At 38.8% G+C, this 60,948-nt stretch overlaps 4 protein-coding genes across 8 annotated transcripts; 3 read left to right on the top strand and 1 right to left on the bottom strand.

Moving 5' to 3' along the window:
• Positions 1-4,004: 4,004 nt before the first annotated feature.
• LOC121381240 (la-related protein 6-like) lies at positions 4,005-6,556 on the bottom strand. The gene has a single exon (XM_041510470.1). It carries the CDS (start codon positions 6,265-6,267, stop codon positions 4,795-4,797), a length of 1,473 nt encoding a protein of 490 aa, XP_041366404.1. The 5' UTR covers positions 6,268-6,556; the 3' UTR covers positions 4,005-4,794.
• A 4,185-nt stretch (positions 6,557-10,741) lies between these two features.
• LOC121381234 (dynein assembly factor 4, axonemal-like) lies at positions 10,742-29,231 on the top strand. Its single transcript, XM_041510457.1, has 11 exons — positions 10,742-10,940; positions 14,034-14,184; positions 14,799-14,932; positions 16,001-16,111; positions 17,414-17,489; positions 18,354-18,490; positions 21,195-21,295; positions 22,778-22,858; positions 24,186-24,258; positions 26,240-26,345; positions 27,020-29,231. Exons 1-11 carry the CDS (start codon positions 10,818-10,820, stop codon positions 27,124-27,126), a joined length of 1,200 nt encoding a protein of 399 aa, XP_041366391.1. The 5' UTR covers positions 10,742-10,817; the 3' UTR covers positions 27,127-29,231.
• Positions 29,232-30,685: 1,454 nt separating this feature from the next.
• LOC121381215 lies at positions 30,686-37,044 on the top strand. 4 transcript variants are annotated; one of them, XM_041510445.1, is made up of 6 exons: positions 30,686-30,821; positions 31,210-31,281; positions 31,861-32,112; positions 33,112-33,360; positions 34,604-34,695; positions 35,769-35,891. In XM_041510445.1, exons 2-5 carry the CDS (start codon positions 31,212-31,214, stop codon positions 34,684-34,686), a joined length of 654 nt encoding a protein of 217 aa, XP_041366379.1. In that variant the 5' UTR covers positions 30,686-30,821; positions 31,210-31,211; the 3' UTR covers positions 34,687-34,695; positions 35,769-35,891. The 4 variants fall into 4 exon arrangements, with proteins under 4 accessions (XP_041366379.1, XP_041366353.1, XP_041366362.1 ...); XM_041510419.1 differs by having other exon boundaries at positions 30,687-30,821; positions 34,604-34,682; positions 35,769-37,044; XM_041510428.1 differs by having other exon boundaries at positions 30,687-30,821; positions 33,193-33,360; positions 34,604-34,682; positions 35,769-37,042.
• Positions 37,045-43,416: 6,372 nt separating this feature from the next.
• Positions 43,417-52,176, top strand: LOC121381201 (BTB/POZ domain-containing protein 1-like). Of its 2 annotated transcripts, none has more exons than XM_041510398.1 (5): positions 43,417-43,521; positions 43,898-45,261; positions 46,461-46,548; positions 49,117-49,263; positions 50,229-52,176. In XM_041510398.1, the coding sequence occupies exons 2-5, from the start codon at positions 43,916-43,918 to the stop codon at positions 50,385-50,387; spliced, it is 1,740 nt and encodes a 579-aa protein (XP_041366332.1). In that variant the 5' UTR covers positions 43,417-43,521; positions 43,898-43,915; the 3' UTR covers positions 50,388-52,176. The 2 variants fall into 2 exon arrangements, with proteins under 2 accessions (XP_041366332.1, XP_041366341.1); XM_041510407.1 differs by having other exon boundaries at positions 43,434-43,516.
• The last annotated feature ends 8,772 nt before the right edge of the window (positions 52,177-60,948 follow it).

Below are 60,948 nucleotides of genomic sequence, written 5' to 3'. Positions count from 1 at the left end.
AAAGGACAGGGAAAAGGAAGGAAATGTTTTATTTAACGACGCATTCAATACATTTTATTTACGGTATATGGCGTCGGACATATGGTTAAGGACCACAGTTACTGAGAGAGGAAACCCGCTGTCGTCACTTCATGGGCTACTCTTTTCGATTAGCAACAAGGGATCTTTTATATGCACCATTCCATAGACAGGATAGTGCATACCACGGCCTTTGATGTACCAGTCGTGGTGCACTGGCTGGAGCGAGAAATAGCACAATGTGCCCACTAACGGGGATCGATCCCAAACCGACCGCGCATCAAGCGAGCGCTGTACCATTTGGCTACGCCTCACCCGACAGGGGAACGAGACAGTACAGAGAAAGGAGAGGGAGTGATGGCCGAGGAACAGATAAAAAGAGGGGGGAAGGGGGGTAGAACCGATCCCACCCCTACGTTAACGCATGGCACACTTTAACCTGCATTGGCGGAGGGGGGTGGGACGACATAATCAGAAGTTTGTACATATTATTCCTGTTTTAACTTACAACTATGGCATCCACCGAATAGAAATTTTAGCGCTAGTGACTGTACGGACGTATGCCTGTTGCATCCACGTTTGAATGGGTTAGTCACGTTAGTAGCCACGTGTTCCAACGTACATTATACCATACATAGCAAAATAATATCAGGAACGGGATCCAACTCAACGGATGGAGCCCTGCATCCACCCCCACCCCCCTGGATGTATTTAAACAATCTGTTATACCACCCTCCCTGAATGTTTTTAAACAATCTGTTTATACCACCACCCTTCCCCCCCCCCCCCCCCCCCCCTGAATATTTTTAAACAATCTGTTTATACCACCCTCCCTCAATGTTTTTAAACAATCTGTTTATACTACCCTCCCTGAATGTTTTTATACTACCCTCCCTGAATGTTTTTAAACAATCTGTTTATACCACCCTCGCTCGATATTTTTAAACAATCTGTTTATACCACCCTCCCTCGATGTTTTTAAACAATCTGTTTATACCACCCTCTCTTGATATTTTTAAACAATGTTTATAATTTTCATTTCGCGAATGCCAAACATTTATCGATGTGCCCTTTTGCCCTCCCTAAAATTTTCCTTGGAGGTTCGGATGGTGGGGTGCAGTACACCCTCGCACCCTTCAACTGGATCCGCAATTGGTAGTTATACCAGCATAAAACAAAAGGAAGTGGGGAAAACACCTTTATAAACAAAGTCTTTATTTACAGACAAGATCTTTTCATATTATTATTATAGAAGATATTTCCCGGTCTGCAAAACATATAATATACATATCGATCGCAAAATAGTGCATAAAGAATTAATCAAAACTTATATACAGACATATACCTAAGATATTCAATTATTATGTCTTTTTTGTTAAAGTTAATTAATTGGTATGAAAAATGACACGCACGCACGCCTCACCGTACACCCACCCAACCCCAGGCTTTCTGCCAGAACATTGTTGCCCCTCCAAGGTAGTTACGGGTTTGAAATGCCTTGAAACTGGACCCTGCAGGGGTGGGTTTCGGGGTCGAACACTCCCCACAGTCTACCCCTCAACAAAACAAAAATATATATATAAAAATATAAAAAAACCCAACATTTTCCGTCGGAACATGCGATTTCTCTCGACCCCCTATAAACTTCGCTCGTCAGACTAACCACCACCTCCCCACCCCGTTACAATTCCTACACCCGCGTATGCACTGCTTTGTATGTGCTTAGACAACGTTTAAATAACAGTTTCCTTACCATCATCTTCTCAAAAATAGTTTTTAAAACATATCCATTAATTTCCAAGATTTTTGGATATGTAGTTTTACCCTAGTATCCTCTGGCAGAAACCCTAATCCCACCTCAACCCACCCCCCAGAAAAAAAAAAAAAAATCACAATATCAGCAACCTGGTTGTTAACCGTTTATTCCATTTCCTGTCTTGGCAACTTTGCGCCGCCACTGTAGCGGTTCACAAGATGTAGAACACAGAGTTTTGTAAATGTAAGTCATTGACGTCATACTTCATTAACAGGATATTTCATTAAAATGCCAGAAAATAAAACCATGTCCTTGAATGCCCTGTAACCAGGATAAACACACCTGAACACACCTGGTTCATCAACAGCAGTTGTTCTCCATCTAGATTTGCACTGTAACAGTAAAATTGTTTGTATACCAATAAGGTTCCAACATATGAGCATGTGTACATAAAATACAAACGTTCAATCATGCGGATATTTGCTAATTAACTTAGTTTTTATACGTCCTCGAATGCCCTGTGACAAGGTGAAACACACCCAGTTCATCAATACCTATTCTCTGTCTGTTCATAAACTGTAACAGTATCATAGTAATAATATTCATCAATAGCTATTTTCAGTTTATTCCGTAAGTGTAACAGTATCTTTGTAATAATATTCATCAATAGCTGTTCTCAGTTTATTCTTAAACTGTAACAGTATCATAGTAATAACATTCATCAATAACTGTTCTCAGTTTAATCTTAAACTGTAACAGTATCATAGTAATAATATTCATCAATAACTGTTCTCAGTTTAATCTTAAACTGTAACAGTATCATATTAATAATATTCATCAATAACTGTTCTCAGTCTATTATTAAACTAACAGTATCATAGTAATAACATTCATCAATAACTGTTCTCAGTCCATTCTTGAACTGTAACAGTATCATAGTAATAACAATCAAAACAGCTACACAGATCTAAAATTCCAACCATGAGGACATTTGCTGCTTAACTTGTGGTATTTAGTATACATGATGTACATTTTGAGCATGATGATATATATATATATATATATATATATATATGACTTTCATGAGGTTGGACTTATTGAGCAAGAAGATAATTTGGAAAATAATATTAATAATGAAATGGTCATGTATTCAATCATAACAAAAAAATTAAAACTAAATATTAAATTTACTGGTAAAAAATTTGGCTTAGTTAATTGACTGAAACATCACACACATAACAAGAGTCCTCAATTATAAAAGCTTTCTCTCCCATCTCTCTCTATATATATAAATTACAATATAATTGCAAAGGCACGAGGTCAACCTCAGTTTATTGCTTTTTGTTTTTGGGGTTTTTTTTACTCTTTTTTTTTAAATGAAACATTAATTTCTAAAAATGTTTTTGTTCGATCTATGGAAGGATCTATGGAAGTCATGCAAGCATCTAATTCGTAAAAATACATGATACAATCTATATCAGTTCTCTTCACTAGTGCGATATTTTTTAAATGCCAATCTCACAGTGCTCCCCACCCCCAATAATGAATTCCAATACTTATACCAAATCTAAACATGCTAAATATACACATTTTATGAAAAAAGAAATGTTTTATTTAACGACACACTCAACACATTTTATTTACGGTTATATGGTGTAAGACATATGGTTAAGGACCACACAGAGTGAGGAAACCTGCTGCCGCCACTACATGGACTACTCTTTCCGATTAGCAGCAAGGGATATTTTATTTTCGCTTCCCACAGGCAGGATAGCACAAACCATGGCCTTTGTTGAACCAGTTATGGATCAATGGTCGGTGCAAGTGGTTTACACCTACCCATTGAGCCTTGCGGAGCACTCACTCAGGGTTTGTAGTCGGTATCTGGATTAAAAATCACATGCCTCGACTGGGATCCAAACCCAGTACCTACCAGCCTGTAGACCGATGGCCTAACCACGACACCGGTCATTTTATGAAAATACAAATTTCTAATGGATACTTGTGAAGATGAAAGGTTGTTTATAAATTATGATAACATGCATTTTACAGTGACAGAAATAAGCAGAATACTTTACTCGTCCACCAGACAAATACATCTAGAAATCTACTTGTCTGTCAATATTTCCACTTGTGCAAATATATGGTTTAGTGTTTTTGATTGATCAAAATTAAACTGCATTGAATAGTTTTTACTTGTCAGGACAAACGGACAAGTGCTTATTTCGAACACTGTTTTGTACAACATTTTAATTTGACCAACTTAAGACTTATGTCCACAATTGTTCACACTACATTCAGTGTACATGGACACACACCAAACACATAAATCATTAAAATAAGCAAAATAAATGAAGTAAAAACTAGATCAACAATAACTTAAAATCCAACATAAATTTATACTTTTAACAGGGTTCAAAATAGTTGTTATGTTCCAGTCTGTGACTTGTGGTTGTCACAAATGACCAATAATAAATGAATGTAGGTCAGCATAATTAAGATTAACAATTACAAATACATCAGTCTTTTCAGCAGTTCTTTTTATAGCAATGGATAATAAACTGGACTGAATAAAATGTAAATGTCTTTATTGGTCATAGAAGTACCTAAAAAGATAAATGCATACTTTAAAAGTTACTTCTTGTATTTAACCAAAACTGTCAAGCAAGTACTCATATTGTAGTTCATAATTTAATCATTTTAAAAATAATAATAATTTAAAAAAACAAAAACAACCTACTTGTACCATAACGATGTTGTTATTAAAGTACATTCAACCCCCAAAATATCATCACAAACATAAAACACAAAATGTAGAAATTAGGCTATTTTAAATTTTACAGTTAAATCTCTAACTGCAAATTAAAATAAACAAACAAAAATATATTATTAACCATGATAACTATTTTAAAATGTCAACAAGGTTTGCCTGAACCATGTGTTTTCACTTTTATAAAAATAAACACAGCAAAATAAAACATCTGACTGAATCACATTACTGGCCCTGCAACAGTCTCCGTCTAGCATACAGTGTTACTTCGGGGCTTACCCCGCCCCAATCCACTGTAAAATCCCTCGGAACCATCCGGTCCCCGTGGCAACCGCAATACACCTTCCATGTCCAACATTTTCGGAGTACCGACAACATTTCTCCTGCCCATACATGGGCTTTGGTTGGGACTTTTCTCTTTCATTTCCTGTGCGGCCTTGAGCCGTCGCTGGACCCATGGACTGGACGGAGTGCTGTCCGGTCCCGAGGAATCGAGATGCTTGCGACTAATCTCAGGACTGCTTCTTGGACTCGGTTTTAGATCTCCAGGACTTAGTTCTGCTAGCGGAGACTTACCGTGAGCTCCCTTGTTTCGACGTTGGGTTCTCGGACTAGTTTTTGGTGTAGTTCTAGGTGAAGATCTGGGCGATGGGGTAGGACTTAGGCGGTTTGGGTCGAACTCTTTTGCTTTTGGATTTAGTCTCGACATAATGACGATGGGTTCGGTTTCCGATCCACTACTGCTACAGCAAGAGGAATCACCAACCAGTTCATCAACACGAGATTTTTTCTTCCGTCCGCCACGTTTTCTTTTCTTTTTTTCTGCTTTCTCTTCGTCATCGGGCGACACATCATCCTTTTTGTCGTTGGACATTGTCTTTTTTTCCTTCTTTTTCGGCGTGGCCAGAGCCATAACACGCAGGCCATTCCTCCAGTCTTCATTGCTCGTCATATCACAGGCTGCTTTTGCATATTCATACTTTTCAAACTCCACAACCGCACACACTGTGTTCCCAATTTCCGGGTGTCGCGTACTGTGCTTCTTGACATCTGGGGGTAAACTCTTACCTGGACGTATTATACGAATCAGCGCTATATCCCCACATTTTGAGAAAATTTCCGCGACAGTTTCCATGGTGGGGTTTTCAGTCGGTAGGTTCACTGCCACCACAGTTCTCGAAGGCGTCGTTTCGTCAAACTCCGGAAGCGGATCTTTCCGACACACCTTCGTGCCCTCTTCGTTCACTCTCAAACATTCCGACTGTCGCAGGCTGTACGCGACCACCCGGTAGTCCTTTGTCATGGATTTTAACTTCTTAAACGACGTGATAAGTTTTAAACTGACATACCCAAGTTTGTTTCTTCGCACATGTTTCAGCAAGAAGGCGTCTTTCAGCAGATTGGCGTCGGAGAAGTAGAACTCCACTTGTTTTATGATCTTGTCCCGAAGTTCATCGTCCGGTGGCTCGAAATCCCCGTCCGCGTTTTCGGGTGTGTGGTCCCCGTCTTCGGACGCATGGCTGCCGCAGTCGTCTTCGCTCGTGTAGGAAAAGTTGCTGTTGGTGTCGTTTTCGTCCTTGAGTTGCTCGACACGAAGCAGCGGGAGCTTCAATGTTGTCGTTTCCGAATCGGTCGGGCTACCCGCGTGGTCGTATGACTTGTCGTCAATACTGGCTGCGTCATCGCTCTTTCCGACCAACACGTCGGCCGTGTTTTCGCTCATTTCTGTCCCTGTTTTGTTCCTGGTAACAAATACACACAGAATATTAATTACCCGGCCTCGTAAAGCTGACAAAAAGCAGCTCTTTCGAACACAGCCACACCACAACCAACTCGCTCCCACCTCTCAACCCTGTATACTGTCTACGGAAACATTGCGTGGACCAGCAGCCTCGCTTTCGTCTGAAGTATTTTTAGCCGCAGTGACGTCACATTGTTTATTTGGCTTCGGTCGATGAGGGTGTTTTCTTGTAAACAATCAAATCTTAGTAGGAGCTTAATATAACTATAAGTGATTTTGTTTGTTTGTTTAATCGGATTAGCGCGACGGTTATTAGTGTTTTAAAACTCATAAAGAAATAGAACAAATACTTTCGAAGATATATTAATAAATAAAACGTGCCTGATTAATTTAAACTGGGAATTTCCCATGAATCACAAACGTAAGGCCTACGTGTCACTAGATGGTTTCTACACACGCCATGATATTAACACTCATTCAAACGTGTTACGGGAGCGGGACGTAGCCCAGCGGTAAAGCGTTCGCTCGATGCGCGGTCGGTCTGGGATCGATCCCTGTCGGTGGGCCCATTGGGCTATTTCTCGTTTCAGCCAGTACACCACGACTGGTATATCAAAGATCGTGGTATGTACTACCCTGTATGTGGGATGATGCATATAAAAGAACCCTTGCTGCTAATCGAAAAGAGTAGCCCATGAAGTGGCGACAGCGGGTTTCCAGTCTCAATATCTATGTGGTCCTTAACAATATGTCCGACGCCATATAACCGTAAATAAAATGTGTTAAGTGCGTCGTTAAATAAAACATTTCTTTCTTTCAAACGTGTTACAGGCGCGGATCCAAGGGGTGCATGCTAGGGTGCTCATCTCTCCTCGGACTTGAAGTACCCCCCCCCCCCCCCCATCCAGTGTTTAATTAAAAAAACGGGTATATTGAATTTACTTCATAACATTAAATTGTCAATTGTTTTGACATAAATATATATAATCACCAACCAGTTTGAGAGATAGACGAACATTAAATTTGTACAGTTATAATCGGATATTTCTTATTTATATGTGTTGAATCATATTTATAATTATGATTTATACCTCATGAATTTGGTGAAGCCTACAGTCACATAACTTGACTTGCGCAAGGGCGACGAATGTAATATGAAATTTCAGCTTTCACAAGTTAATCGACCCCCCCCCCCCAACATATACTCTATATAAATAAACATAAATTTATGTGTCTGTATACATGGGCGTCATTTGCAAGGAAAAAGTGGGGGGGGGGGGGGCAATTGGGTTCTAACAATATTTCGTGCGTCTAATCGCGAGTGCCCTAGGCGTGAAGCGACTCTAGGGGGGTCTGGGGGCATGCCCCCCCCCCCCCCCCCGAAAATTTAGGAAAATGAAGGTCATTGTGGCTGTCTGAGAACATTATTTAGAGTAAAGTGGGGGGACATCAGATATTCTGCCCCCCCACTGCTAAAAGGGGGGGGACATGTCCCCCCTGTCCCCCACCAAATGACGCCCATGTCTGTACATATGCAGGTTGTACATACACGCACTCCAAGTCCAATGTTTTTTTACATACTCATATACCACTAGAGTTTCGAGCATGTCTGTCCCGGGTCCGGTCGCTAGATAGCCAGTGGTCTGATAAACGGCTACTTTTTTTTCCTTCCGGTAAACCTAAATTGTATACATTCATTTACAGCATCGCAATTCAGTTTACATGTTTATAATACGCTATACAATGTTTATATCATATAGTGTGCAAGAACACCTGCAATGTGCATATTTGGAATTTGTATATGAATAACAATAAGCAGTGATACATTATTGTTACAGAGACAGATCCATGATTTTCCAAGGGAGGGTGCGTAAGATTTTTAAAATGACACCTCCAGTGTTCAAAAAGGAAAAAAGCTGAACTTTTGTTACGGTTATATGGCGTCTAACAGAGGGCTCCCGACACGTCATGAGCTACTTATTTTATATGCATCATCACATACAAAGATGTAATATATACCACAATATTTGTTACACCAAGAGGGCGAGACGTAGCCCAGTGGTAAAGTGCTCGCTTGATGCGCGGTCGATTTGGAATCGATCCCCGTCGATGGACCGATTGGGCTATTTCTCGTTCCAGCCAATGCTCCACAACTGGTATATGAAAGGCTGTGGTATGTGCTACCCTGTCTATGGGATGGTTCATATAAAAGATCCCATGTTGTTAATCGACAAGAGTAGCCCATGAAGTGGCGATAGCGGGTTTCCTCCCTCAATATCTGTGTGGTTCATAACCATATGTCCGACGCCATATAACCGTAAATAAACTGTGTTGAGTGCGTCGTTAAATAAACCATTTCCTTCCTTGTTACACCAGTTGTAGGGCACTGACTTCAACGACAAATAGCCCAAATTAGGGCCATCGATTAGGACCAAGCGAGCGATTTACCACTAAGCTAATCTACACTCAAGGAGGGGATGACAACATTTACCATGGGCACGTAACATGATTGTATTATCTACATAGTCGTCGTCCACAGAAATATATACGCTGACGCCTGCAGACACGATATTACATGTTCCCCACTGAACACTGGATTTTGGGGGTACTTTTAATTTTGTTGGGGTGTGTGTCTACACCCCCAGCACTCTTCTTTTGAATTTACGCCTGTTAGCACATTGTGACAAACAATACAAATTTACACCTAAGTTAGACCTCCAAAGTTTCGAAACAGGTTATCAGATGTCCACCGGCCTCGGTGGTGTCGTGGTTAAGCCTTCTCTCTCTCTCTCTCTCTCTCTCTCTCTCTCTCTCTCTCTCTCTCTCTCTCTCTCTCTCTCTCTCTCTCTCTCTCTCTCTCTCTCTCTCTCTCTAACAACCAACCACTAATCCACTGTCCTAGACAGACAGCCCAGATAGCTGAGGTGTGCCCAGGACAGCGTGTTTGAACCTTAATTGGATATAAGCACAAAAATAAGCTGAAATTAAATCAGATGTCCTGGAAGGCGCCAGACAGTCCCGTATTTTAACCCATTCGTGCCGCGCCCAGCAGCAAAGACGCACTATCCTTCATTTGTGGTTAATACTGATCGTTATAATAATGAACCGTCTCCGACGTTTGGTTGAAATCTAACGCGCCAAGCTAACGGTTTACTTTTTTTACTTTACAAACAAAATATTAAATATATGAACATGTTTATACTAACCATCCAGAGGCGGATCTTTGGGGACCCAGGGACTCAACCCCCCCCCCCCCACCTACATTTTGCGATAGTTATAATTTTATTAGATATTAATTTTAATTTTCTACGATCCCCCTCAAAACCTCCCCCAGTTCCCTTGGCATTCCACCTCATGTCACTGGGGCCCCCTAAATGGATTTTCTGGATCCGCCACTGCCATCTATGCTGTAAATATTGTGATTTCTTAATTTATTTGATATTGCAAAGTTTGTTGTTGTTTTGGTTTTGTTTGTTTGTTGAGGGGGGGGGGGGGGGGGGTCATATACCATGTACATTTTTGAAAAGAAAAGTTTCTTAACTTTATATTATTATGTTTTATTTTCTTTCAAAGCGAATATTAAAAAATATATGAACCCCTTAACCGGGATGGGATCTCCTTAGGCCACGAACTTACGAACTTACCATCACCCCTCGTACATACACCCCCCCCCCCCCCCCACACACACACACACTCACGCACATACATACATACTCACACTCATACACACCTACATATACCACACACGTACCTGTACTCACACACACACACACACACACACACACACACACACACACACATACAACATACAACACACAGCACATACTATGATTATGACATACACCACACACACACACACACGCGCGCGCGCATACAGTGTTACACTCATTCGTGAACACACACACACACACACACACACACTCGCACACATATACACACGCCCACGCACGCGGATATAGTGACACAGTACGATTCCTTATAGAAAAATCCGTTACTGGTCGAGATGTTCCGAATACTAGTCCCTGGCCCAAAATCAGTCTTCGTTATCAGCAGCACCGGCCTCGGTGGCGTCGTGGCAGGCCATCGGTCTACAGGCTGGTAGGTACTGCGTTCGGATCCCAGTCGAGGCATGGGATTTTTAATCCAGATACCGACTCTAAACCTTGAGTGAGTGCTCCGCAAGGCTCAATGGGTAGGTGCAAACCACTTGCACCGACCAGTGATCCATAACTGGTTCAACAAAGGCCATGGTTTGTGCTATCCTGCCTGTGGGAAGCGCAAATAAAAGATCCCTTGCTGCTAATCGGAAGAGTAGCCCATGTAGTGGCGACAGCGGGTTTCCTCTCAAAATCTGTGTGGTCCTTAACCATATGTCTGACGCCATATAACCGTAAATAAAATGTGTTGAGTGCGTCGTTAAATAAAACATTTTTTTCTTCGTTATCAGCAAGGGGAGAAAACTGTGGTAACCGGAAACAACCAGAAGCTTGGCTGACAACAACAAAAACGTTTTGCAATCAAGTGCCTTCATTATGCCTTTAGTCGTGAAAGACTTTACGTGGGACCAGAATGATACAACTGTCTTTGTTACAGTTCCGTTAAAGGGTGTAAAAGCTAACAAAGTCGATATATTTTCATCCGAGGAATATTTAAAAGTGAGAAAACACGTATCATATTATTGTGTTGCCTGTTGTCGTGATTCATGTTAAATCGATATCGCTATTATCGGTTTCAACTAGCATTATATATATATATATATATATATATATATATATATATATATATATATATATATATATATATATATATATATATTAATGAGCTAGAGATTAGTAATTTATATTAGTATATATATATATATATATATATATATATATATATATATATAATGAGCTAGAGATTAGTAATTTAAACAGTTAAGGCTTCCTCTCAATTTCCTATTTGCCAAAATATCTGTATCCAGATATATATTATACTTTTTACATGTTTTTTTCATTCTGTCAATGTATTGCTTCCTATCATCTTCAAGTAATTAAAATTCTCCCACTCAAATAATAAATATAGATGTCTGGGTTGATATCTTGCCAGTAATTTTGATGTAGTTACATATTGATATAAATCACTAAAATACGAGTGGTGGGTCATAGCCCAGCGATAAAGAGCTTGCCTGAGACACAATCGGTTTAGGATCGATCACCATCGACAGTTGAGCTATTTCTTGTGCCAGCCAGAGGGGACCAGACAACTCGGACCGGGGGACAACTCGGCCCAGACATCTCGGCCACCGTGGCCGAGTTATTAGACTGATAGACGGGGCATGCTGTGACACATTATATGCGTGTTAAGTATGATAGTTGGCGATGTCGTAGTGTCGAAGTATTGTACTATAATAATAATAATGCATTATACTGATAGATACTGCTAACTATATGGTCACCATTAAGAATGACAATTGTGTATGTCGTAGGCGCATATCGTAGTGTCGGATGGGTTTCTAGAAGTATTGTACTATAGAAATAACGCAAAAGACAACATTTGCCAAATTCCCACATTTATTACATTAAATACATACGCACATACCAACAGAACACATATACATAAATAGTTATAATAAAGAAATAAAACACCAATTACCAAAAGAACATAGAAATAAAACGTCCAACAAAAGATAAAAGTCAGACACAGGCAGACAGGAATCTCGAAGTGGACACTTCACCATCTGTGTAGCGTCCCCACAGTTCGAATATTTTCCCCTGCAGATTCCTGAAAGCCTTCCTCTGTCGCCGTCGCCGTCAAATAAACAGCTCAGAGAAAAAAAGTGGATAAAGACAGCTCACTGTAATTGTTATAAAGTTACTGTCTGTAAATCAATATTCTGTTATCCTACATCAAGCAATTGTGTATGGTACAGAGTCTATAGAGGGGATTAGGCCCTACCCACCTCACCTGTATTAGAATCACAACTCACAGCTTCAAATGTTAACTGTTCATACCCTTTGGTAGATAAAACAATAAACGATTAGTCGCCATCGATTGAAGTTACATAAAATAATTAACGATTAGTTGCCATCAAGGACAGCTCGTATATAGGTTGTGCCTGTTGAGTGAATCTTTTTGTGAATTTTATTGTCATTAAAATATTTCAAAACAAAACAGATTATTCGCTCAAGATTTATGTTTATGAGTTGGCAAAATGGAACAACTAGGCTAAATAATAATTATTTCTGAATATTTTTGTTTCTGATCAGTGTTAGTTACCAAGTTAAAATGCATAACTTTTATTTTTTATATTATTTATTCAATTATGTAAAATATATATATAATTAGTTTTTTTCGCTGATGATCAAACATTTTGTTTTTCTTTCATGTTTTGATGTTTGTCGTTTCGCACTCATGATTCAAGATAAAAAAATATACAAATGACAATATGATTTTGTTTTTAAAACACTATTTGGCAAATATCACCTTTTAAATGATTTTATAATTTTTATTTGTATTCCTTTCTCCAGGTGCGGTCCACATAGTCCATAGTTGTGTTACCTTTTAAAATGAATATTCTAATACAACTTTCAATAAATTGAATTATGACTGTATTTTGTTTGTGTTTTCCTTTATGGTTTACTCGAAAATCTAGACACTACTTTAAGCACACTTCAAACTGGAAAATAGTGCGTGCGTATTAATTTCACGACATAAGGTTGGAAGCGAACGACGCGAAATTTATACGCACGCATTTGTTTCACGGTTTGCGGTATGTATATATGTATATATATATATATATATATATAATAATAATATCAATAATATATACTCACCAGTATTACAGGTGCGGTGTTGCCATCGTGAACAAATGTCGCAGCGTAATGCGTGTTGTCTGGGTCGGACATCATTAGAACAAAACGCACACGGATAAGTCGGCATTTTGTTAGAAAGTGATAAGTCCAATAATTCGGACGGTTATATACATTATTTGCGGAAAATGTCATCATGCTCACCAATTGGAATTACTTCTTAAAAGAAGGAAGTCAGGAGGCTATATCCGCGAGTGTTGTTACAACGATAAATAACTTTTGCATGTTTTTTCTGGGATCATCTCCAATGTTTAGGTCACTGACTAGAACAAATTATTCGAACAGCGGAAACTATCTTCAAAGATAAATGGATCAGCAATTTATCAATTTAACAAAAAACACATTCTTTTATTTCTGTGAGAATACTTTAATTTAAAAAACAACACTTGTTCAACAGTATCGTTCAACAATAGACAAGATTGTCCATGTGCCGAGTTGTCTCTGGACTCCGGGCCAAGTTGTCTCGCGGTGGGCCGGGTTGTCTCAGAACTCTGGGCCGAGCTGTCTCGACGTGGGCCGAGTTGTCCTCCGGGCCGAGTTGTCTGGCATTCCAGCCAGAACTGTTGCTGCTAATCGGAAACTCCTTGATTCTCTCCCACTGACCACCACCAACAACTAACTACTGCCTGGACAGACAGTCCAGATAGCTGAGATGTGTGTGCCCAGAACAGCGTGTTTGAACCTTAATTGAATATAAACTAGAAAAAAAAAGAGTATAAATTAAACAATTGGAAAAAGTACACCATTGCATGGAGGCAGCAGACTTCCTTTCTCATTATTTGTATGGTTCTGGTTCTTAACCATATATTCAATGCCATATTACTGTAATTAAAATGTGATGAGTGTCTTGTGAAATAAAACATTCCTTCCTTCCTTCATTAAAATACTTCTTTTCAGGTGAGTTATCCCCCTTACATATTTGAATGTCTCCTCGAAGCTCCTGTGGATGACGAGACCAGCACAGCTCAGGTTGGAAATGGTGCAGTGCTTTTCAAACTGAAGAAGAAAGACCCAGCACAATGGTCCAATTTGCAGTCTGAACAAGCTGGTATGTATCTTGCTACATGTAGCTTACTTTAGTACAATTAGTAAGAACGTTGAAAATTGGCAGTTGTCCAGTCGCCAATGAAAATGTTTATTGGCAAAATGCAAATACAATGAAACCACTAAAAAAATAAATAAATATACCCCTCTATTTTACGTGTGCCATTTGCTGAGTGTAACATGCGCTGTTTTTCACACTCATCAGATTGAAATTACGTGTGCTGTACGAGCACGATTGCACCCGCCCACCTTAAAAAGCAAGGTCTGATCTTGACTTGTAATTTATTCTAGTTGGTTTTGGTTCAACTGTCAGGGCTTTAGATTTCACTAATTTGGGAACAAACAGGGACCTTTGTCTTTTCTCAGTTGTTTTAGTTCAGTACTGTCATTAGCAGCTGCTGTAGAGTTGTCAGAAATGCATTTCAAGCTATTTTAATCTGATTAAACTTAACATTTCAGTCATTTTGTGGTGAAATATTTTAAGGTCAGCATGTTTGTACTTAATTTGGGCATAACATTTATTGCCTCGACTTTGATTCAGTCTAAAACCCTGACTGTGTAGATGTTTTCTTTATTTGTATACAAATTAATAAATTAATTTGTGGAATGTTTCTGTAGCTGACAAAGATGTAATGAGACAGAAGAGACAGGAAGCTATAGAGACTGCTCACACTCGGTCAGAAGAAGCCACGAAAAAGAAAGCCGAGCAGAAACGATTAGATGAAAAATATACCATCAACGAGATTATGAATGTAAGTGTGCATGGTAGTATGGCATCCACAAGTCCAAAATAATGGATTCAAGTACTCGAAGGTCAAAGTCGACCAGGACTTACACTTGATGATGATAAGATTAAGTAATAAAGTAAAATAGCATTATGCATCTCAATTCCAGCGCTGAACATGGATGTCAAATCATGCCATTTTATTGCATTTAGAAGTGTTGTGATGGACGGATGGTCAGTTTAAAAAGAGAAACAAGCGCATGATCATATAATGATGGTGTAACTTATATCATTGATTATCTACTGCTGAAATTATTGTTCTACATTGTCATTGTATTATAGTTGCTCATTGTATTCCACCTTGTACGGGTACTTGAGTCCTGTGAACGGACTCAAGTCTTGCTGGACTCGACCCATACTCGAGTACTCGTGGTAGTTTAATAACATTAACAACCCCTGCAATTAAGAACATGTCCACGGCCAAAAAAAAAAAAAACATTAAAAAGAAAACTGAATATAGTCAAAGGCAAAAAAGTGCCGTAGAGAATTAAAATATTCCACGGCATTGCTGATTGCTGTGGGTAATTGCAGGGGTTGCATTAACACATTTGGCAATAAATAATTTAGAAATTAAACTTTATACTGTTTTGAAATTTAATGGCTTTATAACAATCAACGTGTAGTATTTTAGAAGACAATATAAAATAATGCAGAACTTGTTAAAACCAAATGTGTTTAGCATAGGTTATTGAATACGTTTTTAAACATTAAGTACGTTATGTTATATTTCAAAACTAGATATGCTGTAAGTTATTTTTGCTTGAAACATTTATGTCATAATATATAGGTAATAACGGAAAATGCTATTGTAAAGAATTGACATATAATCATTTTGAAACATACAGACTTATTTATTTCTTCAGTAAAGAATTTAATAGGTATATATATTTTTCAAAAGAACTCTGGTGTGTAATTAAGAATTGTACTGTTTTCTTAATAATAAACAATACAATTACAACTCATCAATCTATTGGGTACTTAATGCATGTCTGTGTCTGTTATTTTTATTTTTATTTTATTGACTTCTGTTCAACAGATGGAGGCAGCAGAAAGACAGAGAATTGAGGATCTAAAGGAATCGGAAAGGAAAAAAGCTACTGAAGAGTTAGAGAAATGGAAAGATGAGCAAAGGCATTTGGCTGAAGAGGTATGGTCTCACTACACAAATGTCATCTCTGCTATTGAAATTCTTGTTAAATTGCCCAACTTCAAATGAAGATTGCTGGGGTGGGAATTGGTGAACTGTAAACAAGAGGAAGTCTAGAGGGGTCCCAGAAATTCTTGAAATCCTAGGTTAAAATCTGCCATCTGACACATTTTGGAGGAAAGGACGATTAAAATGCAAGGAAACGCAATGTTCCATGAGAGGAAAACAGCTGATCCGAGGAGAATTCCCACCCTTGAGATTGGCAATAGAACAGGTTCTCGTTGGCACTAACAACATATACCATTTTTGCGAACATACATTATCTAAGCATTTATTTTCACTCCAAAATTGAGACCATTTCCATCTCAGTTTTTTGCTATATGACCACATCTGGTTGTAGTACCGATCCAAACATGTGATTCAGGAACCCATTCACACAGGCTGCCTCTTCCGCTGTACACCCATGTCTCAAAAGGTCAATGCACAATATATATAATAATACACAATATTACACAATAACATGGGCAAAATCCAGCCAGAAGACTTACCATTGAAAAATACAATGCAAATCACTTTCACGTTATGTATGTAAAATCTCACGTCCTTACAAAAAACATTTGTACACAAATTATTAGTGAAAATGTCAAGACCTTCATTTGCTATATTCTGAATGTTTTTGTCTAATGTCTTGAACACAAATGATGATATGATTGTCTTGAACACATATGACGATATGATTGTCTTGAACACATGACGATGATATGATTGTCTTGAACACATATGACAATAGAATTGTCGTGAACGCATATGACGGTAGGATTGTCTTGAACATATATGACGGTAGGATTGTCTTGAACACATATGACGGTAGGATAGTCTTGAACACATCTGACGATAGGATTGTCTTGAACACATATGACGATATGATTGTCTTGAACACATACAATGATATGATTGTCTTGAACACATATGACGATAAAATTGTCTTGAACACATATGATGATACGATTGTCTTGAACGCATATGATGATACGATTATGATGATACGATTGTCTTGAACGCATATGATGATATGATTGTCTTGAACGCATATGATGATACGATTGTCTTGAACACATATGATGATATGATTGTCTTGAACACATATGATGGTAGGATTGTCTTGAACACATATGCCGATATGGTTGTCTGAATAGTGCTTTATTTACATTGTGAAATGATTCCTCATGATTACATTGCAGTGTTAAGACATTTAATGATACATTCAGAGTTTTTTTGTTTTATCAATTAAAAAAATTGTAGGAAAAGGCGAGACTGCTTCAAGAAAGAAAAGCGGCAGAAGAGGCTAAAAGAGCGGAACAGAAAGTAGTAAAAAGAAGTATGTGTAACTGTTACTTAGCAACAGCAGACCTATGTAAAATTCAAGCTTGCCAAACCAGAAATGGGATTATGCATATTTTGCTTTGCATAACTTTTTAAATTGAAAAACAAAATACAAGATGCATTGCTAGGCGTGATCATTCAGTAAATTGTACATGAATGATAGATTGGTTATGCCACATAAAATTGCCTAACTGGTTAACAATTAAATAAGAACTCTCTGACAAGTTTAAATGTATAACAGAACCTAAAAATAGTGTCCACAAACATGATTCCACTGTTAAGTATTTTGAAGGGTTTTGACATTATTATTATTATTATTATTATTATTGTTATTATCCTACTGTCCTCTTTTCTTTAATTTTTTTAATTCTTTCTTAATTTTTCATGATCTGGTAGCTCCTCCTGTCTTTAAACTTTTAACTGTCCATCTTCACATCCCAGTCCTTGTTTTTCCAGCCATATCAGGTGCTTGTATTTTTATATCACTTCATGTGATTTTTATAATGAATTTATTTATAGATAATCATTAATTAATGTTAATTATTCAGTGTTCTGCCAGAAAGATACTTTTGGGTGTGGTCCTATGGAATTGAATGCAACCACAGTTAACGAGGGGTATGGGGGCCTCCCCCAGAAAGAAAATGTGTTAAGTTTAGGGCTAGGGTAATGATAAGAATAATATATTTTGTCAAAAGGTTAACGTATGACTCCATACCCGTTTTACCCTTTGGCAGAAACCTTGTTATTTGTATACTATGGCAAAAAATCAGTGTAGGTATGTATATGTAGAGTTTGGTATTGCATTGTTTATTAGCCAGTATGTATTTAGAAAATAATGATGTTGTTTTTCATTACACAGGTAAAAAGAAAGGCAATATATTTGATGATGTTGCACAAGGTATTTCTACGAGAGAGTCTGGTCATATTGAGATCTCGTTTACTCCAAGGGTGTTTCCCACACCTATTAGAGAATCCCAGACTCCATTGGAAGAGGAGGTACTGAATGAATGAAGGAATGATTGTCTGTTATTTCTTTTATGTTCATCGGGGTATGAAAAAAAATATTAATCTGCAAACTGTGAATTGGCAAAGCCATTCTTAAATTTTTTTTTTTTTTTCATACCCAGATGAACATAAAAGAAATAACAGACAATATTTTAATTAAATTTGAATCATACTTGCTAATAATAACACTAAAAGTTCACACTTTATTTTGAATTATATTTGGTCCATAAACACTCAATAAGACAACTTGCCCATATCAAATTACATCATCAAATGTGACGTTCACTAACAACGTAATTTTTACTTTCATTGAGAATTGAACAAACTCCCGTTGTTACATCTGGACCAACTGAATGACGTTATATTGTAATGAATGTAGCGAAAATTTAATTATTGAATGAAAAATACATCGGCTAGCGGGTGTCAAATAGTGGTAAAATTAGCACAACATTTTTTTTAGTAACTGTTTTATACATACATTTTAAAAGACCAATACAAAGTTAAACAGTTCCTTTCTTAAAAGTGATCTACAGATTTGCGTAATGACAGTTTTACTCCAAAACTATTAATTAATTTTGTTTTACAATATAAGGAATATTACATATTTATTACAAATCCATACAAAATTATGTACAGTTAAATAATTTTACTTACTAGTAGAAACAAATTAATTGTGTTAGAAAATCTATAGTGTGTGTGAGACTGACATATATACTGAACAAAAAAAGAAACTTCCGATGTGTACATATAGTATTTGTTGTGTTAAAGAATTCATTGTGTAATGAAATTATAATAGGTAGTATTAGCCTTGAGCTGTATTATCAGAATTCATTAATTTTAGCGATTACTTTTGCACTGTTAATCGTCGACAACATGAAATTCAATTTGCACGTGCATGCATGGTTCGACATGTCCCATGTAGTATTCGGTCAATTTGTTTTACTTGTCTTACTGACATTGTTGTCAAGTGAACAAAAACGCTTCAAAATTTGTAAAAAAAATAAATTACGCGAACGGGCGATTGGCATGCTTGATGCTGGCATGTCGCCAAAGACGTTGCAAGGCATGTTGGGAGTTCTAGTCGAGCGATACGAAATCTTCGCGTAAGATTTCGAACGACAGGAAGCACCAACGACTTTCCTCGTCGTGGACGTCCGCATGTTACAACACGTGGTCAAGACCGCTATATCATGAACACGCATTTGCGTAATCGATTCCAAACTGCCACTGCTACTGCTGCTAACACACCTGGGCTTCATAATAACCGAATCAGTGGGCAAACTGTTCGTAATCGTCTGCGGGAGAACGGTTTACATGCACGACGTCCTTACGTCGGATGCGTTTTAACGCAACGTTATAGTCTAAATCGTCTTTATTGGGCACGTGTACACACTCGTTGGATACGGCGACGCTGGAATACCGTTCTTTTTTCGGATGAATCCAGATTTTCTTTACAACGTGATGATGGCAGGGTGTGCGTCTACCGTAGGAGAAATGAACGCTATGCTGACTGTTGTGTTCTTGAACGAGATCGTTTCGGGGGTGAGGGTTCTGTCATGGTCTGGGCAGCCATTGCCCATGGTTATCGTTCACCACTAGTCGTCATTGATGGCAGTTTAAATGCTCAACGTTACCGCGATGACATTCTCGCTCATCACGTCATTCCTGCCAACATCTCGATTTTTCAGCATGATAATGCCACCTCTCATACAGCTAGAGACACTGTAAATTTTCTTAGGACAAATAACATTGATTTCATTGATGACTGGCCCGCTAAAAGTCCTGATCTCAACCCCATCGAGCATGTCTGGGATAGACTGGACAGACGATTGAGGCGTCGTCCCAACCCACCCGCTAACGTCAACGAACTTCGTCAAGTGCTCATTCAGGAATGGAACAATATTCCACAGGCAGAAATCAACACTTTAGTCAATTCTATGCGCCTGCGATGCACTGCAGTGGTCAATTCAAGAGGTGGTCATACCCGTTATTAAGTGGGTGGGGTTTTTTTTAACCCCTACCACACTTGGTCAAAATTTCTCCCAGTTTCTGTTAACCTATGGCCATGATTTTTGCACCAAACGATGTATCATGGAACACTCTTTAAACGCATATATAACAATTATTCCCCCGGTTTGTTTTCATCAAGTTATGTTCAAGCAAAGTTAGCGGAAGTTTCTTATTTTGTTCAGTATATATATATATATATATATATATATATATATATATATATATATCCAAAGTCACCCCCAAATGTGTGTGGCCCCCAAAATAAAAATACTGGCCATGGAATACTGGCCTACTAAAACTGAAGATAATGCATTGGCTCCTCGAGTGAAAAATAAGATTAGTATATAGCCAACTAACTCCCCAGAGGCAGATCTAGGTGGGGCAGGGGCCCAGGCCCTCCCATAAATTTTGGGACAGTTATAATTTTATAATATCTATTAATTTTCTGTTTTTACTATCCCCCTCCAAACCTCCCCCAAAGTTCCCTTGACATTCCACCTCATGTCATTGGGGGGGGCCCCTAAATAGATTTTCTGGATCCGCCTCTGCTCCCCCCCACCCCAGTCACTGTCATCTTCCTTATGCGTATGCTGTGTTTGGCATCTAAATATATGAAGAAACTCTAACTATATTTATCAAAAAAGAACTGGATTTGCCTGTCTTTAAATGCTGTTTGTTATTTCAGTGGTTGAAGAAGCAAGCGGAAGCGGCACGTGTTATAGAAATCGCAGACAAAGATCTGTCGGAGGAAGAAAAGAATCCACTGTGGCTCAGAGACAAGGGAAAGTAAGTTACTGAAAGTGGATATGTTTTGCTCTTTTCTTTTCGTTTGGACAAATGTACAAACCTGCTAAAAATGTGATGGAAACAACTTACGGTAAGTACTGTAAAATACTTTAGTTTTGCGTTTGAATAAAAAAAAGTAAAAATAAATTTCACATGAAATTAAAGGCTGATGGAAATCGGATATTAAAAAAAGAAAGACAAAAAAAGAAAATAGTCTTGTTGAATCAGACCCGAGAGCTCGTTAGTTTCCGGTGCATGGGAGTACAGTAAAAACAATGTGGCGGTGTCATAGCATGAAGCATTTACTTTCAGCTTAAAGTACAATCTAACGACATCAAATTTTGTACACTAATCTACTTGCAAAAACACAGACATGGAAAAGCACATTTCTGCTCGCGAAAACATGCAGAATAAAATGCGCACGGAATCACATTAATGAAAAACGGGTCTTACCCTCTCTGTTTACATGATGTAAACCTTCGATGCAAGTTTGCTCTGTTTCTAATATCATGCCAAGTTGTAGATGTTTCCATGTGGTATTTGGTTCTTACGGAAGTAAAAACAGTGCGGTATAGGTATTCTTTTTCTGGCAGCGGCGATTGTTTCGACTTTCACATTAAAGTTTAATATTAAAGTTTCATGAGTAGATCAGTTTCTCACAAACTATAAATCCTAGATGATTGAAACTTGGTTTATAGTTGTAACTATTGATGTTCATCACAATGCACTGAAAATGTGCGAGACATTTTTTATTTTTTATTTTATTTTATCCTACTGCCCCCTTTCTTTTCTCTCCTTTGAATTCCCTCTCATTTCTTCCCGATCTGGCAACTCCTCCTATCTTTCAACTTCTTTCGCTGTCCACCTCCACATTCCAGTCCTTGTCTCTCCAACCGCGACAGGTGTTTGTCTCTTGTGATTATCTGTGCCACACACCTGCTATTCCCCATCAGCTTTTAGCTGTGGACTTAAGTCTGACAACTTCGGAGAGTGTTCAGCAGTAACTACTGGCATTGTTAAGAGGCACTTGTAACGACCTACTATGCACCCCTACTACCGGCTGTCATTAGTTAGTGCCATGGGTCAGACCAGCTTAATTAGTGGCAGAGGACGAGGATGCCAGGTGGGTGCTGGGAAATAAACTGAGACTGCACCCGTGGAGGAAGTTGAGACAGGTAGGCGATGGTGTGGACAGCTCAGAAGACAGAGTCGGAGGAAACTGACAGAAAGGGTTAAAACAGATTGAAATCGTGGGAGAAATTGGAAAGGTTTTTTCTCTTTTATATTAAGATAATGAGAATGATAGGCAGAGGGTGATAATTGAGAAAGATGAATGAGTGAGCCAGCTTTGACGGGATTTGAACCACTGTCGTCAGCTTGATTGTCCAGCAGCTTATCCACTAGATCACGGAGCTCACTTATAGTGCACCGAAAAAGTTTATCATAGGCGAGACATTTAATTCTTGTTGTTTTTTCTTTCAGTTCCTTCTTCCAAGCGGGTAACTATAAAGCCGCAGTGAATGTCTACTCTCACGCCATTCGACTCAACAGCAAGCTTCCAGCGTATCCTTTTCAACATTTACGTCGCTGGGTTTTTGGGGGGGGTTATTTTACTTTTATACCCATTAACTTAATTAAAGACTCTGACCCAAGTTGTTAAGTAGTATAAAAATTAAAGTTTGTTTTGTTTAACAACACCATGCAGAGCCCATGCACTGATTTATTGATCATCGCACAGCCGTAGCTAGCGGAGGGGGGCAAGGAAAAAATCCAGAAAAATTACGCGGTATAGAAACTTAAAGAAAAGTCTCTTCTTAACCCTTTAAGGAGTTCTAAACGATTAACTACTCAGTTGCCCCCCAAACAAAAAATCCTAGCTATAGCCCTGCACTGTCTGTTGGATGTCAAACATTTGATAATTCTATCATTCCGACATATATATGTCGTCTTTAGAGGAAAATAGTTATATTTTACATTAACTGCAAGGGATCTTTTATATGCACTTTCTCACAGACAGGGCAAAACATATCATGGCTTTTAATATACCAGTCATATACCAGATGAACAAAATACAGTCGGTGAATGGGTCCATTGAGAGGCTTCCATCCTACAACGCAAGCATCCCTGAGCAGTATAAATGTGAATGGCTATTGCAGCTTTTTGGCCATTAAATTATACAAGACTTTGAACTTCTTGCTTAAATTAAATTTTAGGAAATCTATGTGTTTCTGGTAATCTAGTAGCATTTTATGTAAAACAGAACATGTACATACACTATAGTTAATAAAGGGTGGGATGTAGCCTAGTGGTAAAGTACTCGCTTGATGTGAAGTTGGTTTAGGATCGATCCCCATCAGTGAGCCCATTGGGCTATTTCTCATTCAAGCCAGTGCACCACGACTGGTATATCACAGGCTGTGGTATGTGCTACCCTGTCTGGGATGGTGCATATAAAAGATCCCTTGCTACTAATGGAAAAAAGTTGCGGGTTTCCTCTCTAAGACTATATGTCCAATAGTCCATGATTAATAAATCAGTGCTCTAGTGGTGTCGCTAAACAAAACAAACTTTAGCTATAGCTAATAAAATCAGTGACTTAAAAAGATTTTTTTAATAATAACTTTAAATAAACAATTGGTATTCAATTTTAAAATTTTATTAACAGATCAAAATATGGATCATCTGGATCATCTTTCAATGGCAAAATAATACAGATACATGTACTATCAAAGTTAATATCTGATAATAATAAAAATTCTATTGCAGATCAATTTTGCAACAGGTTTTTGCTGTGGAATTGATGAGTGCTGTCGCAAAATATAAATGTTCCTCAACAAACATGTAATTACTGTGAACACAATTTAAAATTTTGTTTCCTTAACATCTGAAGTTTATATTCAAATAGAAGTGCCTGTCATCTGAAGTTGCGTAACTTTTTCAAATGCATTGACGATTGTTCAAAAGTAAGTTAAGAAATTCATTTTCACTTGGTATTAGGCCTACTTATCATACATGTATGTATTGTATTGTATTTAACTTCTAGTATTGTTTTGTTGCCTGTCAATTATGTACTATTAACATTACACTGGTTGAGTAACATCACCCGATAAAATTGTTATTATATAACACTATGAATGAAGGGGGCAGGACGTAGCCCAGTGGTAAAGCGCTCGCTCGATGCGCGGTCGGTCTGGGATTGATCCCTGTCGGTGGGCCCATTGGACTGTTTCTCATTCATGACTGGTATATCAAAGACCGTGGTATGTACTACCCTGTCTGTGGGACGGTGCATATAAAAGATCCCTTGCTGCTAATCAAAAAGAGTAACCCATGAAGTGATGACAGCGGGTTTCCTCTCTCAATATCTGTGTGGTCCTTAACCATATGTCTGACGCCATATAACCGTAAAGAAAATGTGTTGAGTGCATCATTAAATAAAAAATTTCTTTCTGTATGAATGAATGAATGTTTAATGACACTCCAGCACAAAAATACACATCAGCTATTGGGTGTGAGAGCATGGCACTGTAATGCTTTTGATTGAAGCTAAGGCAGCAAGCAATGTTGATTTCATGAAACGCAAGTGTGTTTGTGTGCACGGGGAAGATTCTGGGAGTTGAACCTGCCCCCCTTGCCCCCCAAGCCCCTCAAACTCAAGCACTATTTCGGGGGGGGGGGGGGGGGTGTTCCAGTATAATACGGGGGAGAATGATTCGACCCCTTATAAACTTTGGTCGCCACAATCTAGACTCATCCTTGATTGCTAAAATTCCTGCACATGTGCCTGAAATCACAGCACTCAATCTAGATCTGTTAGATCGAGGTCTCACCATTCTGCTGATCTGATGTGCTTGCATCATTCATTCATTCATTTCAACTTATTTTCATGCTTACATCCAATCCATGCAGTCCTGGGCACACACACCTCAGCTATTTGCGCTGTCTGTCCAGGACAGTGGGTTAGTTGTTAGTGGTTAGTGAGAGAGAAATTGGTTTAATGGTCTTACACCTACTCATTGAGTCATAGAAACTTCCTCTGGGTGGGAGCCAGTACCGGGCTGCGTGAACCCTGTACATGTACCTACCAACCTTATGTCCGATGGGTTAACCACAACACCACCAAGGCTGGTTGGTGTCTTGCAATTGTCTTCTTTCTTTTTATACATAACCTGGCATTTGAACCTATGGCACACACCACCATCCACGCCCTTAGTCCTGTGGACTGGTCCAGACATCCCAACAGCTATAATCTCCCACTGAAAAGAAAAAAGAAAGAAAGAAATGTTTTATTTAATGACGCACTCAACACATTTTATTTACGGTTATATGGCATCAGACATATGGTTAAGGACCACACAGATATTGAGAGAGGAAATCTGCTGTCACCACTTCATGAGCTACTCTTTTTCCAATTAGCAGCAAGGGATTTTTTATATGCACCATCCCACAGACAGGGTAGTACATACCACAGCCTTTGATATACCAGTCGTGGTGCACTGGCTGGAACAAGAAATAGCCCAATGGGCCCACTGATGGGGATCGATCCTGCATCGACCGTGCATTGAGCGAGTTCTGTACCACTGGGCTACATCCCGCCCCTATACTTCCATTGTGTCATGGGTATCCTGTCGAGGCCGGCACCTGTGTCCATGACAAGTGTCTAATGTGCACGTTAAACCCTATGAACTGACCTCATGTGTATCCTGTTCAGGTCACAAAGTAGCTACATGTACTTCCTTCTTTCTTCTTCGCTTTTATGGTCCAGAGATCAGGTTATGTATTAAACGATCCAAGTTTTGTATAATGTCTATGATGGCAGTGGGTTTTCTCGCTAATTATCTCTGTGATCCAGTGCCATATAACTGTAATTAAAATGTTTTGAGTGCGTTATTATTAAAAAAATAATAATTCTTTCTGCAATGACTATTTCTGTGTTTCCTACAGGCTCTAGAACTCCTGACTCCGCCAGTTCCGCAGAATGCAAACAGTCGCTGCAAGGCGTTGGTTCGGAGAGGGACAGCGTTCTGTGAGCTGGAGATGTATATTGAAGGTGTGTTCATCATTTACTTCGTATATTAAATCAGTTGTTATAGTTCACGTCAGCATGAAATGACACCCAACTGTCACTTCTATCACAACAGATGAAAAATGGTTGTGAATGATCATGTCCATTTTAATGAATTCTGTAAAACAATAATTTTTCTTTGAATTTTAATATGAAATACTACTGACCGTATATGATGTTGTGGGCTAGTGCTTATAAAACGTTTAGAGTCTAGACTCAAGACAGTAATATCATGACAATGCCATAGAAATTGTATGCGTGTGACATCATTAGAGATTGAGTCTGGACTCTAAAAGTTTTATAAGCACGGGCCCTGGGTATCACAAAATACTCACTGATACTCACTTTCCTTTCTCAAGACAGTAATATCATGACAATGCCATAGAAATTGCATGCATGTGACGTCATTAAAGATTGAGTCTGGACTCTAAAAGATTTATAAGCACGGGCCCTGGGTATCACAAAATACTCATTGATACTCACTTTCCTTTCTCAAGACAGTAATATCATGACAATGCCATAGAAATTGCATGCATGTGACGTCATTAGAGATTGTGTCTGGACTCTAAAAGTTTTATAAGCACGGGCCCTGGGTATCACAAAATACTCATTGATACTCACTTTCCTTTCATTACTACATTTACGTTTTTATTCCTCAGGTCTGCAAGACTACGAATCCGCACTGAAACTCCAGCCTAACGGTGAACAGCTGCAAGCAGACGCTGACAGAATCCGACAGATTATACAGGGCAGCACAGAAAGTTGAAACCCCCAGTCGCACCTCCTGATCCGTTAAATGTCTCACGAAAACATACACTCAACTACAACTTTCACAAACACCTGATATCATCACTGTTGTGACAGTGATTCATGAGTGCATCTCATCACAGCTGTAATTATTCCAATGAGTTCTCTCCTGTGCCAGTTTTGATTCAGTAAAACTAGTCTGGGAGTGGCGGTCCTCTTTGTGGTGATCAAAAGGATGTATTGTCTAGTAAAGTATCTCATTGGGAGTGGCTGTCCTCTTATAGATGAGGCACTAGATAGAGAGTCGTTGAATCATCTAGTAGACTATTTTGGCAAATAACCATTCGACTCTGTCTTGACCAGAGATAGGGTGTTGATTACATACAGTGAAACCTCTCAAGACCGGACCGTCTGTAAACCGGAAATTCCTTCAAAACCGGACACTTTACAGAGTCCCTTTTTTAAAAACCAGGACAAAACACAACCTCTCTAAACAAGATCCCTCTTAAAACCGGACATTTGTCTTGGTCGCAAGGGTGTCCTGTTTAGAGGGGTTTCACCGTATAACGGTTTTGTCGTTGAAATTAATAAACTTGACAATGTGTGTTTTCATCATCTGCCTCAGTACAAGTTAAAACCTAAGTCCACTGATGATGGTTGATCCCACGACCCATAACACCACATACGAGCGCTGATCCCTCCCCAGCCCCCAACCCCCCCCCCCCCCCCCCCCATGATTTAAATATTTAAGATATACTATCTACGGCCATAAAATAAATGCTGTATTTTTCATCCTCATGGTGGGCAGACATGCATAAGGGGGCTGGGGGTGGGGGTGGAGGGATTTTTTGTGAATATTAAAGACGGATCACTGGCATAGCCAGAGGGTCGGCCATAGGGGCCATTTTTCATGTAGGCTGCAAGTATATAAAACTGAGTTTCAAAACTGTATGTACAGGAACTCTCTTTCACTTCTGTATATATATATATATATATATCTTAAAGAGATTGTGTTTATAAAAATTATCAGCTATGCATTGATATTATGTTGGAATTGAACATATCTTATCCCAAAATCGTGCACAGTGTTATATTTTTTTTCTTCTTTCTTGTATAATCTCTCAGAATCACTTATTGTTCATAAATATAATATTAACGTGTGATATTTACCAAGTTATTTACTCATTAACTAAATATCATATACCATTTTTATTATCTGTGTTGTGTACAGCATTGTCCATTTTGGTACCCCACACCCCTCCCGTAGTCCCCCTTTCCATTAGCAATCATTTTAAAACTGGTTTGGACGTGGGACACTGGTAAAGCGTTTGCCGTCCGTGGGTCCATTGGGCTATTTCTCGGTTCAGCCAGTGCACCATGAAGCCGCATTAGTATGTCCTATCCTGTCTGTAGGATGGCGCATATAAAAGATATCTTGCTATCAATGGAAAAATGGTAACGAGCTACTATCGGCAAACTAGGTTCCAAAACATATATAGCTCCCTTTTTCCATTTCAAAATTGCGCCAACATTCCTTCATTCAAATTGCGCACCATTCCAAATTCTATAGCACCAAAACCAACCAACCCCCCCCCCCCCCCGCCTGTTGCCGACCTCGGTCGGGCTAGTGGTGCTCCCTTGAACCTGTCAGTGCGGCCGGTCCCCCCCCCCCCCCCCCAATCCATTACTGTCCTGGACGGAGGAGCCGGCCGAGGCCAGCACCTGTGCCCATGACAGGCGTGCGCTTGCTCCGAATGTGTACGTTAAACTGTATGACTTGACGGAAAATTTCAAAATGCTCTCCCCCACACACACACGAGAGAGAGAGAGAGAGAGAGAGAGAGAGAGAGAGAGAGAGAGAGAGAGAGAGAGAGAGGGAGAGAGGAAGCGAGACTGCATTAGTTTTAAGTCTGTACTTTGTATAAGCATGGGCTCTGGTCTGAAAGACTTGTTGATTAAATATAAGCAAACGTATCCATATCTCACACACACACACACACACACACACACACACACACACTTTATTTATGTTTATTTGCTCAACACTGCCCAGTTAATGCAAAATGTGTATAATTGTCAGATAGTTATAATGAACATTGAAATAAATACATTCCGTCCATATAATCATGTGTTATTGTTTTGGTATCGGTTGTTTTTTTAGTTGGTAGATCACACAATGTGTCCCACTTTATGCTATTTTTGGCGCGTGTGATGCTCAAACTATTTTATTTTTTTCACAATACATTTTTAGGAGGGGCCTGTCTCGACCCCCTCTTATAAACTTCGTTCGACGCGGTCTAGACACACCCCGCTAAAATTCCTGCATTTAAAATGTGTCTCTTTTAATGTTTTATATACGGTTTTTGGACATTCGTCTGCTTCGGTGAATCACTTGAGACACGTCTTCTGAATAAAAAATGTATGAAACGTGCGTATGGATCCGTTAAAGTGACATATCCTAGTTTCGGTCCCTGAAAATTGGACACAAAGTTTGGTTAATCAACAAACCTGTAATACATTTGGATAAATTTAACTATAACAAAGTCCGTGATGTTAAAACGATGAAATACCCTCTTAAAGCACCGTCTCCATAACCGTTACTTCTCAAAAGTACGTGTGGTTTTTTTAAATTATGAAAAAATACATTTAGTATCCCAAACACTGCGGATGTTTGGAAATGTATAGTTTAAACAATAAAATGTTAGTAATGTTTAGCTTCAATGATCAAACGCGAGTCTAATAGTGAAAACTATGCAGTAATGTTTAAAAACAAGCGTCTGCGACTTTGATAGAGGAAATAAATAGATTGTAGTGCATAGGCTACCATAGTTAGAAAGTGACATTCACTGCTGGGAAGGTCTATATAGTAAAGACCTTAATAATAAAAAAAATGATAGAATTGAGTCGTTCTGTACCTAGCTAATTTCAAACTCCATGAGCTGACAACATTCTTCACTTTTGGTGAGTATTGCTGGGTGTTTGTTTTGTTTTTTTGGGGGGTACGCATGCCCGTAGAAACGATATTTGGGCACAATATCTAGTTGAGCGGACAGTCTTTTGACGAACACACACACGCACACTACAATACAATTCAATGTTTATTGCAACCATTGTCAATCTGATTAAAACCAGCTCCACTGGGAGCTGATTTTAATCGCACTGCAACCATTGTATATTTACATTGGTTATGGGGACAGATTTCCACTGGCGTAAGGAAGCGCGGGGGTGGGGGTGGGGGTGGGGGTGGGGGGGCATGTAGCAGCAGCGATGTTTTTTTTATTATTATTTATACATGTATGTGTGTGCCCTCCCCTCCATTTTGGCACCTTCCTACGCCCGTGAAAAAGCAAAGACACACACACACACACACCAAGCTGAAATTAATGTTTAATTTTTTCTTCTTTTTTCTGGGTAGTTTTTTTGTGTGCGTTTTTTGTTGTTGTTGTTGTTGTTGTTGTTGTTGTTTTGCTGGACCGACGTATACCAGTACGGTAGTAGGTTACATGTTTCAGCAAATCCTAGCGGAATTCCCTATTATTAGTCTTACCTTCCCGTGAAACTCCGATATCCTACGTCATTAGTGCCCATTTGGCCAGTGAACTCCGCCTATGACGTCATTATTACTGGTGGCAAAGGGCCTACGCTAAAGAAATTGAAAATCGTTTTTATAATTAATATGATTGTTAGCAATAGTGTTTGTTAAAAAAAATTTCGGTAAGTGTACTCTAACTAGAAATTACTTCAATTTCTTTTTAAGAATATAATTGTCTTTAAAGAATATGGATTCCCGCCATTCTCTCCCCTCTGAGCTTCTGTCTCGCTTTCTTTCTCAGACCCGTAAAAAATGAACGACATACCGATTTGGGGAGGGGGTAGGTGAGGGCACAATCTCTACTGGAGGGGGGAAGAACTCAAATGTTTATTTTTATTTCTATGGTGTATGGCAAAAATAGTACATCTCTCTCTCTCTCTCTCTCTCTCTCTCTCTCTCTCTCTCTCTCTCTCTCTCTCTCTCTCTCTCTCTCTCTCTCTCTCTCTCTCTCTCTCTCGCTCAGTTTATAGGCTTGCATAACAATCAGTAGTTTAAATAATTTCTTTCCAGGTATGGATTTTGTGAATATCTTCTTTCCAGTTGTTCTGATCATGTTTCACATTACTTATAATTCCGCTGGAGGTAAATTTATAAAGTTTTTTTAAAGTTAATAGATACCGTATGTCGTAATGATCCTCTCTACCAGTAGGGCCTACTAAATTATCCACTCTCATTAAACTATACTCGGTTCCAGAATGTGCCCTAGGACATACAACCTTCACGAATTGCATGTGCATTGTGGAAGATCAGAGGCTTATCTAGGAGGAGGCCAGGGGCCCGCCCCACCTCCCTCTAAATTTTGATTATTAATTTTCTTTCTTTTTTACGATCCTCTCCAAACCTCCCCCAAAGTTCCATTGGCATTCCGCCTCATGTCATTGCTCTCCCCCCCCCCCCCCCCCCCAAAAAAAAAAAAGAGAAGGATTTTCTGGATCCGCCACTGAAGATGTTTCTGGTCTTTTGTTTTAATGAGCAAATATCCGTTGATTCAATTACATTAATTATGGATTTGTACAACGTCTGCCAGTTTTTGCTATGTCTTGTATGTGGGTGTTTGTGAATGTGTGTGTGCGTGCGTGCGTGCGCGCTTATGTTTTTGTTTTCATTTATTTATTATTCATTCATTCATTCATTCATTCATTTATTTATTTACCATTTTAGATTCCCCGTTCTCTTTAAAGCTAAACGTGACGTCATTGCACTATGTGAATGAGGGCGAAAACATGGCAGTGTTATGTCACACAGACTGCAGACAATGTAAGGTAGTGTGGACGTTCAAGGCAGAGACTATATCAAGAAGTGGGGTGCTGTCGCTAAGCAACGTAAGCTGGCCACACATTGGTATCTACACGTGCGTGGCATACGGCGATGGAACCAAACCAGTACACAAAAATACTACTTTGAAAGTTCATTGTTAGTATATCACAATTTTTTGGGAGTGTACTCTGTGTGTGTGTGTGTGTGCGTGCGCGTGTAGTGTGTATGTGTGTGTGTGTGTGTGTGTGTTGGCGTGTGTGTGTGTGTGTGTACTATGTTGTGTGTGTATACTGTGTCGGTATGTGTGTGTGTGTGTGTGTGTGTACTGTGTCGGTAGCGTGTGTATACTGTGTCGGTATGCGTGTGTGTACTGTGTCGGTAGCGTGTGTATACTGTATCGGTATGTGTGTGTGTGTACTGTGTCGGTATGCGTGTGTGTACTGTGTCGGTATGTGGGTGTGGGTGTGTATGTATGTGGGTGTGTATGTATGTGTGTGTGTGTGTGTGTGTAGTGTAATGTGTATGTGTGTGCACTGTATTGTGTGTGTACTGTGTGTATACTATGTTGGTATGCGCACGCGCGCGTGTGTGTGTGTATGCGTGTGTGTACAGTATACATGTATACTGTATGTATATGTACATGACTACATGTATGTATGTATGTGTGTACATGTATGTATGTATTGATATATGAATATCTATATATTGTATGTATGTCGAGGTTGGCTATTACATACATAGATATTAACACACTGGCGCAGGGGATAATTAAATTCTTTCTGGCTCACAAATTGTCCCATGCCGTTGCTGGGACTCGACCCTATGGCACCGAATTGCCCGCAACTTGCAGACTTGCCATGGTACCTTTTGAGCTATGCATGTATGTATGTATGTATGTATGTGTGCGTGCGTGCGTGCATTATTATTTGAAAAGGCTGAGTTTAGGGGTGGGTGGGTATTCTACAATCGTTCCAGTTTGAGCTAATAACAGTGTATAATTATGACAGAGGTAGAGCCGTCCACACCCAAATACATTCGATTGCCTCTTCTTTTCTTTTTTTCCTTCTTTTTTTCTTTCTTTCTTTCTTTCTTTGTTTTTGTTTTGTTGTTGTTTGTGTGTTTTTGTATGTTTTTTTTGGTTTTTTTGGGGGGTAGCCATTTTCACTTGCCTTAGCACCGCCACCCTCAAAAATGTGTATAAAAGTCTGGATTCGGCGCTGAATATGTACATTTCAGTGTACGGACAGTGGACGGGATGGGCGTTTGCCGCCAGAGAGTGCCTACCCACGTGTAGTGGTTTTCAGACGTCCAAGAGGATGTGTTTGAACCTCTACGACGACATCACTTCCGGGTCGCCCAGGTGTCACGGACAGAGCACAATCAGCACGGAGGAGAAATGTTGTGGTATACCATGTCCTAGACGTTAACGCTAGCAGGCGCGGATCCAGGGGATTGTGTCCAGAGGGTCTGGACTCTTCCCACCCCCACCCCACTTCCACTCACGGTGAAAAAAAAAAACCGAGAAGTTTTTTCCACTTATTTTACATTCATCACTAATAGATACAACTTCCATTTAAGCAGTTGCATGTAGACACTCACACACACCCAACACACACACCCTTAAAAAAGCCTTTTTTTAAAGTGCATTTATCACTAATATAAATAGATACAACTACCATTTAAGTAGTTGCATGTAGACACCCCACCCCCCCCCCACCCCCACCCCACCCCCCTTAAAAAAAACCTGGATCCACGCCTGACAGGGCGGGGTGCAGCTCATTGATAGTATAGGCACTAAAAACATTAGAATGACGTCCTTGTTTTGCAGTAACGTTTGGAACATTTTAGCGTAGGTATTTTATTTAAAAAAAAAAAAAAAACATTTTATTTACGGTTATATGGCGTCAGACATACGGTTAAGGACCACACAGATATTGAGTGGGGAAACCTGCTGTCCCACAGACAGGATAGTACATACCACGGCCTTTGTTACACCAGTTGTGGAACACTTGCTGGAACGAGAAATAGCCCAATGGGGCCACAGACTATTTCATAAATTCGGCCCAATTATGATTTGGTAACTCTTCTTTTTTTTCGTGCTTATACCCAATTAAGGATCAAGCACGCTGTCCTGGGCACACATCTCAGCTATCTGGGCCGACTGTCCAGAACAGTGGGTTAGTTGGTGGTGGTTAGTGCTTAGTGAGAGAGAAGAGGCTTTAGTGGTCTTACACCTACCCACTGAGTCGTTGAAACTCGCTCCGGGTGGAAGCCGGTACCGGGCTGCGAACCACGTACCTACCAGCCTTACGTCCGACGTGGCATGCTCCTGATTAAACGTTCAATAACATTTGGGGGGGGGGGGGGGGGGCACGTCCTATTCCTCTTTGGAGAGCGGCGCCTAATTATCCAGCCACGTTGACGTTCTTGAGGCTCTAATAGTGTAACTCATTATTAATAAATCAATTTGCTCTAGTGATGTCGTTAAACAAAACCAACTTTTAACTAATAGTGTAAAAAAAATGCCTTAATGTTTTTAAAAACTAGGATATGTCACTTTATTATACTAATACATGAGAAAATTGATGCATGCGTTTAGTGTTCAGTTGCTGGGTGGGTGACCGATATTCGTGATATTTCATTTCAGATACCAATCTCTCAGGATTAGTAGCTGGAATAGTTTGTGGGGTTCTGTTGCTATCGGGATTTGGACTGTATCGTTATAGGTGAGTCAATCGCGTACGTATATCCACACTCGTTAATTTGCGTAATTAATCGGCCTTTGTGGTGTCGTGGTTATGCCATCGAAGATAAGGCTGGTAGGTACTTGGTTCGCAGCCCGGAACCGGCTCCCACCCAGTGAGTTTTAACGACTAAATGGGTAAGTGTAAGACCACTACACCCTCTTCTTTCACTAACCACTAACAACTAACCCACTGTCCTCGACAGACAGCCCAGATAGCTGAGGTGTGTGCCCAGGACAGCGGAAATTAAAATAAGCTGAAATGAAAACAAAAACAAATTGCTTACGAAAGCACTGTCACAACAGTCATGATAACAGCCCCAAGTTCAGCCAGCAAACGTTTCGCTAACGCTCGCGAACTATTTGACTGGTTCCCGACGTGGTCATTTGGTTCACCGTGAAGCGCACAAACCAGTCTAGCGGACGTTTTTCTGATCGGTCTGGCTGAACTCCTCTCTAGTGTTCGTGCATCTTGGGCATGTTCTGTCGCACCGGTGGCATCCATCATGAATACTGCCATCACAGCTGTCAAGTTTGTTGCTTCATCTTGAAACGATGAAACAAACAAGTTCAAAATATATATGGAATAGCATCAGCCATCATTATGACTGATCATCGATGTATCGTATTTAGTCGATGTTATAGCCTCCAAATGTCTACCGTAAAACGTTTCCAATGCCTTCATAACGATGATGGAACAACTTCTGTGACAGAATGACATTGTGTTGTTTGAATTCTGCATACAATGAGAACGCCCTAATGTGTCTTAGAAGTTGTAATAATATGTAGACACCAAAAGCTGGAGCAGAACGTATATTGCGCGACATAAAGGGAAAATTGGTTTAACGTTTAACTGATAACTCGTTTATTATCCTCTATTTAACCGCCTATAGTGAAGACATGAAAACAAATCCCAACCCCAACAATTCCAAGCTTTAAACCGGATCACAATTACAGGTAACATTCCCCAACACTTAGTCAATATATGAATTTCCAAACCGATCAATTTTCAATTATAATCGATCGCCAGTAAAAAGTATTGTGTATTTTTTTGTATTTTTTTTCACAGACGTAAACGAATTATTAAGCGTCAGGATTCGAAGATCTACCGGTCGAGTATCTTCACCGTTGGCGACTGGGACACCCACAGTTCCGAATACCCGTCATTCACATTGTCGAACGTCGCTGTTCCGAAAGACATGAAGTTCTAGCTACAGAAGAGTGAACCGTGAAGACCTCTGTTCCTAAAATTCAAACACGACATACCGTTTTAAACAAATTTGACTCATCTCAGTCCTGCGTTCAGCAATAGGATGCTACGCTAACGTCCGCGGACTATTTGATTGGTGAAACACGTCAAAAAACGAAAAAAGGTCTAGATGACTTTTCCGTACCCTATCTGGCTGAACGCAGATGGGATCTTACTTGTGATCAGTGTTAGGTGCGTCTGCCAAAAGATCAGATAGCCGGTGCCATTTCGTGTCCAGATAATCTTTTGTCGTCAACAATCATTTCTAATGTGTTAAAAGCTGCAGTTTATAACATCGTTTTCCTAATGCAAGATACAAACAGCTGCTGTTTTATATACTATATAGTAGGGGTGGAGCTGATCGAGGGCGCAAAGGAAGGTTTCTAGGGGTGGTTCGTGGGTATGTTCCCCCGTAAAAGTTTTAAAACGATGTCCTGAAATGCAAAAAAAAAAAGAGAGTAAAATTCATAGGGGGGTACTATCAATATGTACCGTCAACTGTCTTAATACGACAGTCTGGTCTTCAGCCAACTTTGGTGATTACATTGTTACAAGGAAAAGCATAACTTAACAACCCACGCAAATTAACTTCTTTTCTTTCTTTTTTTAGATTTAAGGCATTTTTGTGTGACATTAATTAAACCAATAGGGCCCTGTTTTACGAAGCGATCTTAACGCTAAGATCACTTTAAGTGCATAAGGATGCGTGCGTCTAAAAACGAAGGCGCTAAGATTGCTTAGTAAGACGGGGCCCCTAGGTCCGTATGAACGATGTATGGAGTATTTGTGAGGGGAGGGGGTGGGGGAGGGGGCACAGTCTTTAATAGGTGTTGGATGTGCACAAGCCACATTTAAATTATATAAACTAGGTGATGAGACACATTAGTTTTAATGAGACCGTCTAGACTGGATGTGTGCGTCCGCAATGAAATAATCGTATATGGTGCAATGTCCAAAACGAAAACCGCAGACGCACACACGCGCCGAATCCAATCTATATGAGCCATACGGGGCCGTCCATAATTTTCAACATTTTCACGAGCGTACAAACCATACGCTGGGGGTGGGGGGGGGGGGGGGGGGGGTGTTAAGGGGCCAGTGTACACTTTTTTTTTTTTTAATGAAAAATGTCGATCAACATTTTTCATTTTGGGATGTACACTTTTAGGAGAGGGAGGGGGATGGTCAAAAGTGTACTCTTTGTACACTCATGAAAATGTTGAAAATTATCCATGGACGGCCCCTAACACGTCCCTGTGGAGCTGTGAACTAGGTCTTGGTTGAAGTCTGCCAGTACTGGGGTACGAACTTAGCGCCTACACCACACGTAATGTTCACCCGATGGCTTACATACTGACCCATTGAGTTTGCGAATGATCTGAAATTCATGACTCTCTGCATGTTGTGTGCGTGCGTGTGTGCGTACGTGCACAGTTGTATAAAATACGCGACTCTGTGTGCTTGCTTTATTTAATTATATAATTCATGTTGATTCCTTCAGCAAAGTAAACAAACAAAATGGTGATATGTACAAGATTATTCAAACTATTATGCGATGGCAATGTAATGTTTTAATTTCTAGTCGTATTAAACTATTAATTTGGTGGTTGGTTTTTGATTTGGTTTGGTTTTGGGGCGTTGTTGTTGTTTTTATTTATTTATTTTTTGTTTTGTTATTTTGTTTTTGTTGGATTTTTTGGGGGTAGCCTTTATCTTTCAGGCACGGCGGAAGCAAGTAGACATCGGGGGTGGGGCTGACTAAGATCGAGGGTGCAAAGGAAGATTTCTAAGGGTGGTTCGTGGGTATGTTCCCCCGTAAAAGTTTTAAAACCATGTCCTAAAATGCAAAAAAACACAGTAAAATTCATCTCTGCTTTAAGATTTACTACGAATAATATTTTTGATTCATAATTATTGGGGTGGGGGGAACAAGAGCACTTTGCTGTACGTCACCACAAGAAAGTACAGCGCAGGTTCGTTTCGCATAGCGGCGTTGGTACTGGTTCACAACATGTAAGTTTAATGTCATGACTGGACCCCAGAATAATAATCAAACAAAAGCTCTGTGGCATCAGATTTGGGACAAAAATATGTATTTTAGACACAGTAGCTTGTGACCATTTGGTTGTCGACAATTGCCAAATCATTACACAGTTTCCTCTAGCCTTCCTCTACATATCAGACCGGCCTCGGTGGGGTAGTGGTTAGGTCATCGGTCTACAGGCTGGTAGGTACTGGGTTCGGATCCCAGTCGAGGCATGGGATTTTTAATCCAGATACCGACTCCAAACCATGAGTGAGTGCTCCGCAAGGCTCAATGGGTAGGTGTAAACCACTTGCACCGACCAGTAATCCATAACTGGTTCAACAAAGGCCATGGTTTGTGCTATTCTGCCTGTGGGAAGCGCAAATAAAAGATCCCTTGCTGCTAATCGGAAAGAGTAGCCCATGTAGTGGCGACAGCGGGTTTCCTCTCAAAATCTGTGTGGTCCTTAACCATATGTCTGACGCCATATAACCGTAAATAAAATGTGTTGAATGCGTCGTTAAATAAAACATTTCTTTCTTTCTTTCTTTCCTCTACATATCAATATCAATAACAGGGCCGTACCCTCCGGGGAGGGGGGGAAGGCAGGCGGCACTTGCCCCCCTGAGAATCTCACTCTTTTTCTTCTTTTTGTTTTTTACTCCAGAAAATAGCATACACATCTCAGGGTTTAATTTGTATAGTGTTTCATTTGTTTATAAAAACTAGTGCACTCACCGCCTAGGGTTTTGATCAAGATACGGCCCTGAATAAGCGGAGGGCTGGATGTGATTCGAGCTAGGATGTACCAAAACATAGGTTACCACGTTACCGATGTCATTTCATTGTGACGTCATAGAAACAAATTTCGTACCGTACAGACTAATGACCGTCGACAAGCAATAGCATGTTGTTTTCGGGAATTTCAGAGTTGTAAACTCATAATTACAAATTGTTTGCGTCCGGGCACACTTGTAAGAAAATAAGTTCCGGTCCCCTCAAAATAGTCAACAGCAATGTAGGCCTATCTGACATAAATTTAGCTATTTCCATTGAGGACAGCTTTATAACCGTCCAAATGTCCATCTTGCTCTCTTACGGTCAGTGTTGTGTGTGTACCTACCATGTTCAATATAAATAAGCAAAAGGTGGTGTGCCTCCCGAAAATATTCAGTATCATTAACTATAGGATGATGCTACTATGCATGCGTGCACCAAAAACACTCAACATGAACAGTCAAAGGATGGCGTGCACCAAAACATTCAACATGAACAGTCAACTACACACCCGAAACATTTAGAATCAATAATCAAAATATTTACAGCCAAATAATATTCAATATCAATAATTACAAAATGGTGTGTACACCCAAAACATTTAACATGAACCATTAAAGTATCGTGCACACCCAAAATATTCAACATCAACAATCAGAGGATAGCGCATACCCTAAACATTCAGCATCAACAATCAGAGGATGGCGCACACTTAAAAGATCAACAATCAGAGGATGGCGCACACTTAAAACATTTAACATCAACAATCAGAGGATGGTGTGCACTTAAAACATCAACAATCAGAGGATGGTGCGCACTTAAAACATTTAACATCAACATTCAGAGGATGGTGCGCACTTAACACATCAACAATCAGAGGATGGTGCGCACTTAGAACATCAACAGTCAGAGGGTGGTGCGCACTTAAAACATCAACAATCAGAGGATGGTGCGCACGTAACACATCAACAATCAGAGGATGGCGCACACTTAGAACATCAACAGTCAGAGGATGGTGTACACTTAGAACATCAACAATCAGAGGATGGTGCGCACTTAAAACATTTAACATCAACAGTCAGAGGATGGTACACACTTAGAACATCAACAATCAGAGGATGGTGCGCACTTAGAACATCAACAATCAGAGGATGGTGCGCACTTAGAACATCAACAATCAGAGGATGGTGCGCACTTAAAACATCAACACTCAGAGGATGGTGCGCACTTAAAACATCAACAATCAGAGGATGGTGCGCACTTAGAACATCAACAATCAGAGGATGGTACACACTTAGAACATCAACAATCAGAGGATGGTACACACTTAGAACATCAACAATCAGAGGATGGTGCGCACTTAGAACATCAACAATCAGAGGATGGTGCGCACTTAGAACATCAACAATCAGAGGATGGTACACACTTAGAACATCAACAATCAGAGGAGGTACACACTTAGAACTTGAAATATAAAGATCAATCATAATATCTATGCATACTAACCAAATGACTTGAATTAACTATTACAGAATACTTCCCGAATTCTAAGTGTTTTACAAATAAATTTACTTAAATTCCACTTCTGTGTATGACATTCTGTATTTAATAAAACTATTATTTTTAATCTATTGGGATGACACCTGTATTTTGAAGACAGATATTTTATTCTTAAATCCCTATATAATGGACATATAAACAAAAAATGGAATTCATCTTCCAATATGTCATCACAATAGTGACACTGTTTAGGCAAGTCATGTCTGTATCTATTTCTATGAGTGTTGATAATTGTATAGCCTAATCTAAATCTTGTGAGTGCATTTCTAAAATGATGTATATTCCAATCCAAATGTTTTTCTAAAAGTATAGTTGATTTAAAAGATCTATATATTTCATATCTATCACTACTATTTATATCTGTTTCATATTCAATATAAAAAGGCAAAAAGTGATCTGCACGCCCAAAATGTTCAGTATCAAAAGTGTGGTGAGCACCCATTACATTCAGCATTAATAAAAATCAACGAGTGGCGTGCAACAAAACATTAAACATTAACAATTAAAGGATGGTGCACACCAAAAACATTATATAACATCAATACTCAAAGGATGGCATGCACTAATTTGAAACATGTTTAAACATCACTAATTAAAGGATGGAATGCACCCTAAACATTCAATATTAGTAATCAATAATAAGGTAGAGGGTCATCTTAGTGTAGATAAGAGATAGTATTAAAGTTAAAATGGCACGTTCACGTCCAGTTTTTCTTTGGATACAATTCCCCTTGCCCCCTTAAAGGTACGGCTCTAGCGATGTAGTCCTATAGTTTTCAAAAATGGCGCATTTTAAACTTTTTGATGTCACGTGGCATTTAATAATTGACACTTTGTGTGGTTTTCGATAGAGTGGAGAAAGTGCATATTTGGACCAGTTATTGAACTAATATTTAATGCAGGCTTGAAATTAGTGCAGGGCGCAAATAAACTCAAATATGAGCCTTATGTGTTGGAAAGATGCATACCCGGACCACCAACACATACTGACACTTTAAGAAAAAAAAAGAAAAAGAGAGCATTATTTTACTAGTTAAAACTGTATTATTCCTGCTAACTGGGGGCAGCCATTTTGTTTCGTTTCCGTTGCGTTCGGTACTATAGCTTGGGGTGAAGTGATGTCAGTTTCTACAAATTCCTGTATGCAACTTATTTTCGTGCTTATATCCAATTAAGGTTCAAGCACGCTGTCATGGGCACACACACCTCAGCTATCTGGGCTGCCTGTCCAGGACAGTGGGTTAGTTGTTAGTTAGTGGTTAGTGATAGAGAAGAGGGTGTAGTGGCTTTACACCTACCCATTGAGCCCTTAAGAACTCGGTAGGTGGGAGCCAGTAGCGGGCTGCGAACCTTGTACCTACTAACCTGTAGTCCGATGGCTTAACCACTGCGTCACCGAGGCCGGTTCCAATCAGGAATCACAGGTACAGGTCCCGGAAAGAATAGACCAATTAACTAAGAAAACACTCCGTTTATCATTTCAGGACGTATGCATGGACAAAACATGACAGTTATTTTAACATTTTGACAATGGTGTTTTATTTTGTATTGAAAAATAATATATACTTATTGCTGGCTTACTGGGATGGATATTATTACAGAACATTGCGATGCATCCGTAATAACCAGGTTCGTTTGTTTCTTCAGTTCTAAGACTAATTCCTGACATGACGCGTTAAAGGGACATTCCTGAGTTTGCTGCAATTTTGAAGATGTTATCGACTAACAGAGACTTTTTGACGACTGTAATTACATATCAAATATATTTTTCGGCATAAAATATTAGTATTTGTATATTAAACGTGTTTCTGATCGTTCTAATATTTGTACTAGGTTAAATTTCATTTATTTCCTAAAAACTATTTTTTCGTACGTACGCAATTATTTGAAGACAAAATCCAGTTTGGGATTCTTACAAATATTAAGACGACCAGAAACACATTAAATATACAGACACTGATGTTCTAAACAAGAAAATATATTTAATATGTAAGTTTAATCGTAGAAATATTTTATTACTCGGAAAGATCTTACAATGCAGAAAACTCGGGAATGTCCCTTTAAGTATTACGTAACCAAAGACGAATAGGCTAGTAGTTTCATGTCTGTCCCACAAGGTGTTCGATTACTGGATGATAAAAAATAAATTACAATTTTTTTTAATTTTTTTTTTTTTTTAATTTTGAAATTATCAATAAAACAAATAAAAATCACAATCTAATTAAAAGATTACGGAATTATGCATATTTGTTTATGTCATTCATGATATCCGCCGTAAATAAGAGGGGCCAGGTGCTTATGTAGGAAATTGTGCAGGGAAGGTCTACATTTTTATGGGGATCGGGCTATGCGCATGCTCCACCGGAAAATATATCCCCCCCCCCCACCATGCACCCCCATCCCCCCCTCCATACACACGTATCTGGGGGTAGGCTAATAGATGGTCTTAGCCGGGTACAAAAACAATAAACCGTTTCGGTTAGATACGCTCCTGCAATACTAAAAAACAATGAAGAATTCTTTTCATTCATTCATTCACTTCATTTTAACTTATTTTCGTTCAAGCACGCTGTCCTGGGCACAAACACCTCAGCTAGTAGTCACAGTGGTGGGTGAGAGAAGATCGAGGGTGTAGGCCTAGCGGTCTTACCCATTGATGATTGACGATGATTGAGTTGTGCATATAAAATATCCCTTGCAACTAATGGGAAAATGTAACGGGTTTCATCTCTGAGACTATATGTCAAAATTACCAAATGTTTGACATCCAACAGCCGATGATTTATGCACCAATGTTCTCTAGTGGTGTCGGTAAACAAAACAAACTTGTTTATCGGTTAAAACCGCAAAACATATTCTAGTCTAGTCCAGTCTCAAAATCTGGTCAGGTTTTAAGTGTTTAAAAGACATCTAACTAAATAGTAGTTATGGTTTAGTTCATATTAATATCAGTGTCAATGTTGATGTTATAAAAATATTTATTATCCGAAGTATCTAAATGTATCACTTCTTAGATATCATTTATTAAATGTAACAATATTTTATTAAAATGAGCGTTATTTCGACAATCCACAATGTCTTTAACGATAATAGTTTTTATAACTTTGATTGTGTCCTTGACCTTTAAGAATGGTTGTTTTGTGATCTTATTTTTCATCACACGGGGGTTTAACTTTAAAACGAAAAACAGAAGAGGTATTAAAAAGTAAGGTAAGTTTAAACTGTTAATACATCAAATTTTGGAACTGAAAAGTATTACAATGACATTTCAGTATCAACGGTGGGCGGGGGTGGGTGATTTATAACTGGTATCGTCAACGTCCCTAACTGCGTTATGCTTGCAACTCCGTTCAGTTTGTTTTCTCGTGCACAGTTCGCGCAATCGACATCCGATTTGGCAAAATAACCTCCCGGTCCCCCCCCCCCCCCGCCCCTTTATTAATTCATTTATAAACCCCATCAAAAAATCCCTCTTTACATTGGCGAAGGCGGAGGGACGGGGGGTACCGGGCAGATATCTTTCCATTGTCAGTGGTCCGTTACGGTACTTAAACGTTTTTTGTTTTTCTTTTGTTTCAAACTTTAGTAATCTTCGGGTCTGGCCATGGAAGGCGATCCAGGCAAAGAGGAGACCGTGAAAAACCAGCCGAGTCTGAATCACAATGGTGGTGGTGGCGCCAACCTGCCTGAAATCCCGCACACCGCCACACGGCACAGCTACCCACAGGCCGCGCCCCTCTCCAGCTCCAACCTCATGGCACAGGCTCTGGCTAGTGCCGGAGGAAGTCTGTCTGCCTCTCCGACGCAGTCCAACCTGGCCAATCAGGAGGGTGTCACCAACCCACTGTCGGCTCTCACGTCGAATATTCTGTACAGCAATGTCGGAAACATGGTCACGAAGATGAAGGCGTCCAACTCTCTGGTGTCAACTGGAAATCCTTTTGATGCAGCAGCAGCAGCGGCCAGTACTGCTGTTCTGTCCACCAGCGCTCCCAGCGTGGTGTCCAGTTCGGTTCCTACTCAGCCCCAGAATCAGGCAAACATCCCGTACAACTGGCAGGCGTCGAAAGTTTCGGTAAAGGATCGTCTAGCATATTTGTTTAATACCGACATCATGGCTGATATTAACTTCTTGGTGGGGAAGCCACCCAACACACAAAACATCCCCGCACACAAGTTCGTCCTGTCCGTTGGCAGCGCAGTGTTTGATGCTCTGTTCAACGGAGGGATGGCCACAACGGAATCTCTCATAGAAATCCCCGACGTCGAACCAGCGGCTTTCCTAGCCCTGCTCCGATTCTTGTATTCCGACGAAGTTCAGATCGGACCAGAGACTGTGATGACAACACTGTACACGGCCAAAAAGTATGCCGTCCCAGCTCTTGAACGAGCGTGTGTCGAGTTCTTGAAACGCAATCTGAGCAGTGACAACGCATTCATGCTCCTCACGCAAGCAAGACTGTTCGACGAGCCTCAGCTTGCCGCATTATGTCTCGACTCCATCGACAAGAACACCACAGAGGCCCTTGCTGCCGACGGATTCACAGACATAGACAACGAGACACTATGTGTGGTTCTGGAGCGCGACACGCTAGGAATACGAGAGTGTAAGCTTTTCTCTTCCGTGTGTAAGTGGGCGGAGTCCGAGTGCGGGAGACAGAATGTTCCGGTGACGCCAGAGAATGAGCGCAACGTGCTGGGCCGATCTCTGCGACTGATACGGTTTCCGCTGATGACCGTGGAGGAGTTTGCGATGGGTGCAGCTCAGAGCGGGATCCTGGAGGACAGGGAGGTGGTGGAGCTGTTCCTGTACTTCACAGTGAATCCCAAACCCCCGATCAGCTTCCTCGACGTGCCCAGGTGCTGTCTGACAGGAAAGGAGCAGGTTGTGTCCCGGTTCTGTCACATTGAGAGTCGATGGGGTTACAGCGGAACTAGTGATCGGATAAGGTGAGTACAGCAACAGGGTTTATTCAGGTGATGTTATGGAAATCCTGGACTGTCGTGGAATTTTGAGTTGGGTTGAAAATTGGTTGAAATAAAAAAATATATATATATATATATATCCGTGTAGTAGTGTACAGTGTTTGAGATTAAATTTCTTGGCCAGTATCCCAAATGGATACTAACATTTCAAAATCTGGTATCCCACCTCAAAAATTTAGTATTATATGACATCCCAGTGGGATACTGGGTTCTTGAAGTCTGGTATCCAAAATTAAATTCTGGTATCCCCCGGGATATCGGGATACCGTTAATCTCGAACACTGGTGTAGGTATAAAGTGCTTCTACTGGCAGTAGCTAGCGGGAATTTCCCTATTAGTTCAGTTGGTAGAGCACTGGTCTCTTGTACTGAGAGTCTGTGGTTCGAATCCCCTAAGTGGAAGTTGATTTTTATTTGTTACATCCGACCCCGCCATTTAAACAAAGCTACCATTGGGGCTGCCCATCACACCCATGAGACTAGTTCAAGAAGAGTAATTTTAGCTCCCCTTAGCATGTGAATAAAAAACAATTAAGAAGTACTACAAAAGGATTAAATACTATTAACGCTCAGGATGCTAATATTTTAAATAGTTCCCCATAATCTAAGATAGGGAAGCAAATAGTCACACCTCTCAATTTAAAAGTTCTCTTTTTCACATTTTAAAAACACTGCGCAATATTTGTCAAGTTCATAGTTACAATTTGCAAATAAACGAGGCCTTGGCAGACTAGGTGGATGCTAATTTTCAACCATGTATGAATCTTTTAAAAATATTTATTTGACTTTATTTTTTTCTCTTATCTTTCATTTCTTTTGAAGTTGATATTTTTCATCTCCACCTTGCTGCCACTGAATGCATAATGCACATGTAATTTTCTCATTAACTTATAATATAGGGCTGGCTCTAGCATCTGCCAAATTTGCCAACTGTGAATTTTAAAAACAGGAGAATTTTTATTTTTATTTGGCGATTTAATTTTTTAGTAATATTTTGTCAGAAAATATCTGGATTTCTGCAGTTTTTAAGATTTAACATAATTTGGCAAAGTTTTCTACTCGCTGAGAGCTAACAGTGATTTATAGATGAATTCATTTTTGTATGCATGTTCCGAGTTCTTTGCACTGTATGACAGTTATTTAAAATTTTCTATTTGTTTTCAGGTTCATGGTAAACAGAAGAATTTTCGTTGTTGGCTTTGGCTTGTATGGTAGTATCCATGGACCTACAGAGTATGCTGTCAACATTCAGGTAGTTAATGAAGTGTGGCACTTTAAGCCTACTTTATGTATTTATTTGGAAATTAATGGCTGGTGGAAATAACATGCTATTACTTAGTATTAGTAACATGCTTTGTGTGAAGTTCAAGAGGCTAGTAATTAGGACCATTTTTAATGTAGTCTAGACTAGGTTTGCGCACAGTCCCGAAAATTATAAAATGCACATGTATGTAATCGCTACTATGGACATGTATGGAATCGCCCCTCAGTATTTGGTACAAAAAAGTTTGTACAAAATATAACCTGACTCATCTTTTATGTACTTGAACAAGAGATGTCGGTCTGACATTCATGGACATTTGTTTTGCTGACCTGATCAAAGTTTTAATATTATTATTTTAATAAAGATTTCAAGATATATGAAAAACAATAAAGATTTTTGTAAAGTAATCCCCTAATGCCAGCTGATAAAAAGGCGGTGTATATATTATTTGGCACTATAGCTGGGCAGTATACCATATAGACCGTTCGGTATCGGTATCATGTCAATACCGATTTGCCATACCAAGCAAATCTCAAAATACTGAATTCCTGTATTGAAAAATGTTTTACGCCATTTAGTAAAGCACTAACAATATATCTGACAAACAAAATAGCTGAAAAGAAGAGAGAGATGAGGGCCTTGTGTATGGAATTTAATTTTATTTAGGTGAAATTAGCAGGTGAGACTTAACTCGCGCATGCATTTATAGCCGATTATACCAAAAATAATGCTCAATATGATCAATATCAGTATTGTATCAATACCGAATACTGTACCGATACCGAGATAAATCACTCCAAAAATACTGATACCGATACCGAACCTGAAATTTCAATACCACCCAGCTTTATTTGTATCCAAGATAAATCATTTTAATGATGAACACTAACACTTCCGTTGTTTTTATGAGCAGTGATATTTTCCCCCCTCTTCCCCCCCCCCACAAAAAAAAAAAGAGAAGAAAAAAGAATGTTGTAATATTTGATAAAGAATTGCTGAATAAACAAATGACAGAAAGTAAAAATCATCAATTACAAACAATTAAATCTGCAATTGATGACAAAATATCAGACAAGAGTTGACACAAAAGACAGAATGATCATTTGATCACGTGACAAATTTGATACCAAATAAGTGTTTTTTTAGTTGAAGATTAAAAAAAGTGTTCATTGCTCAAATAAAATATAACTTTTAGTTTTATTGTGTGTATCAAACATACAAATAAATACATGTATGGGACAAAATAGAGTCTGTTAAAAATAGTGTTAAATTACGTTACAGTAAGTGTTGTACCTGTAAGCTATTGAAGTTTTTTGTCAGGTGCATTGCCGTACACACTGCAGCTTGTTTCCTTTGATGCCCAGTGTGCAGACTGATCGATTTGATTTTTTTGGTGGAAAAAAAGTGTGCATTTGAAAATAGCTGAGAAACAGCTGTAAAAATATAGTAGGGTGCAAGAAAATAAAGAGGGACGCAGAGAAATAAAGGAGTGGCAATAGTGGGGTGGGCCACCCCGCTTATACGAAGTAGCGAGAACACTGGATGTAGAGTTTTCAGTATTTAAATGTATTTAGCTTTTAGTTTTAAACGGGTGTCAAATACACTTGTATACAATGGGTGGTGTCCAAGCATTGAAATTAGCATATACATGTACATGTACAATTACTACAAAATACGGGCCTGATAACCTACAGGTTATGACATTTTTATATTTTCATTATTTTTACTATTAAAAGGGGCGGACGTAGCCCAGTGGTAAAGCATTCGCTTGATGCGCGGTCGATTTAGGATCGATCCCCGTCAGTGGATCCATTGGGCTATTTCTCATTGCAGCCAGTGCTCCACAACTGGTGTAACAAAGGCTGTGGGATGGTGCATATAAAAGAACCCTTGCTGCTAATTGAAATGAGTAGCCCATGAAGTGGCGACAGCAGGTTTCTTCTCTCAATATATGTGTGGTCCTTAACCATATGTCTGACGCCATATAACCGTAAATAAAATGTGTTGAGTGCATTGTTAAATGAAACATTTTGTTCCTTCCATTTACTGTTAAATCCCTTCACAGACACAGCTGATACTTATTAAAAGTCATTCATATTTAAACTGTTCCCGTTGTACTGATAATTGTATGTTTGTCTTATATTTATCAACATTTAAGTGGTAGTGGTTTTGTTTAACATTGTCATAAGTCTTTGTCGGGAACAAAATACCGTTCATTCTTGACTGGTAACCTAAATGACCTTTATCGATCTATTTCTATTCCTGGAACCTTGGATATTATATTTTTAAGCTGAAGAACCCCACTCCAGATTCATGCATGCATGAAACAAATTTTACATTATAATACATGTATCTATCTAGTCCAGGTATACCTGGTATAACAATGTCATGTCATATTGCTTCTGTTTTTTCATAGGTATGTAGTCACTACTGTTGATAGAAATACAATGCATGTATTGTCCTGCTTCTGTTAATGTTTTGCTATGTTTGAATATCCCTTATATGTTTTGAACAGTATATTTTTACTTACCGTAATTGTGACGTTTATATTTTCAGATAATCCACACTGATACGGGTAAAGTGATGGGATCGAACGACACTTCTTTCCAGTGCGATGGCTCCACGTCAACATTTCGAGTCCTGTTCAAGGAGCCCGTGGAGATTATGCCAAACTCCAGTTACATTGCGTGTTCAACACTCAAGGTTTGTGTCTAAATATATAGCCGGACTCCAGTAACATTGCATTTTTAACATTCAAGGTTTGTGTCTACATGTAAATATATAGCCAGACCCCCAGTTATATCGCATGTTCAACACTCAAGGTTTGTGTCTACATGTAAATATATAGACCAACTCCAGTTAAATTGCATATTCAGTCTAGTGACATGACCCAGCATTAGTCCGCTAACCATAACTTAAGCAATTTTCTAAGATTTTTGCCTATGGCACCTTGCTCACCATGGCGATGTTGAGTCTGCCTATGGCAATTTTAAACCAGTAATAACCATTGCACCTTCAACCAACGGTAGTCATTATTATTTGGCGATTAAAAAAATGCAATCGGTAAAGCCCCTGACTTGCAGCAATTTATATCACACTGACAGCAGATGCCATCAGTGCTTACGTTATATTCAAGTACTGTAATAACTCGGTCATAAGACTTTTAATGGGTTATAGCATATACTATAGTGGCCTTTTATAATTTCATTGTTTTCCGCTTGTTTTTTTTCTCAAATTATAATCTTCCAATTTCAACCTATTTTCCATGTCCTCAGCTGTCACAATGTTATCGATAATGTCCATAAACACATTATTATTTTTATTTTTTTAGTTTTAGTCAGAATATATAACAAAGCATATTGATCAAAGATGTAAATGTATATTAGTTAATATTCTTTAGACTGGTATATCAAAGGTCGTGGTATGTGCTATTCTATCTGTGGGATTGAAAAATGTAGCAGGTTTTCTCTCTAAGACTTATATGTCAAAATTACTACATGTTTTACATCCAATAGCCGATGATTAATAAATCAATGTATATCTGTGTATAACTGTAAATAAAATGTGTTGAGTGCGTTGTAAAATAAACCATTTCCTTCCTTCCTTTAATGTTTTCTAGCGGCGTCATTACACAAAATAAACATTAACTTTGACTTTGCACTTTGCAGGGACCCGATTCCTATTATGGATCAAAGGGCTTACGGAAAGTGACCCACGAATCCGTGTCTAGTGGGAAGGTCACCTTTCAGTTCACGTATGCTGCAGGCAACAATAACGGAACATCGGTGGAAGACGGACAAATTCCCGAGATCATATTTTACACATGAGGAGGAGCAGACAAGTCAAAAAAGATTATATTACTGTTAGTGATATGTTGGTGATATTTCTGTTGTTAAACATTGTCAGTAATACTAGTCAAGATAAAACAAGATGAAATTAAAAAAACAAAAACAAATGGTTGTCATGTATATCTTTGTTTATCACTTGTGCATAGGCATCGGAAGCTGGGAGGTACTGGCCACTCTCCCCCCATGGTATGTGCCCCCCTCCTCCTCACAGATGAATGACAAATTAATAACTGCTCCCACCCCACCCCACCCTACCCCCTATTGTTGGCATCTTCCGAGGCCTATACTGTGATGTTTTGATGTTGTATACGTTGTATATAATATATAAAAAATTCCATTTTGAAATTGTCGCAATTTGAAATACTGTGATTGTGATTTGCAATTCTGTCTCAGTTTGCAGTTTGATTAGGGAGATTGTTTTCAAATGTAGCTGTAATCATAACTGAACAATCATAGAGAAGATGATAATTATGTGGACTTTCCGTCCAGAATGGAGGTTAAATGTTAGCGATTAATGAGAGAGAGGTTAATATAGTGGTCAGACACCTCTTTTATGAGCTGTGAACTCCAATCTGGATTGGATCCGGTACTGGGATTCGAACCCAGTGCTTACCAGCTTTGAAGATGATTGATAAACCACTGGATCTCAAAAGTGAGCAATTAATTAGTATGATTGACCCATGACCAAGTTGATATTGGCATGTCCACGTAAAAATAACAGTTGCTCAAGATCGCTGTGTACAATTTGTTTACAATTGTTTTTTTAAAAACAATTTATTTAAAAAGAAAAGTATTATTATGAAAAAAGTCACAGCTTTTAGTCTCATTATTGTATTTATTCATAGTCATAGATAGAATATTATTTATTGGACAGACTGGCTAGTGATGTATTCAATGTTGGGCTAGTAAATAATTTACAATTGTCATGCCCGATGGCTAGTGAAAAACAAAGAAATTGTCAAATGCTCCATTTAAATGTATTTTGTAAATATGAGTATCCTGCCCTCCACCTCCACCCCCATCTCCTACCTAAGGGTTGTTAAGCTATATCTCCTTTAGGTAACATATCCGATTGTTCCTATTAGTAAAATTGTATTTACTTAAAGTAGGGCTAGTGAATTTTTAATCATGGCTAGTACATTTTTTTTAAATAACTGATCCCATGGCTAATGGATTTTCATTAAAATTTTAGAAGCCCTGCATATTCCTTTACAAAATATTACAAAATGTAATAAATGCAATCCTGTTATGGGACATTTACAATTGGTAAAATTTTCATAAAGTTTAACATATAAATTGTACGTTAGGAGGAGGTGGTTCATGAGAGTGTATGCTTGTATTGTCTCCCCTTTATGAATCAAAAAGGCAAAATGTAATAGTAGTTTTCCGAATACGGCAGCAGTAAAGGTGCCAACTTTTGCATTTATACAATCACGTTGTTGCACTCATGGATTTTAATCATATCATAATGAAGGTGAAAACAGATTTATAACAAATTAAATTTTTATAATTTATTTTGTTTATTTTTTTAACATGTATTGAGACGTGACTCTGTCGGCGACATCAGTTAAGTTTATGGTAAAGTAAGACATTTAATTACTCTGAATTTTTGTAACAAAAGAAAAGGTTGGTTATAAAAAATTAATTGTAAAATGATCAAATCTTTTTATATACGCTTTTAGGAATTGGAGAAGGCTAAATTTACAAGCTTTGTATTCATCTGAAAATGTTGACAGTTGTGAACATTCATCTATATATATATATATATATATATATATATATATATATATATATATATATATATATATTACAAAACCCCAAATAAATACAGTCCTACATGTATTTCACCAACAAAGATTTACTATAAAATGTAGTATAGTCCGTCCCACCTTTTTTCGTACTATGGAATTTACATGATAATACTAAAAGTTATTTATTTCTGAGTCGGTTGTTTTCTAAATTGCCAACAAAAATAGTTTGGGTGCAGGGCTTCTAGATTATGGTAGCCCCACTCCCATGGCTAGTCATATTCAGTGTTGAGCTAGTAAATAAATACTATTACCATGCCCGACGGCTTGTGAAAAAAAGAGAGAAAAAAAGATTCAAATGGTTCAGTTAAGTTTATTTTTTATATATGAATATCCTGACTCCACCCCAACCCCCAGTATTAGTGTTTTTAATCTCTATCTCCCTCTTTAGGTAACATATCTGATTATGACTATTATTTAGTAAAATTACATTAACTTAATGTAAAGTAGGGCTAGTTAATTTTTGATCATGGCTAGTAAATTTTAAAAATCACTGATCCCATGGCTAGTGGATTTTTTAAAAATCCTACAAGACCTGGGGTGGGTTTTTTGTTCAAAACACTATTTCTTTTCTTCTTATATGTACGCCAAATATAACTGAAATTACTTACAAAAAACATTTGTAATAGGATGGGATGGACTATAGTAATGTACTAGTCATTGGTGAAATACTGATTGGTAAAGTAATTGTTTTGAGCATTTTGTTAGAATGTAGTGAATAAGAATATGTTACAAACCCATTGTATGTACTTGTATAGAATGTGTTTATAAAAATAGTGATGCTGCGATTGGTGCGGGCACCAAAAACTGTTGTGTTATGATTGGTTAATTTCGTCTCAAATCATGCCAGTAGAATTGTATTGTTGATTAACACTGCCTTTTATCACAAAACTGATCACATATAAATGTCAAAATAGTGAAATATTGCACTTGTAACGATGATGTTGCACCTTTAATTTGATCCCTAATGTATTTTATCCAACTAGTTGTCATATCCCACTTTTAATTGATATTTTAAAACTTTTTTTCATTTATACTGATTTTCGTACTTATATCCAATTAAGCTTCAAGCACACTGTCCTGGGTACACACCTCGGCTATCTGAGTTGTCTGACCTTGGGCCTGATTCATAATGCTCTCTTAGGCTCTGCTAGACAACAAAGCATCCTCTTTGCAAGTTTTTTAGCATTGCACTGCGAGATCACAAAGTTGCGAGAGTTTAGTGAACTAGGCCCCAGGACAGAGGGTTAGTAGTTAGCTGTTAGTGAGAGAGAAGTCGGTGTAGTGGCCCAGCGCCCTCAATAGTTTAAGAAGTAGCAGGCTACAACAGTGATGATAGCAGGGGGCAAAGCGGGGGGTCTGGGGGCCCTCCCCTAGAAACATTTGAAAAATCGAATTTCGATGTGAACTAATCGCGTTTCAAGACAAATAAACAACTATTTTGGCACCTTGTTTGGATCCCTTTTGTAGGAGACTTTATTAAAGAAGAGAAAGCACTTTTTTTTTACCATCAACGAAAAGTAGGCGGCGGCAAAAGCTGTTTCAGGCGGCGATTTGCCGCCGGAGATCGGGTACTTTTGAGGGCTCTGGTGGCCATGCATAAACCTAGTCACTTAGTCGTCAAACCCATTCGCTGGGTGGGGGTCCGGTACCAGGCTGCATACCAAGTACCTACCAGCCTTAAGTCCAATGGCGTAACCACCACACCACCGAGGCCAGTATTTTACAGAAATTTTTTAGTGCTATATAGCCATAAATCAGAAAATATGCTGATAGAAAGAAATAATGGAACACATTGTACTCCAAGACCAAACTTAATTCACTACTGAAGCTGTAATAACTGGACGCGAGCGATTAATTTAGAAATCATTTATTTCGATTGGCGTATCCTAACCGCACACGTGCGGTGTGACAGATTTGTCGTAGGCGTGCGGTAAGGATACGGCGGTTGAAATCGATGATTTCTAAACTAATTGCTTGCGAGCAGTTACGATACAGCGGTTGAAATCAATGATTTCTAAACTAATTGCTCGCGAGCATTTAGGATACAGCGGTTTCTAAACTAATTGCTTGTGAGCAGTTAAGATACAGCGGTTGAAATCAATGATTTCTAAACTAATCCCTCACATCCAGTTAGAATACAGCTTAAGAGTGATTGTATCTGACGTATAGCATACAGAGATGTAACGTGGGGCTTAACTGTCAGTAAAACAGTTAACTTCCCGTTACTGTGAATCAGGGTTTTGGTGGTACGGTGAAACCCCTCTAAACTGGACATCCTCGGGACCAAGTAAAATGTCCGGTTTTAATAGGTATCCGGTTTAGAGAGGTTAATTTCTGTACTGATTTTTTTTTTTTAAAGACGGTGGAAAATGTCCGGTATTGGAGGAATTCCAGTTTACAGAGGGTACAGTTTTGAGAGTTTTCACTGTAGCTAATATCTTCTATCACTAGGCTGTTTGTCTGTTCCCGTATTTCTGTTCATCAGCATATGTACATCTTCATTTTCAGCTTTAGCACTTTAATAGGACTATCTTGGGTTTGTAGCCAATTAAAAGGTTTTCGGCTCTTCCTCTCATAGCAACAAGTGACATTTCATGAGCGCGCTCTGTGGCCCAGATCAACAACTCTATGGACTAATTAGCGCGGAACCATCAATGTGTAATGCTGACAGTATTAATGTAAACCATCCATACTTGTCTTTCAACAAATCACACCCATCCGTGGCACCTAACCCGTTACCTGTTCTTGTTTATAGTATACAGCAGTCACTATATTTTAGACTGTTCTTAGAGTGTTTACTTCACTTCATGCTCATATATAAAGATAAACATGAAAATGACCAGTTATAAAAGTGCATGTGTATCTACGGTGATATAAAATCAAAGTAATTGTAAGTATTGTTATTTAGTAGAATATATTATATACTTGTTGATTTGTTTTTGTCTTTGAAAGCTGCCTTTTGTAGTCTTGCATATTTAAGTGATAAGCATTGTGTATGTGTGTTGCAGGGAACATTTTGTTCAGTATTGAGTCACCATTCGCTACGCAGGTTTCGGAGATCGCCACACAATTTTAAACAGTAAACAATAGTTGCTAATTATTTTGCAGTTGACTAGAAATTTGAAAACAAAATGTTCTCCGTCAGTACATGTCAGTGTTTCTGTCAGAAAGAATTTTTTGGGTATGTCGCTATGGAATTGAATGCAACCACAGTCAGCAGAGGGGGGTGGGGGGTGGGGGGCTCTCCCAGAAAGAAAATCGGTTACGTTTAGGGTTAGGGTTAAGAAAATCGTACAGTAATGATAAGAGTAATTCATTTTGTCAAAACGTTAACTTACAACAAACAAATCTGCCAAAAAATTTGGGTATGGCACCCTACCTGTTTTACCCTCTGGCAGAAACCCTGCATGTCTTAGTGCAACTGTGCTGCTACATGTTGGTAAATTATGATTATTAGCATTACCCAGTGTTTGTACACATGCATGCATACAAGTATACTCTTGTGATAGTACATAGCACACAATGATGCAGGTATTGGCACACCAGTGGCAGAATCTAGCTCTGTTGGCATAGCCGGGATTTTATAGTGAAGGTCTGGGTATACAACCAATGTCTATGAGTTGTGTTATGGGCCAACAGGAAAATATATATGGTGGTGGGAGGGAAAAAAGAAGTATTATAAGTGCGGACATCCACCCACCAATAGCAGTGGCGTAGCGTGGGTTGCTAGCGCCTGGGGCAAGGTAAGTATTGCGCCCCCTAACCAGTGGACCATTAGCACTCTCCGAGTCCCTTCCACCTGTCCATAATTTTGCGCCTGGGGCAACCGCCCCAGTGGCCCCGCCCACGCTACGCTACTGCCCAATAGTGTCACACTAGAGGACATGCCTGAGGTGTTGAGGCGTCATAAGATTGAACCACCTCCGTGGACCCATTTTTTAATTAATCCATTTCCCCATCCCAATCAGTTTCCCACATCAGGTAGGTCAGAGGTCATGGTATACATTGCATAAAATATTTAGTTTCACAGAGTGGATCTGATTACTAGTCCGAAACAGGAAGCGCATGTTACTACGGGTATATATTTTTACATTTTAACATCGCTTTCTTTCTCTGAACACTTTGTGATTAGTTAATGGAAGTTTTTAATAGTCGTGTAACAATTTACTTGCAGCTTTTCGATAATAATAATAATGGAACTTTCAGCAGAAGTGTTACTTTAATTCTTGATTCTGTCGCAAAATACAAAGTTTCAACCACTTTAATATTAGAAATCACTTTTCTTTTTCGATTTTTTAAATATTGTTTTTTATTTATTTATTTATTTATTTATTTTATTTATTTATTTAATAAGTATTACCGTACCTTTTTGACCGCAGACAGCCTTCACTTTTGCGTTTATCTCTTAACATAAAATGTTCATGTTTCAGTCAATTTCTCACAAACTATAAGTATTGTAAAACTGTTTATAGTTGCATAAATGCATGTTGTTCTCAATGCATTGATAAATGCATGTTGTTCTCAATGCATTGATAAATGCATGTTGTTCTCAATGCATTGATAAATGCATGTTGTTCTCAATGCATTGATAAATGCATGTTGTTCTCAATGCATTGATAAATGCATGTTGTTCTCAATGCATTGATAAATGCATGTTGTTCTCAATGCATTGATAAATGCATGTTGTTCTCAATGCATTGATAAATGCATGTTGTTCTCAATGCATTGATAAATGCATGTTGTTCTCAATGCATTGATAAATGCATGTTGTTCTCAATGCATTGATAAATGCATGTTGTTCTCAATGCATTGATAAATGCATGTTGTTCTCAATGCATTGATAAATGCATGTTGTTCTCAATGCATTGATAAATGCATGTTGTTCTCAATGCATTGATAAATGCATGTTGTTCTCAATGCATTGATAAATGCATGTTGTTCTCAATGCATTGATAAATGCATGTTGTTCTCAATGCATTGATAAATGCATGTTGTTCTCAATGCATTGATAAATGCATGTTGTTCTCAATGCATTGATAAATGCATGTTGTTCTCAATGCATTGATAAATGCATGTTGTTCTCAATGCATTGATAAATAAAAATGAACATAGAGGGCTGAATTTACGCAGCTTGTTTTTCTTAAACGCAGGTGTTTAAAGTGACTGCTCTGAGTTTCCTGCATTGTAAGATGTTTCCTACTAATAAAATCTTTTAATATCTAAAAATATACATTAAATACATTTTCTTGTTTAGAATATCAGTGTCTGTGTTACAATGTGTTTCTGGTTGTCTTAATATTTGTAAGAAGCCCAAACTGGATTCTGTCGTCAAATAATTTCGTGTACACAAAAATAATATTTTAGGAAATAAAATGAATTTTAACCTAGTACAGATACAAGAACAATCAGAAAAACGTTTAATATACAGCCACTAATATGTTATGCAGAAAAATATATTGGATTATATTGGATATGTAATTACAGTCGTTAAAAATATCTGTTAGTCAATAACATCTTAAAAATTGCAGGAAACACAGGGCTGTCCCTTTAAGCATTATAAATACATGTAGTTACAAACATGTGAGTGAAAAATACGCTCTATAAATTCTGCGCTTACTATTATTTTTTAAATTCAATTTTCTTTTTGTTTCTTCTTGTTTTTAACTAGATTAATCCTGAATGTCACATTATTAAATATGTACCAGTATTTTTTCCACAGAATCAGTTTATGGTAGGTTAGATGGGCAAGAAATTTAATTCCAAAGAATTTCCATTCATGTGTTAAAATATAAGTGTGTTTAATATGCCTGGATTGTTCGTACACTATCACCATTTCTGACACAGAATGGAGTTTCCTAGTATTACGAAACATTACAGAATCGTTACAACCTTTCAAAATGTATAGTCGATATGCTTATCATGGGACTAAATCTGTACACGTATCAGCACTGTATATACAAGGATGCAGTATTTTTGATGATAACTTATTTCGTTTGTGCTTATTCTAGTAATAAATGTTAATATTAGTTTTAATCTGTGTTCGTGTTGTTATTGGTCACATACCAGTCCAACATGGAAGAGGAGATTGGTTTTGTCTCCATCCTTCTGTCTGTCTGTCACGCATATAGTTTTCCTTGTGGACTTTTTGTTTTCACAATGGCTCAAGATACTGAGCTGAAATTGTGTGTATAACTATCATGAACTGTTACTGTTCCAGTTACAGAGTTATAGCCCTTGAACGGGGGAAATAAAGAAATTTTATGTCTTTTAAACAATATTTATTAACGTTTAACGTTTGGGATTGACCAACAGGCGATGCCTATATTAAGGTCTCTTCCTTTGGCTCGTTAGGGAACATGTATTGCTTTAGCAGTACTCTCGGAATCCTTGTTCCAACTTCTAGTGAAGGAGATGAGGAGTTGAGAAGGAAGAACCATTTTATTTACGGTTATCCCACTGCAGTCACTGTATGGGCTACCCTTTTCAGTTGGCAGCAAGGGATCTATTAGGCCTTATATGCACGTTTCCATGGACAGGATAGTACATACCACAGTTTTTGATGTCTCACTCGGGAAGGTTTGGACGGTAAAAATACCCATCCTCAACTGTGAAGGTTAGGCTTTGCCCCACTATACCCAGTTTAGAGTCTTAATTAATATATATCCTCCCACCAAGTTCTTGACATCTTACGACCACTCTATTCACTCTTAACTTCGGGAATGACCTAAAGTAAATGTGAAAAAGAGTAGGCAAGTCTGCAGGTTGTGTAATATGCGGTTTATTCCACTGTTTATTGCTCTGTGTTTATGTAGAGAATTCACAGCCTTCTATATGTCCTCAACAGCGTATCCTGTTCCCGTTCAGCTGCCAGTGACTGAAGACACATCCATTGCACTTAGTTCTGAAAACAAAAATAACAAGAGTTGTGTAAGGATCAGGTTAAAGTTAGTTTTGTTGGGTTTTCTTTTTGTTTAACGACACCGCTAGAGCACATTGATTTATAAATCATCGGCTACTGGATGACAAATATTTGGCAATATTGGACACGTATATTCTCCGTTATATTTTTGCATTAGTAGCAAAGGATCTTTTATATTAAGTTTCCTAATGTGAAGACAGCACCTACCACAGCCTTTGATATTACACTTATAGGGAAGTGATTGGAACAGCAAAAACAATCGTACAGTGTGAAAAGTGATTCTGTGGTTTCATCCTTGTATGAAAGAAAGAAATGTTTTATTTAACGACGCACTCAACACATTTTATTTACGGTTATATGGCGTCAGCTATATGGTTAAGAACCACATAGATATTGAGAGAAGAAACCTGCTATTGCCACTTCATGGGCTACTCTTTTCGATTAGCAGCAAGGGATCTTTTATATGCACCATCCCACAGACAGGATAGTACATACCACGGCCTTTGTTACACCAGTTGTGGAGCACTGGCTGGAACGAGATATAGCCCAGTGGGCCCACCGGCGGGGTCGCGTTGAAGTGGACAACCATAGACAAAGAACTGGCTGTTATGCAAGGATATTTTGTAGGTACTTTATTTATTTCGCATCATCAGTCATGCTGTTGACGAACAATGGATTATTAATGTTCATGGCCCTGCGCTACGGTACCTTTATTCCTTGTCTGGTGCGGATCCAGGCGGAGGGTGCTGGAGGTGCGTATTTTAATGGAATTTCGACATTTTCCGTCAGGTTACGAAAATTGCCGAAAATGTTACGTGACGTCAACAATGCTTCATATTTTAATATGATTATTGATGTCAACGTGATACTACGTTCATTCTTCTGAATATATTTTATCTTCAGAATTGTGTGGATAGAATCGTCGTTTGACATTTATAAGCATATTTAATGTAAATGTGTATAAATGTAAAATATATAAATATATATAAATTACAAGGTTTACCTAAAGACATATCTAACTACTGCTATTCTGTTACACTATTTTCTGTAAATGTTGAATGGATATATCAATAGAGGTAGGGCCTAAGTGTTTGTATATTGGGGGCCACCCGCATTGGGGGTGGGGTGGGGGAGCACCAACACTCAATGAGTCGTGATATGGGACGACAGCCACACATATAAAGATGGCGACGGGAAAAAGAGGCGTGATTAGGGGCATAGTAATAAAGACTACAAGAATTGTTCTCGAGGTTAATTCAGTTCTATTTATACATCAGTTTAACCGTAATAACTGTTTTCGGTCGACTAAAGCATTGATTTTGAAGAGTATGGTGTTGAAGGTTCACCCCTCCGAAATTCGAAGGGCCCCGGAAACCTCAGTGTTTAGCAGATGAACGTAATGCATTTATTGGTTTTTAGTGGAAAACATGTTTACGGATCCAAACTAGGGGACTTTAATGTTTCCGGCCACAAATCACAGTTATCTTCCCATTTAGTTGATCCAAAGTTCACACAAAGAAGAAGTTTGTTTTGTTTAACGACACCACTAGAGGACATTGATTTATCAATCATCGGCTATTGGATGTCAAACATTTGGTAACGACACGTAGTCATCAGAGGAAACCCGCTACATTTTTCCTTATGTAGCAAGGAATCTTTTATATGCACTTTCCCACAGACAGGAAAGCACATACCACGGCCTTTGACCAGTTGTGGTGCACTAGATGGAACGAGAAAAAAATCAACAATCATTAGAATGGATCCACTGAAGTGGTTTGATCCTGCGACGCAAGCACCTCAAGCGAGCACT

The sequence above is a fragment of the Gigantopelta aegis genome, chromosome 2 (genome assembly GCF_016097555.1).
Source record: "Gigantopelta aegis isolate Gae_Host chromosome 2, Gae_host_genome, whole genome shotgun sequence".
Classification (NCBI taxonomy): Eukaryota; Metazoa; Mollusca; class Gastropoda; order Neomphalida; family Peltospiridae; genus Gigantopelta; species Gigantopelta aegis.
Note: the sequence above shows the minus strand (reverse complement) of the source record. Positions and strands in the feature narration are given on the sequence as shown.

Excerpts from the sequence above, each read along its gene's own strand:
- LOC121381240 (XM_041510470.1), bottom strand. The coding sequence starts at position 6,267 with ATGAGCGAAAACACGGCCGACGTGTTGGTCGGAAAGAGCGATGACGCA.
- LOC121381234 (XM_041510457.1), top strand. The coding sequence starts at position 10,818 with ATGCCTTTAGTCGTGAAAGACTTTACGTGGGACCAGAATGATACAACT. Across the intron at positions 14,185-14,798 it reads TTTGCAGTCTGAACAAGCTG|CTGACAAAGATGTAATGAGA; the intron begins GTATGTATCTTG and ends ATGTTTCTGTAG. Across the intron at positions 26,346-27,019 it reads GCTGGAGATGTATATTGAAG|GTCTGCAAGACTACGAATCC; the intron begins GTGTGTTCATCA and ends TTTATTCCTCAG.
- LOC121381215 (XM_041510419.1), top strand. The coding sequence starts at position 31,212 with ATGGATTTTGTGAATATCTTCTTTCCAGTTGTTCTGATCATGTTTCAC. Across the intron at positions 31,282-31,860 it reads TACTTATAATTCCGCTGGAG|ATTCCCCGTTCTCTTTAAAG; the intron begins GTAAATTTATAA and ends TTACCATTTTAG. Across the intron at positions 32,113-33,111 it reads TACTACTTTGAAAGTTCATT|CCATTTTCACTTGCCTTAGC; the intron begins GTTAGTATATCA and ends TTTGGGGGGTAG.
- LOC121381201 (XM_041510398.1), top strand. The coding sequence starts at position 43,916 with ATGGAAGGCGATCCAGGCAAAGAGGAGACCGTGAAAAACCAGCCGAGT. Across the intron at positions 45,262-46,460 it reads GGAACTAGTGATCGGATAAG|GTTCATGGTAAACAGAAGAA; the intron begins GTGAGTACAGCA and ends ATTTGTTTTCAG. Across the intron at positions 46,549-49,116 it reads AGTATGCTGTCAACATTCAG|ATAATCCACACTGATACGGG; the intron begins GTAGTTAATGAA and ends TTATATTTTCAG.